Raw genomic sequence first — 68,322 nt, 5'->3', positions numbered from 1 at the left:
AGTACTGGGCTGGTGATAAAAACTCCACTAGCAGTGGCATCGACCCAGTGGTTGTAATAAAACTAAGATTGAAGTTTTGTATTTGCGCCAGACGTTTCGTCTACAAAAGACTCATCAGTGAGGCTCGAATCAAAGAAAGGCAAATTAAAAGGCAAAATAAACTACGAGGTTGAAGTGCATTGTGAGGACCGAAAATTCCAAAAGTTTTACAGCTAAGGTAAACTATTCGTGAGGTATATAAATACTTATAGAAATATACTAAATTTAGTCCTGGTATCTATGATGAGTTTATTTAAAACCACTGGGTCGATGCCACTGCTGGTGGAGATTTATTTCCCCGAGAGTATCACAAGCCCAGTAGTCAGCACTTTTTGTGTCATTGATATGGTTATATTTATAAATTTACTGTTTACAAATTTTTGAATTTTTTGAAATACTAAGGCTTTTCTACCTCAGGCATAGATCACCTTAGCTGTATTTGGCAAAACTTTTAGGAATTTTGGTTCTCAATGCTCTTCAACTTCGTATTTTATTTGGCCTTTTTAACTTTTTTGGATTCGAGCGTCACTGATGACTCTTTTGTAGACGAAACGCGCGTCTGGCGTATGTACTAAATTTAGTCCTGGTATCTATGATGAGTTTACAACCACTGGGTCGGTGCCACTGCTGGTGGAGATTTATTTCTCCGAGGGTATCACAAGCCCAGTAGTCAGCCCTTTTTGTGCTGACATGAATTGTCATTGATATGGTTATATTTATAAATTTACTGTTTACAAATTTTTGATTTTTTTGAAACACTAAGGCTTTTCTACCACAGGCATAGATCACCTTAGATGTATTTGGCAAAACTTTTAGGAATTTTGGTTTTCAATGCTCTTCAACTTCGTATTTTATTTGGCCTTTTTAACTTTTTGGGGTTCGAGCGTCACTGATGAGTCTTTTGTAGACGAAACGCGCGTCTTGCGTATATACTAAATTTAGTCCTGGTATCTATGATGAGTTTAATGTTATAAAATATTGCATTACTCTAATGACAGAAAATGAGAAAAGAAAATGTATCCCAAAGTTATTTGTCTTTTATTCCTTATTATAATAATAATAAATACTATGTATTCCTTGTCATAATGATAAGTAATAGTTCCTTTCACAGAAATGATCAAACGCTGAGATCATAAACTAAACATGCTGATGATTGACATTTTTTTTTATAAAAGAATATTCTGTCAGAGAAGGTCATCATAACTGTTTAAACTCTGTGTTGTTCATTCAATTTGTGCGTTTTTCACAGCCTAGAATTGTTCTACAAATGCCCGTATTCGTTGTAACATAGGACACGAGATACAATGCTGTAAAATGTGGTCCTTAACAGATCTTGTTGACCTCGGTACATGTACTATTTCGTCACCGTAATCAGATAAGGTTATTTTATCTCTATAATTAAGTCGTTTTCTGATAGCATTAGTTTGCCATACTTTCGTTGTCATCCTCGATTCGACTACATTAGACAACGAGTAATTTTAATTATAACATGGTTTTCCTTCTGTTAAATGGACATCTAATTAGAACTTCTCTGACATACATTTTGCCACTAATGGTCTGTCTTCCAGTTACAACATGAGCTTTCCCATTTTTTCCATTTCGTTCTTTTATAAAAACCACGCGACTTCGTACGAATAACGACAATGAAAAAATATGATACCTTATATATAATATCATATTGCAATGACATTATGTTATCCGTCGTATGAAAAAATATACATAATATACATCACATGAAATGGAGTAAAAACAAAATCAATAAAATATATCACATACAATTGAGTAAAAAACTGAAATAGAGCGAATTGCAGACTAATTTTAAGAACATATCAGGTTCGGGGACTATTCATTCATATGACTTTAGTTTATCATTACTTGTCGACCACGATCAAACCTACTTATGTAAAAATAAAGTGAAGGGTTCCCCTACCGAGCCTAACTTGTACTAAGATAAGTTAATGAAACTTTATTAAGACATATAACTGCTAATATTAACCACAGCAATCTGCAAGACGGTAAATTGTTATGAATTTTCCCTCAGTGATATTTAGACGAAACTACATAATTAAAAACAAAATGCATTATAATTACATAATAGGCAAATGTTAGTAAATATTTGAAAATGGAAAACATTTGATTTCTTCAATTGATTATTTTTTTATTGATCATAAGGGGACAATCCTTGATTTTCGGAGATGGGGGAGTGGGGGGATTGGATGGAGAAAGGCACTTGGGGAATCTACTCACCTAGAATATCTGATTCAAATAAAACTTGAATTTTATTCTTAGCGACCAAGAAAAAGCAGCGGGAGACAAAATGTCGAGCATTAAAACCCGTTAGTTTTAAGACAACGATTTTTTTGGAAAAACCTTCGTTAAATTTTATGAAACTTAACATGAAGCATCGTCGTGATCCCTCCCTTTCCCTTATATTTGTCGGATAAATGCTATGATATATATGCAGCAAGCATTAGCGTAGGGTGTTAAAATTTTAGTCCTGGTATCTATGATGAGTTTATTTACAACCACTGGGTCGATGTCACTGCTGGTGGAGATTTATTCCCCCGAGGGTATCACCAGCCCAGTAGTCAGCACTGTTGTGTTGACTTGAGTTATCATTGAAATGTTCATAATAATAGATTAACTGTTAACAAAAATTAGAATTTTTGGAATACTAAGGTTTTTCTACCTCAGGAATAGATTACCTTAGCTGTATATGGCATAACTTTTAGGAATTGTTAGTCCTAATTGCTCTTCAATTTCGTACTTTATTTGAACTTTTAAAATATTTTTTTATTCGAGCGTCACTGATGAGACCTTTGTAGACGAAACGCGCGTCTGGCGTAAGTGTAAAATTTCAGTCCTGGTATCTATGAGTTTATTTAGATTATTTCTAGGTTTGTTTGGTTTTTAGACATCAATAACTTTGTGAACATTCCTATTATATCTAAGCTTCATCCTAATCAAGAGGTAGCTTCATCCTAATCAAGAGGTAGCTTCATCCTAATCAAGAGGTAGCACTCTAATTTTAATCATTCACTTAATTGTTTTAAACATATATTTGAACATAGAGTCTCGCGAAACCCTTACAATGTTTTTAAATCAAAAGTCAATAACAACCGTAAGATATTAGACGTTTTCGATGATTTTTTGGAAAAATAAGAGGACACGGTATGATTGTCAATGAGACATCTTTCCATCAGATTTCAAATAAGCAAATATAAGCAATTATAGGCCACCGTACAGCCTACAACAACGAGAAATACTCATACCATATATAGTCGGCTAAAAAAGGGCCCCTCCATACGAAAATGTGAAGTAACTCAAACTAGAAAATTAACGGCCTGATTATAACAAAACAATGAAAAACAAATATGTCAGACTACCTCAGGAATATATTACCTTAGCCGTATTTGGCACAACTTTTTGGAATTTTGGATCCTCAATCCTCTTCAACTTTGTACTTGATTGGCTTTATAAATATTTTGATATGAGCGTCACTGATGAGTCTTATGTAGACGAAACGCGCGTCTGGTGTACTGAATTACAATCCTGGTACCATTGATAACTATGAACCAATAACAACCACTGCGTCTGGTGTACTGAATTACAATCCTGGTACCATTGATAACTATGAACCAATAACAACCACTGCGTCTGCTTAAATGATAATTAAGTTACAGAAACTAAGTCAATTCGGCTAAAACTGAAAACAACTTGGTACAAAATTGTTACAGGCGCAGTTGTAGTAACAATTGGATTATTAAGATCATATACTCTGGTCTGTAGTTTTTGTCCAGACTTATCCAGACTAGTTAAATAAACTCATCATAGATACCAGGACTAAATTTTTTTATATACGCCAGACGCGCGTTTCGTCTACAAAAGACTCATCAGTGACGCTCGAATCCAAAAAAGTTAAAAGGGCCAAATAAAGTACGAAGTTGAAGAGAAAGTCATACTTATATTTGAACGATTACAACAAGTTAAGATTTCTAATGTTATGTGCAAAATAAGATTGGCGTATCACATGGTTCGAATTTTGGTCTGTGTTAGTATTCCTTTTATTTATCAACCACTTAATATTGAAAATTCACAGATAAATGTTTATGTGAATGATTTTATGTTATAGTAAATGTAATGATGGACATGAACTAAATGTAAGCCTTCAAATATACATTAACTCATTGTAAATTGTTTTGCCCCTAATCAATTTATGTTTTATAACACTTAATCTGTAACAAATTATTCAACCTATGCCAACATTTTTTCATACTATTTTATACCTAAATTTTAAAATGTTGGCATAGGTTGAATGAACCGGTTATTTTGACACGAGTCCACAAAGTATATAAAGTTCGGAGAGGAACCGCTAAAAACTCTAAATTACCCATAAATCTAGCTCCATAAAGAGGTCTCGGGCACCTGTCGACCTCGCCTAAGTATGACTCCGGTCATTGTCACATTTACAAATTACATGTAAATTAGATGTAGAAGAACAAGCATTGTATACGTTTATCGTTAAGTGACTGCTTTGATACAACTATCATAAAGTCTGAAATAAACTGACCGGTTTTATTCAAGGGTAAAAACAATAAGTAAAATCACATAAATACTAATCTCTGAGGAAAAGTTAAAACGGAAAGTCCCTAATCAAATGGCAAAATCAAAAGCTCAAACACATCAAACGAATGGATAACAACTGTCATATTCCTGACTTGGGACAGGCATTTTCTTATGTAGAAAATGGTTGATTGAACCTGGATTTATAGCTAGCTAAACCTCTCACTTGTATGACAGTCGCATTAAATTCCATTGACAACGAAGCGTGAACTAGGCAAACAGACATAATAGGTGAATTTTATAATCTTAATCACAAAAAAAAAACATATATGTAACAAAGAAGCACATAATGGCATAAATTTATAAAAGTACACTTCATATATGTCAAAATTACCAAAATGCGAGACATATCTCTGTTATAACAGTTTATTGAACAAGCAAGTGAAGAAAGTATTACAATTGTAAATAATATTAACCATTATGTGGCGAGATCACATAAGTGCGCCTTCTGTAAATTAACTGTTAATTTATATCATACAAACGATAAGTACAGAACAGCTTTGACCATGATTGAAATAAAACTCTTTTTTTTTAGTCAAATTTTATCTGTAAAATGATTTATATATATTTAACAACTAAGTAATCGTCTAAAGTTGGAGGTGATTCTAAAATAGAATCCCATGATAGGATTGGTACCACAAATCTTGATAGAGTGTTTAACTAGGAGATCGACTCAATAGAATAACTATAACTTTGGTCCTGTAATAATACGCCTTATCATTTATTACTTCGGATTGATGTGTTCAATGTTTATGGCGTTTAGATACCTAAATATGACTATTATCAACACTGGAAATTAATCAACTTAAGTTAATAAAGATTGTTATTATAGCAGTCAATACACGGGTATATATATACAAGTTAAGTTGAAAGCACAAGTAAAAAAATTTAATTTCCCAAAATGAAGTATGTCTTTGGAGTTGGGCTTCTTGTATTCTTTTGTGCACTGGTAAGATTTTGTTGTTGTTGTTGTTACATTTTATATTAACCTAAAATAAATTTATGCGTATTTTTCTATTTCAAATTATTTAACAAAATAATCAGATTCTCACAGTTTTTAGAATTTGTATTATGTCGCAGACATACAACTTCGGCGAAATAGTCTTATATATACTTGTCACAAAAAGCAAAGATACACAAGTTTGAACTCAATCTTTCCAAAGAATATAATAAATAGGAAAAACTGTTAAATTATCCAATGAAAAACATTCATTTACTAAGCAAATGCATATCATTTTAAAAAAAAAAGGCTGACTTAATTTGATGATTAGTAAATACCGTGCTATCGAATTCAGCGTGCAAATTTGTTTTGCGGAATACGATGACAAAAATCGGCACTTAATTTAGAAGATGAGAATTACGTATTTAAATATCTACAGAAACATTTAATTTTTTTAGCAGACCTTGTATAACTTAGAGTTTTACGTTTAATATCGATCTTTTGAATTTTTGGGTAAAAATACAATCTTTGAAACAACAAAAAATGGTTAAAAAAAAATCACGGATTTGCTTTAAATCAACGGTTTGATTAGAAAATGATACTCTGTAGTTAAAACACACATTGGACAATTATTTACATTGGTAACAAATTACATAACATATGAAAAATACATTGCTTTTCTTTTGTTAACTATAGTAAAGAGTATATTAGTTGTGCTCGTAATACGTTGAAAATTTCTTTTCTTTAAAAATAAAATGCAAGTGCCTTTAATTGATTTGAGGAAAGTCTACCGAACAATTATTGCGTATTTTATAAGTTTCTAATAACACTTTTGTGTTACAGTTTTAAACTATCGTTTAACATTACTTGCCGCTTCAGTTTGTTTTATTTCGTCGAAATTTACTTTTTCAAATTTTGTAAACCAATTCATTTTTATTATTAAATTGAAAAGAACTTGTACTTGTATTGTTTTTAAAAAATCTGATTTATCATTAAAATATTTTTAAGGTGTTGAAGACTGAAGGGAAAAGAAAATGGCAGGTAATACCAGAAGTCCATGAGATTGATATGGTTAACCCCGTGGAACCGGAAACGCGTATCACATACAATGACGAGAATACTGTAAGTTTATACAAATATAATGACTAGAATACTGTAAGTTTATAAGGAGATGTGGTATGATTGCCAGTGAGAGACAACTATCCCCAAAGTTCAAATGAAGAAATAATTAGCTACAATATAACTTTATAACTTTCTCGTATAGTCGGCTATAAAATTTTTTACGTAATTTCACAATTATTTTTTTTCACAATAAGATACTATAAATATTTGTAAATTATAGGAGTATTCAGTTAACAATCAGATTTTTTATGGATAAGGGACAATTTATTCCTTCTTTTACAAATTTATAAATATGGCCGTTTATATACACAATTACGTCATCATAGGATTCCAAAGTAAAGTTCGTCATCGTCTGTCGACACTAAAAACCAATATGTTACAAATACTAGGGGAACCAACAATATCTCGGTCGTGACGATGCTCCCCACCCCCTCAATATAATTAGTAACATTTCAGTTGTCCCAACTGAGCGGGGTAGGTACTTCTTACTGTTTCAGAGCAACTAAGTGTACCCCGGTTCGTGCTCCCCACTCTTCAAATCACATCATGATATTGTAAATGTTCTATTCACATAGAATTAAACGATATAAAGCCTTTAAAGTTATTTACGGCAATATTATATCGAATCAGGCCTCATTTTGGTCAATAAAACGCTTTGTTATTTTGTTTCATAATAGTATGCTTAATCATTTGGCTCATAATAGAACACTTTGTTCAATTGATTCTCCGTAGAACGTGTCGTTCATTTTGGTACAAAATAGAAATCTTTGTTCGTTTGGTTCATAATAGAACGCTTTATTTATTATATACTTTATGTCATAAATTGTTTCTGCATGCAAGACATTTTCATTGAACCAATACAGAATTTTATTTAGGGACCATCTGAGTAAAACCTCCCGCTCCAGGTGCGGGATTTTAATTTTCGCTGTGTTGAAGACTTGTTGGTGGCCTTCGCCTGTTGCTTGCTCTTTGGTCGGGTTGTTTTTGTCTTTGACCTATTCTCTATTTCAATTCTCAATTTTGTAATAGGTTTAAATGTAAAAAATAGTGTATTATGTTGTAATTGATTTTCTTGCTGCACACATGCGATGTGACTGGGAGCACGATGCATGCCATCTTGAAATCCTACACAAATAGGAGGACAATGATTTGAACTTATACTTAAAAACCACTAAAAAAACCAATAAGTTAACTGTTTATTTTCTCCCTTTTTGGAGCATATGATAAAAATATTATAACATGTCATGTTTCATATCATATTTATTGTTTTCCTTTGAAATTTTGACTTTTACGATAAACATTCCATTTCAGAAAATGACGGCAATACACGATTCAGATATCGACTCTTGTTTTTTGACTGACTATGACCCCGAATGGAACCTCAGTGGTGAGGAAAAGACGAAAATTTCTAAATCAATGGTAAGTATTTTCGAACCAGCAAAAAATGACGCGTTTACCAGAATAACAACATTAGTAACAGGACGATTGGCAAAAATGAAGCAGGTTCTTGCATACTTGTAAGGACCGTTTGGCAATAAAAGAATTGGTACCTGAATGGACAATAATAAAGCAGGTATTTGCATACCTGAATGGAGCACTAAGGAAGATGTGTGTTGTATAATTTCATTCACAATAACAGTTTTTATTAACACGAACAGAATTAAACTTACGGTCGTAAATACCTTTACTTTTACAAGCTCTGATCTACTGAGGTCTGCACTAAACTTACGGTCTAAAATACCTTTACTTTTACAAGCTCTGATCTACTGAGGTCTACACTAAACTTACGGTCTAAAATACCTTTTCTTTTACAAGCTCTAGTCCACTAAGGTATGTATAAGTTGGTATACATTATTTGCTAATACTACTTAAATGCTCATGAGCTCCAAAGCCCTAAGTGTACAAAACATCGCATTGACGAGGTTCCTGGCATAGGACAGGCACAATAACATATATTTACATGACAACAAGATGAATATGTTTTCTGAAAGTTTAGAACGATTTAAGAATGTAATTAGGTGAAAAATACAAAAAAAAAGATACAGAATCTAGAATTGATTCTCTAAATCATAGGAACAAAATAAGCTAAATTATTGATAGATTATGAAGCCCTTTTTCGTCATTTTTCTATATGACAGGGCTAGCACGGACTTTTACCTTATGTTAGCATTGGTATAATTTCGGTTTATTTAAAACGAAAAATAAGAAATCTCCTTACATTTTTTTAAATGACCTTTTGTTGTCTATTTAAGTTTTATATGAAAAGAAAAATGGGTGTTTAAATATAAGGCAGAATATGTTACTATCTATCATAAAAAAAAACACACGGAGTCCAATTAGATAGTTTTGACATGTTTTAATTTATTTTTATTTCGACCTTCTGCTGGTAACAGACACACAAACAATCAGATAATTTTAAAATTATTTTTTATTTCATTTCAGCCTTCCAAAACCATCAAATCACCGATTGAATTTCAAAGATTTAAAATTAAAGTTGGTGACGTCATTTCATCAATGTGCAGACGACATAAGCTGTTCTGGATGACAAAACCGCGGATTCCTCCAAAACAAGGTCCAATAGTACCACAACCTCTCTCTCATCATATTGCTGCTCACCCAGTGCCACATCATGGCGTTCCTCATCCTGTGCCACATCATGACGTTCCTCATCCTGTGCCACATCATGGCATTCCTTACCCAGTGCCACATCATGACATTCTTCACCCAGTGCCAAATCATGGCGTTCTTCACCCAGTGCCAAATCATGGCATTCCTCACCCAGTGCCACATCATGACGTTCCTCACCCGGTGCCACACCATGGCGTTCCTCACCCTATGCCACATCATATGAACCATAAATCAGCTCCATATAAAATGGCAGTACCAGTTCCGGATACATATATCGTCCCCTCGAAAAGAGAAATAAGGAAAGATGTCGAGATTGCTCCAAACAGTGATATGGCTGATGAATATATCATTCCACCTAAACGAAAAGACTTCCGATACCAAGACTGAGGAATAAACGAAAAGACTCCCAACACTAACATTGAGGAGTAGACGAAATGGCTACCAACACCAAGACTCATTTAAAAAAGCATCTATTGTTTGAAATACATAGATTTTCATTTGCAAATAGAAATACAAGCTTTTCGGAAAATGAAAAATGTTATTGGTATAAATGTACATTGGAATAAAAATTATGCATTTGCCAGAAATCAAGCAAAAAAAAACATCATCTTCAAATGATTAAATAGCTATTGACAAAGTATAAAAACTGCTTTTGTCATATTTTATATATGTCTTTCATTCGTATACACATTTATACTAGAATATGTCTTTCATTTGCATACACTTTTTACTGTTTTCATTCACATACACCTCTATTAAATAATTTATTATATACTGGAAAATAAAAACATTGAAATTTTGTTGTTGTTGGCGTGTTTCTTTTAGATTTATGGCTATATTCAATTGAACGTTTTGTTATATGTCTGCGATGTATATTTACATGTAGTTTTTGCTGCTGTGTTGTATGTCTGCGATGTATGTTTCATGGGCGGATCCAGCCATTTGAAAAAGGGGGTCCCAACGCAGGACAAAAGGGGGGTTCCAACTATATGTCCCCATTTAAAGGCACTGAGTGGCAAAAAAAAAGGGGGTTCCAACCCCCCAGAAGCCCCCCCCCCCCCCCTGGATCCGCCCAATTAATGTCACATTGAGCTAGTGTGTCTGATTGGGTTGCTCGTCCAATTTTGTCAATATAAGGGAAGTTCAACTATAAACAACTATCATACAAGTGGGATTTTTAACTAGCTATAGAATAAAAAAAGAAGATGTCGTATAATTGCCAATGAGACAACTCTCCACAATTGACCAAATGACACAAAAATTAACAAATATAGGTCACTGTACGATCTTCAACAATGAGAAAAACCCTTACCGAATAGTCCCCTAAATGCCTAATGTAAAACAATTAAAACGAGAAAACTAACGGCCTAATTTATGTATAAATAATGAAGGAAAAACAAATAAATTGTAACACATCAACAAACAACAACCACTGAATTACAGGCTCCTGACTTGGGACAGTCAATACATACAGAATGTGGCGGGATTAGAATTGTTAGCGGGATCTCAACCCTCTCCTAATCTGGGACAGTGGTGTAACATTACAACATAAGAAAGAACTATAAAAATCAGTTGAAAAAGGCTTAACTCATGAGATGGATACACATACAAATACTACACAGGATGGACGTGGTCGGTACTTGTATATTCCAACAACAAAAAGACACATGATAATAAAATTGAGAATGGAAATGGGGAATGTGCCAAAGAGACAACAACCCGACCATAGAAAAAACAACAGCAGAAGGTCACCAACAGCCGGTCTTCAATGTAGCGAGAAATTCCCGCACCCGGATCGGAGGCGTCCCTCAGCTGGCCCCTGAAACAAATGTATACTTGTTCAGTGATAATGAACGCCATACTAATTTCCAAATTGTACACAAGAAACTAAAATTAAAATAATACAAGACTAACAAAGGCCAGAGGCTCCTGACTTAGGACAGGCGCAAAAATGCGGCGGGGTTAAACATGTTTATAAGATCTCAACCCTCTCCCAATACCTCTAGCCAATTTAGAAAAGTAAACGCATAACAATACGCACATTTAAAATTCAGTTCAAGAGAAGTCCGAGTCTGGTGTCAGAAGATGTAACCAAAGAAAATAAACTACTTTTTGTGGGGTTTCTCTTATTCTCTTAAGACAGATGTCTGCTTCGGCATAGACAATATCATGGTCGCTTGAACCTATTGGTGGTAGTGTGGTTACTTTGTTGATGTATGTTGGGTTATTAATCATTATTAGATCTAGTATGCGATCATTTCTTGTTGGTGTATTGACAACTTGATGTAGGTTTGTGTCATTCACTATATCTAAGAGATTTTGGTGAAGTTGTATGTCAGGTTTGCCTGGTATTGTGCTTGATGTTGACCAATCAATATGTCCCAAGTTAAAATCACCCCCCACAATAATAGTTGCATTTGATTGACTATTGATACGATTTAGAGATTGATGGAGTTGCTCTAAAGTATAGGACGAGTTGGCAGGAGAATTTCTTACGGGATTTTAAAAAACCCTTTTTCATTGAGATGGTTACCAATATATGTCTTGTTTCCGTTCTTTGACAGATGAAATTTCTGGATGAGAAAGAAACAAAACAATATGTTAAATATGTAGTCCTAAATTTGTGGGTCGTCCTGTTTTCTTTACAAGAAATAAAGCAATTGCTTATTGGAAACTTTTTCTTTGGAAGTCCACATGCAGGATAGGGTCACCACAATGACATTAAAAGTATTCTAGTTTTAGATAATTTTATAAAATGCGAATTTTTAATACGGAAACATGTCTTTTCCGAAATTAGTTTTGGATATTACAACATTCAATTTTGTCAGTGTTTATTTGGCGTTTTTTTGTGCAACAATTTTGATTTGTATTTAACTACATTTTTTGACACTGAATTAATTATTTTTCCCTCTGTTTTTCAACAATATAAACTTACCTACAGCGCTGCAGGCAATGTTTTGTTGTCGAAGATTACTCAAATAGATAACGAAAACAATATATGATAAAAAGAAGTATAACAGTTCAGCAGATCTGCCAACTTGTGTGAACTACAGAGTATGGTCATTACGTCTCCAAAAAAACCAACAGCAAATAGTTAACTGGTAAATAGATGAATTATTTTTCTTGTGTGTAAGTTTACATGGTTTATAGTGGTCTATTTTAGTAGTTAAGTTATCAAGACTGCCTTCAGTGCTATATATCATGGATTCCATCATAACTCTGGAAATGTCAAGGGAGCTGGAAAACTCAGTATATTAGAACTTATATATATAATATGAGGCAGGCATTACCTGTGAAAGGGGACAAAGTCGGGTTACACGAATGACCGAATAACACTTGTAATGTCTATGAAAAGTTTTTGGTGCAGACTGTAAATTTTAAAAGTTCTCTATGAACTTATCTGCTTTCTGTAAATCAATTTTAGCTATAAAATACATCGATAATATATTATTATTTAATAATCAACATTTAAAAGTCATCATGTGATAATATTAAAATTTCAAGTGTTATTCGGATATCAACAGTGTTATTCGGTCATTCAAGGTACCGGACAAAGTCTGTATGAATTATTTTTTAAAATATTCTTGGAAGAAATCCGTTCGTTTAGCAATTGACCATTACTGGAAAAATGCATTAATACAAAAGAGCTGTACTTATAAATCGCTGAAATATCTTGGGACCTCGAACATTTCACCGGGAAAATGCCATACATTATTATCCATTGGAAAAAAAGATTTTATTGTCATTTTTCATTAAGCACTGTTAAAGTCAGAATGTTGCTCCCATAGACTCAATGTAAAAAAAAACATGAAAATAAAAAAAAATCCCTACCTACCTACCCTAGCTTTTTTTCAGATGTAACTGGAACCATACATACTTTCTTATTTGGCCTAATAAAGAAACAGAAATACTCTAACGTTTCTGATTTTGGTTCTGTTAGGGATTTTACTTGTGATGTTTTTTAAGTTATGAAGTCATGTTCAATGTAAACAAAGAAATGCAATCATCAGGTAACGTTTATTCATATCAAAGACGAAGAATTATTAAAAATGAAATTAATATTGTGTTCCTTGAGTTCCTATATTTTATTAGACTACTCAAAGTAAGCCTATCAAAATGGTCATATATTCCGGTCAATTGTATAATATCCGGTAAAAGTCCGGCTGGGCAAAGCATGAAACAGTCATCTACTTTTAGTTTTAAGGCTTTTTCGGTCATTTTAACATACATTATAATTGTAATTCACGATCTTTTTTACCAAAACTTTTGCCTTTAACAGCCACACATTTCAGGTCTTAAAAGTGACACGATGATTAATTACTATCAAAACAACCTCTACTTCAATACTTTCTAATTTTAATCAAGGTTAATTAATGTAGTTGTTGGACAGCTGAAAACTATTTTCAGTACTGGACATTGTATAAATTAATCGGTCTATTCACAATTATTTTCATACATTTCTAGTTTGTATCTAGTTGGTTTAGTCCAAAAGATTAAAATTATAATAAATTCATTTATAAACATGTTTTTGATGAAACATTTAAAAAGGTTTTAAATGAAAAATCGTCAGAAATACGTTGTATGAACAAGAACACGCAGGGGCGTAGCTAGAATGAAACAATGTGCAAGCATATACTGCCGAGCGAAGCGAGGCGAAAAATTTTGGGACCCTTTTATGCAGAAAATGGTTTGTTTTTCGGGCTTTGGTAATAGGACGGTTAATTGAGAAGCTACATGTACTTAGGACTTATACATAATTCATGAATGCAAAAGTATTCAAAAGTCTTCTGAATAGAACTTCTAAATAGAATAAAGCATGGTTAATTGAATACATAAACAACACATTTTTGTGTTATGGAATTTACTAAAAATTGTCAAAAATCTGCCCTTCGGGCACAAGAATCCCGATGAATATGCAGCAGTGCTAGAGATGCTAAACCGTCGTTGTTCGTTGTTAATCGTACAAATGTTTTCAACAGACGTAGTACATTGAACGATCTCTCTGCGGTAGCACCCGCGAGATGTAATCCAGCGAGTTCGCCATCGAGCGACCTCCCGATTGAATTTGTCAAAATTACATTACAAGTCAGTTTCGAATGTCTCAAACAATGCTGCGATTTGTTCGTTTGTTGTATTTCCTACAACACGAGGAAGCAGATATGCGCAAAGCAGTGATTTTTCTGACTGATATCAGACGCGACTCCAGTTCCTTAAATTGTCATGTACCTATGTGCATGCAGCTTCTCAATTGACCGTCCTATAGCCAAAACCCGAAAAACAAACCATTTTCCGTTTCCACGATTTCACGAGAAATACAAGAAAAACATTATATCCCCTAAACAAACTGATATATCCCGAGAAGAAGACTTTTTATGGTGTTATGCTACGTTTTTATGTTTTTATACTACTTTTAACAATATTAAAGAATATTAATTAAACTTTAAGATATTACTCGGAAATTATCATGTGGTCTATGGACGCAAAATATAATGAGACTTTCCAAGACTGTTTTTGCGTGTTTGCAGGGTGATTGGCTTTGGTAGTCACATCGCATCGACATATTTATATATATAACGATATCGAAGGGTTCTGATAAATCTAATGGCCGATTGGTACATCGCATTCCAAACAGATTAACCGTACTCTGTAAAATGTGCTCCGTAACTACAAGAGTATAACAAATTATAATCTTGTAATAGATTCAAGTCCGTTTTTGTCATCTGCAATAAAACTGTATCCAAAAAGTTTTAATTTATAAATTTTTATTTTGCAATTTTGTTTTGCATGCCGAATTGATGTGCACGCAACTGCGTGTTGGCGTATAGGGAGCTACGCGCCTGAATTTGCTAAATTTCTTGTGCTTGAAATTTTTAATAAATTCCATGTTTATTTGGTATTATAATGTTTTGAGAGGTTCATAACACTTTCCATACAATGCATTTTGTATGGATAGTGTTGTGCGCGGCACAGTACATTCTATTGAAAATGTACTATTTTCTTTGCAATAGAATGTGTTGTGCGCAGCACAGAACATTAAAGTACAGAATAAACATGGAATTTATTAAAAATTTCAAGCACAAGAAATTATGCAAATTCCATAATTAATAATAATTCCAAGTTTAAATAATAGCGTGTTTTCTTCAAAAATGCTAAAATTATCATTGATACCTATATCTAATGTTCATTTCAAGTATTTTGTTGAAGAAATAACGTGGAAAGAGCTTCTTCACTCAGTCATGCTTTGTAAACGCACACGATTTTATATATCTGTTTACAGGGATTAAAGGTAAGATTTTGGCATGGTTGCCCACAGCTTAAATTTTGTAGCCAATATATATGTCTATACTAGAAAAGCAGAAATTTCAGTAGCCGACACCAAATTTTAGGGGCCATTGACGAGTTGGCCCCTGCTAATTTCATACCCTGGTTTATGGTCCATGTTTTACCATTGTCAAGTCAACATCCAGTTTGGGAAAATGTGACTTTAAAAACAAAAGTTAAGTTTTTGACAATGCCATTTTGCACAAATAAAGAGTCTAAGGCAGATGTGAACACACTGATGTGCACACTTTGAATGATGAACTGCCAATTTGAATAGTTTATGTCAAATGTCAATTATTGGGATGGCCATCTGAAGACCATAATTTAGTCTTAGTATTAGGGAATAAAATCGGGATCAGATATAAAATGTCCGGCTGGCTCAAAAAAAATTTGGAAGCCCTGCTCAAAGTCTTATGACAACAAGACCGGAAGAAGGAAGTAGATTTCTGCATTCTGTGCAATGTGGGAATTGAAAAAAGTGACCAAAAAAAAGTTATCGATTTTAAGTTGATTAGCACAATGAAAATTTCCTAATTTTTATTTTTTTAATTTTTTTATTGATTTTTCTTCTGTAATAAGAAGGGTGATTTTCACCCTCCCACACAAATCTTTGGTACCCAGACGGGAGTTTAAACTACAAATGTACAATGGTTAGTTTGGGACCTTGTTTGGCCCCAATGTATTTATGTATATACATTTTATACTATGGCATGCATTACTACAATGATTGATTGTTGGTATTTTATCGCCACTTTTAAGCGCCACTTTTGGGCTATTTTGTGGAGGGAAGCCTGAATGCCCAGAGAAAACCTAGAACCTTTTGATAGTAAAATTGAAAAGATAGTTTACTTGTGTGAGGTGCAGGAATCTAATATCTGTTCTAAAAATATCAATAATGTCATTGTTTAATTAATCTTCAAAATTTGAGTTATCTTCCTTTGTCCATATTTGTAGTTGAATTAACTAAAACCAATGCAATAATTAATGTTTTATTTAACTTCCCTCTGATAAATGGAAGCATTTGTTACCCTTCATTGCTTACAAGCACTTTGATTATACATTGTGACTTGAATGGAGTGTTGTCTCATTGGCACTCATACCACATCCTCTTATTTATATTTAGGAGCTAGGTTAAACATGCAATTACAAAAAAGATCTGCAACATGACTTAAGTATTTGTATACCTGTTTTTATACTACTAAGCCAACTGTTTTTTCACCAGGTAAGCGATACTGTCTCAGGTGTGCACTTGTTTATAAAAACATAAACCATTTGTACGTAGCTTAAGTGAACATGTTAAGTCAATACAAATGTTTTTTACATTTGTTTTTTGTAGATTTGACAATGGGGAAGCACAATCCTGTAAATACAGTTGAGAAATGTGATGAATGGTTGTGTACAAGAACCAAGAAAAAGGTGATTAAAATACTGGTATTCTGGTATGGTCCATATGACTAAACCCAAACATCAAAATAGATTGCAAGATTATTTTAAGTTTACATATATTGGAATTGTGTATTTTTATCAATGATCTGGTGTCAGATAAAAGTTTTTGTTCTTATGAAGATTTTTTTTACATATAATGTTAATACTGATTTTGTTTAAATGGTATTATAAGCTCAATTTCAAATAGATGGGGAAATATGATAGAAAAATGTTATCAAAGGATTATAATTTAATATGCCACACAAATTTTTCTACATAAGACTAATCAGTGACACTCAGATCAAAATAGTTATAAAGCCAAACAAGTACAAAGTTGAAGAGCATTCATGAGGACCCAAAATTCCAAAAAGTTGTGCCATATACGGCTATAAGGTAATCTATTCCTGGGATAAGATAATCCTCAGTTTTTTCAAAAAATTCTAAGTTTTGTAAACAGGAAATTTATAAAAATGACCCTATGATAGAAGGTAGTTCTAGATTAGATGAAATGGAAAATAAATCAGTACATATATGTTGAATAGAAACCAAAATCCTGTAAATTTTTCTATAAATTATTTTCAGAAAATAATAAATTATTAGCTTTAGCTTCCAGTGATAAATGGGAAATAGATATAAATATGCATTTTAAAGATTGGAATAATATTTCTAAATCCATGTCTTTTATTAAAACCAAAAATATCTTGTTTACAAAATTTTATTTTAAGATTGTTCATAGGATTCTTTATGTAATATATTTTTAACCGGATTTTTTTGACAAAAATGTCGGTTATTGATTTGGGGATGTACGGCGGGCGGGTGGGCAGGCGGGCGGGCGACAATCAAATGTTGTCCATTCATTAACTCATGAACCGTTCAACCAAAGCTTTTAAAATTTTAATATGTTATTACTGACAACTATACGAAGGTCTAGTTCAATAATGGCGATTTCGACTTTTACCGTTCAGGAGTAATGGTTCTTGAAAGATTGAAAAATGGAGTTTCCAGTCGTGTCCGTGCATTTATGCATGAACTGTTCTTTCAAAGCTTCCGAAATTTTAATATGCTGTTACTGATGACAAAATGGAGGTCAAGTTCAATAATGACGATTTTCACTTTTACCGTTCAGGAGTTGTGGTTCTTGAAAGATTGAAAAATGGTGTTTCCCGTCATGTCCGTGCATTTTCTCATGAACCATTCAACCAAAGCTTTTGAAATTTTAATATGTTGTTACTGATGACAAAATAGAGGTCAAGTCTAATAATGACGATTTTGACTTTTACCGTTCAGGAGTTATGGTTCTTGAAAGATCGTAAAATGGCGTTTCCATTCACGTTGTTGCATTTACTCATGAACCATTCAATCTAAGCTTTTCAAATTTTAATATGTTGATACTGATGACAAAATGGAGATCAAATTTGATATTTACGATTTTCACTTTCACCATTCAGTAATGGTTCTTGTGATATTGCCAGGACACAAATAAATGTTAATAAATCCGGTTTGCTGTCGTTGTGACAGCCTCTTGTTTTTTTTATATAAATGTAAATTAAATGAAACTTGACTATCATGAATATAGTGTACTTTTTGTTAAGAAATCAAGGAATTATTTCACATTTTTAAAGCATCCAATGTTGTACAAAATGTGTGGCTATAAATGATAAACTGGATTAATAATTATACAAAATATGTGGCTATAAATGATAAACTGGATTAAAAATTATGACATTGTCTTGCCTTTTAGCAATGTTAAGTGCAAAAGAAGTCATTTTAGGTGTCTCTGAGGATTTTGTTAATTTAAAACAGTAAATAATATTTTGCTGCTATTTAAAAACTTTATATATAAATGTAGATCTCTAAACATGGTTCTCTGTATTTGTAGATAGACACACGACCAGTTACAGGAAGAAGAGCTTGTTTATCCAAGCCATTGAGAAGTATTGGTCATTTAATCTCTTAACAAAATTCTCTATATTTGTAGATAGACACAGTACCAGTTACAGGAAGAAGAGCTTGTTTATCTAGGCCATTGAGAAATATTGGTAATCTCATAAAAAGTTCTCCTCCTCCTGAAGAATTAAAGACACACACAAAACAAAGTAAACTCGTAAATTTCTTTGGGAAAAAACTATCAGGTATGTAAATATGTACTGTATACAAGGACAATTATAAACATTGATACACATTCTGTATACGAGGACACTTATAAACTTTGATACACATTCTGATTATTGGTAAATTTTGTATATGCAGTTGAATTAGCATTACCATGGAGATATTAGCCTCTGACCTCTTAGTCATGGTCTTAGACTTTGAAATTTTGTCTCAGTAAGTCTGGGTATGGTGATGTGTCTTCTGTCTCAGCATGTCTGGGTATGGTAATATGTCTTCTGTCTCAGCATATCTGGGTATGGGGATGTGTCTTCTGTCTCAGCATGTCTGGGTATGGGGATGTGTCTTCTGTCTCAATATGTGTGGGTATGGTGATGTGTCTTCTGTCTCAGCATGTCTGGGTATGGTGATGTGTCTTCTGTCTCATCATGTCTGGGTATGGGGATGTGTCTTCTGTCTCAGCATGTCTGGGTATAGTGATGTGTCTTCTGTCTCAATATGTGTGGGTATGATGATGTGTCTTCTGTCTCAGCATGTCTGGGTATGGTGATGTGTCTTCTGTCTCAGCATGTCTGGGTATTGTGATATGTCTTCTGTCTCAACATGTCTGGGTATGGTGATGTGTCTTCTGTCAGCATGTCTGGGTATGGTGATGTGTCTTCTGTCAGCATGTCTGAGTATGGTGATGTGTCTTCTGTCTCAGCATGTCTGGGTATGGGGATGTGTCTTCTAACTCACCATGTCTGGGTATGGTGATGTGTCTTCTGTCAGCATGTCTGAGTATGGTGATGTGTCTTCTGTCTCAGCATGTCTGGGTATGGGGATGTGTCTTCTAACTCACCATGTCTGGGTATTGTGATATGTCTTCTGTCTCAACATGTCTGGGTATGGTGATGTGTCTTCTGTCAGCATGTCTGGGTATGGTGATGTGTCTTCTGTCTCAGCATGTCTGGATATGGTGATGTGTCTTCTGTCTCAGCATGTCTGGGTATGGTGATGTGTCTTCTGTCTCAGTATTGTTGGGTATGGTGATGTGTCTTCTGTCTCAGCATGTCTGGGTATGGGGATGTGTCTTCTAACTCACCATGTCTGGGTATTGTGATATGTCTTCTGTCTCAACATGTCTGGGTATGGTGATGTGTCTTCTGTCAGCATGTCTGGATATGGTGATATGTCTGTGTATGGTGATGAGTCTTCTGTTTCAGCGTGTCTGGGTATGGTGATGTGTCTTCTGTCTCAGTATTGTTGGGTATGGTGATGTGTCTTCTGTCTCAGCATGTGGGTATGGTGATGTGTCTTCTGTCTCAGCATGTGTGGGTATGGTGATGTGTCTTCTGTCTCAACATGTCTGGGTATTGTGATGAGTCTTCTGTCTCAGCATGTGTGGGTATGGTATTACAGACTAGGGGAATAGCTCTGGTAGCATGGATTGACGCGAATACAATGGACACATAAAAACACATCTGCTTCCATTTTCTACATTTTAATCAGACAAAAATGACGTCACATACAAAAATACAAATTACTGACAAAAGGGGAACAACTCTCACTTACACGCAGAAACATAATCTGACCATACATACTGATATATAACATCCCGACCACAAAACAAAAATTTACTTAATTTTTACAATGGTCAATATGTTTATGTGTTTTAAAAAATACAATTTATAATTATTTCCAAAATTGAAAGTTTACATGAATAAAGTTAATCTCTCAACACTCTAGTAACCACTATAAAACAAACGTATCAACGCTGCAAAACCGAAAGTCTGGCATCTCGGACTCCTCCCTCGGATGACCTTATACATGCATTACTTTCACACAAACAATTACAGTGATACACACATATTAATGGCATTTCCTACTAGACAAACTAATATCATTATAAATAGCTGAACACACATTTGATAGTATCATCAGAGACCTTAAATTTAATAAGGTTTTATTTATGATAAATATCACACCGCTAAATGATAAACACATTCACATATTAGCTTAATTTCAAAATAAACAAAATTAACATGAAAATTATCTGGATTCATAAAATCAACATAGTCAAAAATAAAATGTTCTGGTACAGAATAAATTTATCATCTTTTCTTTAAAATAGGTCTTCAATACCATGGAGATATTCTTCGATCTCATAATTTAATAACATTTTATAATATAAGTTACAGCGGAATGAAACACAAGAGCAGTACAGTCAACATTACACAAGACACATCACACATGTAGTTCAACAGATAAATCTGGGTCAACAAAAGTACATCAATTAACAGTAAAAATGGCTCTTCTGATGAAATCGGAACTTTACAATGCATGGCGATACAGTTTCGATTATAGCTCTTCATCTTTTATATAACAAGGCCGTAACTAGCCCCTTTTGATACTGAGGAAAATGTTTTGGCGAGGGGTCTGGAAGCTCTGAGAAAAAAACGCAAAATCGTGCATTCTGAGCGTTTCCCGGACTCTTTCTTAAATAGAAACGCAAATCATTTTTAGCCATCTTTTATCAACAATATTCTGGTCTCAAAGCAAAAACATAGATTCATTGTATTTTTGGCGAAGGGTCTGGAAGCTCTGAGAAAAATATCGCAAAATCGTGCATTCTGAGCGTTTCCCAGAGTCTTTCTTAAATAGAAACGCAAATCATTTTTAGCTATTTTTTCGACAATATTCTGGTCTCAAAGCAAAAACATAGATTCATTGTTATTTAAGACTTTAAAGTTTTAGGGAAATTCAAATCATTAAAAGACCAATATGTAGGATAAAGCAAAAACCGTAATTGTCATAATCATTAATACCGGATCTGTCTGTCTGTTCTTGTCTTGTATTGTGCTAACTTGAGATTTTTTAATGACTAGATTTAAATATAGTGACAGTCATTAGTGCAGTAATATACGTTAAATACTAGTACTGCTCAAGTCGACACTAGGGACCATATCATGACCTTGTTTTACGGTATTTACGATTCTTTCATTATTGAAGACCCTCCAGCAACTATCAAGATGAAGAACAGGAATAAAAACTTTGACCATTGATCATTTGTATTTTTTTCTATACATTGACATTGTGTGCGATTAGCTCCCGTGCACGTGTACTTCATATTCCTTTATTTTCTGTTAAAGGGTCTGAACACGACTTAATGCAAATTTAACCCTTGAATGTAAAAGGTCATATGGCAATACATTGATGTTTTTTCAACAAAAGATTTGATACCGGGAAATTGGTGGTCTTACTTTAATTTAAACCATGTCAGGTATCTAGTTGTATCGTTAGTTACATTGTAGTGTTGTGTCGTTGTTCTCCTCTTATATTTATGCGTTTCTGTAAGTTTTAGTTTGTTACCCCGATTTTGTTTTTGTCCATGGATTTATGAGTTTGAACAGCGGTATACTACTGTTGCCTTTATTTATCCACAGGCGCTTGTGTATATGATACAGTTACTTCTTTTTTTTGTTTGTTGATTAAGATATTCAATTTTCTATATTTATAATACATATCTATCACTTCTGTGCATATCTCACCTACAGAAAATACCTAATTTTGCAATCCATACTAAGAAAAATTGGGTATGGTTTTATATACGAGAAAGGCAGTTTCGTATTCTTTGATATCAAGTTCAATTCTCCATGCAGAAACGACCACTTTTTTCTGTGTCCAATAGCATCGTATATTCCTAAAATATTTTCTCGCATAATGCCTGGACATTGGTGGACATGCAATATTACACAGTGTGACACGTTTACAAATGAAAATCAACACTCAGACTAGTCATTAAGTAGGACAATAAATGAACAAAAGACAAACCCGGGACACAGAAGTACAAACAATAGACCATCAACTCTGAAAACCAAAAGTAATATAGAAACATGGATTACGAAAAATATGCAGGGGCAACATCAGAGAGTGAAGAGAACTTGCTTCTTGCAAGACACTTTCAGTGAAAACAATTTGAAGACATTCATATGAAGACAATCTTTTGTTTTAGTTTTTTTTTTTTTTTTTTTTGAAATTTAAAACATGAGGCATTTGCCTCAGTTGCCTCAATGTAGTTACGGCCCTGTATAAGCTTTGGATTTCAAATATTTTGGCCACGAGCATCACTGAAGAGACATGTATTGTCGAAATGCGCATCTGGTGCAAGAAAATTGGTACCGTTAATTTTATTATCACTGATACAAGTTGAATAATGTCAAATCAAAATAGCATATATAAATAAACTGGATCCAAATGTTACAGAATTAAAATGTATGATTATGATGATGCAATGAGATAAATCTCACGTGCTTTCTGGTTGAAAACGGAATACATGTAGACATTCACTAATAAATCACAAAGACAGTACACGAGACGAGACATTGTCTGTTCTTCTTCTTTCCAAAAATGAATTTAAATGTTGGTACAATAGTATTAAATACTATAATAAACGTTCAGCTGTAAATTTATAAAACTAATTAAAAGTGCTCAGCGCTAGCATCATGGCGACATATCAGGATCCATCAGGAACAGTCGGACAACTGCGAATGTAAAAATATCAAAAATCCAAAGAAAATAAAACTCCAAAAAATGTATACTTCTTTATCCACCAATCGTTTAGGGTCTCCAGCATATTACAGACTCTGGTAGCATGGATGGAGGTGATTACAAAAGGACACATAAAAACACATCTGCTTCCATTTTCTACATTTTAATCAGACAAAAATGACGTCACATACAAAAATACAAATTACTGACAAAAGGGGAACAACTCTCACTTACACGCAGAAACATAATCTGACCAAACATACTGATCATATATAACAATGGTGATATGTATTTTATCTCAGCATGTCTATGTAGTGCATGATTAATTATATATTTGTTTAACTTTACTTTCAGATACATTAAACAACGAATCTTGCAATATTGTCCAGCTGTCAGAAGAGTTACCTACCTTGTCTGGTATTAGAAAGATTGATTATACATCCAATCAAACAAGGTGTTCATTTCATACAGACAAGAAGGGAGATAACTTTACTCTGAAGTCTCAAGAAAGTGAAGAAGATTGTGTCAATGAGAAGGGCTCCCAGTTCTGTAAAGAAGGAGATGATGAATTACCTCCCCTTAAATCACCTTATTATAATAAAAGAAGAAGGAGATCTGATTCTTGTCTGCCAAATAAACATCCAAAATATGAATGTGAGATTTCATATGTGAACAAAAATCAACTTTTAAAAAAAGATGCTACTCAAGAGTCTGATCAGTCAGACAGTAGTTCCTTAGAACAGTTCAGTTGTAACTCCAATCATTGTGATAGTCAAAATCAAAGTAATTCGTTTCAATTGAGGAACCCAACAAGAAAAAACCATATCAGTGCATCTTCTTCATCTCTAGAGGGAAATAAGGAACATAATTTTGGTGGAAATGTGTTATTGGAGGACAGAATACACAAACACTTTGATAACGTTCCTGTTGTAACACAAACTAGTAATATCAAACCTAGAACATGTGATATCCTTAACCATGAACTTCATTTTATGTCAAAAACTCCATTGAAAAGATCTGGAATTCAGACATGTGATCATTTATTGAACAATGACCTTGACCTTATGTCTGAGGTTAAACCTCCGATGAAACCTTCAAGAGTATCACATTTATTTGATATACCAAACACAGAACTTGACTTTTATTCAGAGGTTCAGGCACCAATAGAACGAACCAGTGTCTTACAACATAAATCTGAAATACCAAACACTGAACTTGATTTTCTTTCAGAGGTTCAGGCACCAATAGAACGAACCAGTGTCTTACAACATAAATCTGAAATACCAAACACTGAACTTGATTTTCTTTCAGAGGTTCAGGCACCAATAGAACTAACCAGTGTCTTACAACATAAATCTGATATACCAATTACCGGACTGGACCTTCTTTCAGAGACTCAACATTGTACAGAGCTGCCTTTTTCATCAAGTGATTTGAACTCTGACTTTATGACTGATATTGACTCTCCAATAAAACATTCAGCAACACTTGAGCAAATAAAATATGAATGGAACATGGGCTCATGTAAAGATCATCAAAGAAAGTTGATTAACACACAAGATGCTGACAAAGAGCTTGAAAACTTTTCATTAGATAACAATTCTCAGATAAGTTTGTAACTCAAACACAGTATTATGGTGTTTTAGATGGAACAATCTGTGTTTTATTGATAGTTGAAATATTAGATGTAACACTCAGAGTATTACTGATATTAACTTCTGAAAAATGGCTGGACGTCACTCATTTAAAAGGTTGTTATAATTACATATAAAAGATTTTAGTAATCATATCATTTTTAGCTCACCTGGCCCGAAGGGCCAAGTGAGCTTTTCCCATCACTTTGCGTCCGTCGTCCGTCGTCTGTCGTCCGGCGTCCGTCGTCGTTAACTTTTACAAAAATCTTCTCCTCTGAAACTGCTGGGCCAAATTAAACCAAACTTGGCCACAATCATCATTGGGGTATCTAGTTTAAAAAATGTGTGGCGTGACCCCGCCAACCAACCAAGATGGCCGCCGTGGCTAAAAATAGAACATAGGGGTAAAATGCAGTTTTTGGCTTATAACTCAAAAACCAAAGCATTTAGAGCAAATCTGACATGGGGTAAAATTGTTTATCAGGTCAAGATCTATCTGCCCTGAAATTTTCAGATGAATCCGACAACCCGTTGTTGGGTTGCTGCCCCTGAATTGGTAATTTTAGGGAATTTTTGCTGTTTTTGGTTATTATCTTGAATATTATTATAGATAGAGATAAACTGTAAACAGCAATAATGTTCAGCAAAGTAAGATTTACAAATAAGTCAACATGACCAAAATGGTCAGTTGACCCCTTTAGGAGTTATTGCCCTTTATAGTCAATTTTAACCACTTTTCGTAAATCTTAGTAATCTTTTACAAAAATCTTCTCCTCTGAAACTACTGGGCCAAATTAATCCAAACTTGGCCACAATTATCTTTGGGGTATCTATTTTAAAAAATGTGTCCGGTGAGCCGGCCAACCAACCATGATGGCCGCCGCGGCTAAAAATAGAACATAGGGGTAAAATGCAGTTTTTGGCTTATTACTTAAAAACCAAAGCATTTAGAGCAAATCTGACATTTTGTAAAATTGTTTATCAGGTCAAGATCTATCTACCCTGAAATTTTCAGATGAATCTGACAACCTGTTGTTGGGTTGCTGCCCCTGAATTGGTCATTTTAAGGAAATTTTGCTGTTTTTGGTTATTATCTTGTATATTATTATAGATAGAGATAAACTGTAAACAGCCATTATGTTCAGCAAAGTAAGATTTACAAATAAGTCACCATGACCGAAATGGTCAGTTGACCCCTTTAGGAGTTATTGCCCTTTAAAGTCAATTTTTAACAATTTTTCGTAAATCTTAGTAATCTTTCATAAAAATCTTCTCCTCTGAAACTACTGGGCCAAATTAATACAAACTTATCCACAATCATCTTTGGGGTATCTAGTTTTAAAAATATGTCCGATGACCCGGCCATCCAACCAAGATCCATGGCTAAAAATAGAACATAGTGGTAAAATGCAGTTTTTGGCTTATAACTAAAAAACCAAAGCGTTAAGAGCAAATCTGACATGGGGTTAAATTGTTTATCAGGTCAAGATCTATCTGCCCCGAAATTTTTAGATAAATCGGACAACCCGTTGTTGGGTTCCTGCCCCTGAATTGGTAATTTTAAGGAAATTTTACTGTTTTTGGTTATTATCTTGAAAATTGTTATAGATAGAGATAAACTGTAAACAGCAATAATGTTCAGCAAAGTAAGATTTACAAATAAGTCAACATGACCGAAATGGTCAGTTGACCCCTTTAGGAGTTATTGCCCTTTAAAGTCAATTTTTAACAATTTTTCGTAAATCTTAGTAATCTTTCATAAAAATCTTCTCCTCTGAAACTACTGGGCCAAATTAATACAAACTTATCCACAATCATCTTTGGGGTATCTAGTTTTAAAAATATGTCCGATGACCCGGCCATCCAACCAAGATCCATGGCTAAAAATAGAACATAGTGGTAAAATGCAGTTTTTGGCTTATAACTAAAAAACCAAAGCGTTAAGAGCAAATCTGACATGGGGTTAAATTGTTTATCAGGTCAAGATCTATCTGCCCCGAAATTTTTAGATAAATCGGACAACCCGTTGTTGGGTTCCTGCCCCTGAATTGGTAATTTTAAGGAAATTTTACTGTTTTTGGTTATTATCTTGAAAATTGTTATAGATAGAGATAAACTGTAAGCAGCAATAATGTTCAGCAAAGTAAGATTTACAAATAAGTCAACATGACCGAAATGGTCAATTGACCCCCTAAGGAGTTATTGTCCTTTATAGTCAATTTTCAACAATTTTTATAAAATTTGTAAATTTTTACTAACATTTTCCACTGAAACTACTGGGCCAAGTTCATTATAGATAGAGATAATTGTAAGCAGCAAGGATGTTTAGTAAAGTAAGATGTACAAACACATCACCATCACCAAAATACAATTTTGTCATGAATTCATCTGCTTCCTTTGTTTAATAGTCACATAGACCAAGGTGAGCGACACAGGCTCTTTAGAGCCTCTAGTTATAGATAGAGATAAACTGTAAACAGCAATAATGTTCAGCAAAGTAAGATCTACAAATAAGTCAACAAGACCAAAATGGTCAGTTGACCACTTTAGGAGTTATTGCCCTTTATAGTCAATTTTTAACCATTTTTCGTAAATCTTAGTAATCTTTTAGAAAAATCTTCTTCTCTGAAACTACTGGGCCAAATTTAACCAAACTTAGCCATAATCATCATTGGGGTATCTAGTTAAAAAAATGTGTCCGGTAAATCGGCCAACAAACCAAGATGGCCGCCATGGCTGAAAATATAACATAGGGGTAAAATTCAGTTTTTGGCTTATAACTCAAAAACCAAAGTATTAAGAGCAAATCTGACAGGAAGTAAAATTGTTGATCAGGTCACGATCTATCTGCCCTGGAATTTTCAGATGAATCGGATAATCGGTTGTTAGGTTGCTGCCCCTGAATTGGTAATTTTGAGGAAATTTTGCTGTTTTTTTGTTATTATCTTGAATGTTATTATAGATAGAGATAAACTGTAAACAGCAATAATGTACAGCAAAGTAAGAACTAAAAATAAGTCACTATGACCAAAATAGTCAATTGACCCCCTAAGGAGTTATTGCCCTTCATAGTCAATTTTTAACAATTTTCTTAGAATTTGAAGATTTTCAATAACATTTTCCACAGAAAGTACTGTTATAGATAGAGATAATTGTAAGCAGCAAGAATGCTTAGTAAAGTAAGATCTACAAACACATCACCATCACCAAAACACAATTTTGTCATGAATCCATCTGTGTCCATTGTTTAATATTCACATAGACCAAGGTGAGCGACACAGGCTCTTTAGAGCCTCTAGTTATAAAGGTCCATGTGACAATTTGCATCACGTTTGTGTCTGTCGCTTGTAAACTTTTCTTTAAAGATCTTCCCCTCTAAAGTTTCTAAATGGATTGAAACAAAAGTGTGTCTACTTCATTTATAGGAAAGTTTCCAGGAAGTTTGGCCTTTTTTTCCCAGGTTGATCAACCAACATACATGTAGCCATCTTGGCTAAAAACAGTATATAGGGGTCAAGCTGCAGGTTTTGACCATATGTCATATATTACAATTATGGTGACTAGAGAAAAACTAGCATGACAGTCACCACAACTGAACAAGCTCTGTTTGCCCTGAATTTTTTTTTAAATCTGTTTCCTCTGAAATTTTGTTTTTAATTTATTTTACAATCTTGGCTATTGTTATGTATAGAAGCTAGGAAAAAATGGTCAACATGTCAAGTTATTATTACTTGAAGAATCTATAGACACTATATGGAGTTATAATACGACCGCAAAATTTTTGCGGTCGTATATTGGTATCACGTCGTCATCAGTGTTGTCATTCAAAGACAGATGGTTTCCGGATAATAACTTAAGTATAAGTGAATAGAAATGAATAAAACTCTTAACACGTTTATAACCACAAAAGGAAGCTTGGGATTGATTTTGGAGGTTATGGTCCTTAAGGTTTAGGAATTAGGGGCCCAAAGGGGCCCAAAACATGCATTTATCTAGTTTCAGGACAATAAGATGTGTATAAGTATTTCAATTGCTCTGAAATTGTACCACAATGTTTTCTATTATAGGTAGAAGGTTGGGTTCATTTAAAGGGTCATGGGGCAAACAGTCAAGGAATAAAGGGCCAAAAAGGGGGGAAAATATGCATTTTTGTAGTTTCAAGACAATAACTTGTGTAAAAGTGTATGAATCTTTCTGAAATTATACCACAAGAATCCATACTACTAAGAGATGGTAAAGATTGACTTTGGGGGTTATGGCTTAAACCATTTATGAATTAGGGGCAAAAAAAGGGGAAAAACAGGGGTTTTTTTCTGGTTAAAGGACAGTTAACTTAAGACAATTTGAAAGCAGTGTAAGGGAGGTAATTGAAAAGTAATATTTGAACTTCTTCACACTACTTTTGAATATATGTATATCTGAAATTTGACAATATATATCATATGACTTCAGTATTAATGAACTCCATTGGAAATTTGCCAATAACTTCAATATTGATAAACTCCATTGGAAATTTGCCAATAACTGAAGTATACTTTGGAAATCAGCCAATAATTTTAGCATAATTGGAAATTTGCCAATAACTTGAGTATAAGTAAATATAAATTTTTGAAATTTAAACACAAAGTTTGAAACAACAAAAAGGAAGGTTTGGATTGTTTTTTTCGGGATATGGTCCCTTTGGATTAGGAATAAGGGGTATAAATGGGGCCCAAATAAGCATTTTTCTAGTGTCCAGACAATAACTTGTGGAACAGTGTATAGAATTGCCTGAAATTGTATCACCACAAAAGGATGGTTAGGATTTGAGTTGTGGAGTTATGACTCAATCTCTTTATGAATTAGGAGCAAAAAAGGGGGAAAACAAGGGTTTCCTGGTTAATGGACAATTACTTTAGCTTTGTTTCCTTATGTTGGTACTCTTTGCTATTTTTTTTGCTAGTTCTAGTATGATTTTTTTTTTAACTGTTTCTAGAAACATCTAATACTGTGATTTAAATACATATATTAATTAAGAAATTATTATCGTCTTGAGATCATAAGCTGTAAATTTATTTTTAGAAGTTACAATTAATTAATATTAATTTTAACCATGTCATTTTATATTTTAATATTTTATGATGAATTTAAATGAGTAGGTATTGCTGCAAACTCCATTAGAAATTTGAATTGAGAATATCTTTTTAAATAAGGGAAAGGGGTAAGTGAATAAAAATAAGGGGGGGGGGTACAATTTTTCCCATTTCAGAAATTAAAAAGAAAATGTCTTCAAATATTTGTTTTGAGGCGATTAATATTCAACAGCGTAGTGTGTATTGCTCAAAAGCAAAAAAAAATGTGAGGTTTATTAGACCACATTCATTCTGTGTCAGAAACCTTTGCTGTGACAACTATTTAAGCACAATCCAAAGTCAGAGCTATATTAAGCTAGAATGTAGTGTCCATACTTGCCCCAACTGTTCAGAGTTCGACCTCTGCGGTCGTATAAAGCTGCGCCTTGCGGAGCATCTGGTATATCAACATGTCACGTTATTATTACCTGAAGAATCTATAGACACTGTATGGAGTTATATGTCAGAAGATATAAGCCCAGTGTGCTTCATACCTTGTATACAGATGCATAATGTTATAAAGTTTCCGTCTTTCATTGGTCCATTGTCTTGCTTGAAAACAAATGAGTAGAAAAATAACTATAAGATCATGGATTTTTCTACTTTGACTTCTTAAAAAAGCCATGCACGATCTTCTCATAGTACTGCTCAGGCACTTCCTTGTTTGAAGAAGCGGTTGGTCATTTCTTTAAGTTGTCCAAAAACATGCTGGTATAACTTTTGATTTTAAATTATATTTATTAAACACAATTTTTGTTTAGTTAAAATGTCACCCCTTCGTCTGTTTCACTTCAGGTCAGTACCGTTAGGTCAGTTTAGTGTTTAGTTAGGGAGCTACCATTTGATTTTTATGGGGGGGCTAGGATGAAAAATTTTGTCCTGCATTTTTTTTTAGTTGTAATCTCTGTCCTGCCTTTTTATTTTTCACTCTATTCGGTCCTGCCTTTTTTTTTATTAGTTTATCCTGACTTTTTTTTACCTAAATTGTCATCCTGCCTTTTTTTTTTTTGCAAAGTGTCTCATCCTGCCTTTTTTTTAACTCAAAACTCCTGTCCTGCCTATTTTTTTCAAATTTCATCCTAGCCCCCCCCCCCCCCATAAAAATCAAATGGTAGCTCCCTTAGAACGTCATCCCTTCGTCTGTTTCACTTCAGATCAGTACCGTTAAGTCAGTTTAGTGTTTAGTGTGAATGTCACCCCTTCGTCTGTTTCACTTCAGGTCAGTACCGTTAGGTCACTTTAGTGTTTAGTTAGAATGTCACCCCCTCGTCTGTTTCACTTCAGATCAGTACCGTTAGGTCACTTTAGTGTTTAGTTAGAACGTCACCCCTTCGTCTGTTTCACTTCAGATCAGTACCGTTAAGTCAGTTTAGTGTTTAGTTAGAATGTCACCTCTTCGTCTGTTTCACTTCAGATCAGTACCGTTAGGTCACTTTAGTGTTTAGTTAGAATGTCACCCCTTCGTCTGTTTCACTTCAGATCAGTACCGTTAGGTCACTTTAGTGTTTAGTTAGAACGTCACCCCCTCATCTGTTTCACTTCAGATCAGTACCGTTAGGTCACTTTAGTGTTAAGTTAGAATGTCACCCCTTCGTCTGTTTCACTTCAGATCAGTACCGTTAGGTCAGTTGAGTGTTTAGTTAGAATGTCACCTCTTCGTCTGTTTCACTTCAGGTCAGTACCGTTAGGTCACTTTAGTGTTTAGTTAGAACGTCACCCCTTCGTCTGTTTCACTTCAGATCAGTACCGTTAGGTCACTTTAGTGTTTAGTTAGAATGTCACCCCTTCGTCTGTTTCACTTCAGATCAGTACCGTTAGGTCACTTTAGTGTTTAGTTAGAGTGTCACCCCTTCGTCTGTTTCACTTCAGATCAGTACCGTTAGGTCACTTTAGTGTTTAGTTAGAATGTCACCCCCTCGTCTGTTTCACTTCAGATCAGTACCGTTAGGTCACTTTAGTGTTTAGTTAGAATGTCACCCCTTCGTCTGTTTCACTTCAGATCAGTACCGTTAGGTCACTTTAGTCTTTAGTTAGAATGTCACCCCTTCGTCTGTTTCACTTCAGGTCAGTACCGTTAGGTCACTTTAGTGTTTAGTTAGAATGTCACCCCCTCGTCTGTTTCACTTCAGATCAGTACCGTTAGGTCACTTTAGTGTTTAGTTAGAATGTCACCCCTTCGTCTGTTTCACTTCAGATCAGTAACGTTAGGTCACTTTAGTGTTTAGTGTGAATGTCACCCCTTCGTCTGTTTCACTTCAGGTCAGTACCGTTAGGTCACTTTAGTGTTTAGTTAGAATGTCACCCCCTCGTCTGTTTCACTTCAGATCAGTACCGTTAGGTCACTTTAGTGTTTAGTTAGAATGTCACCCCCTCGTCTGTTTCACTTCAGATCAGTACCGTTAGGTCACTTTAGTGTTTAGTTAGAATGTCACCCCTTCATCTGTTTCACTTCAGATCAGTACCGTTAAGTCACTTTAGTGTTTAGTTAGAATTTCACCCCTTCGTCTGTTTCACTTCAGATCAGTACCGTTAGGTCACTTTAGTGTTTAGTTAGAATGTCACCTCTTCGTCTGTTTCACTTCAGATCAGTAACGTTAGGTCACTTTAGTGTTTAGTTAGAATGTCACCCCCTCGTCTGTTTCACTTCAGGTCAGTACCGTTAGGTCACTTTAGTGTTTAGTTAGAATGTCACCCCTTCGTCTGTTTCACTTCAGATCAGTACCGTTAGGTCACTTTAGTGTTTAGTTAGAGTGTCACCCCTTCGTCTGTTTCACTTCAGATCAGTACCGTTAGGTCACTTTAGTGTTTAGTTAGAATGTCACCCCCTCGTCTGTTTCACTTCAGATCAGTACCGTTAGGTCACTTTAGTGTTTAGTTAGAATGTCACCCCTTCGTCTGTTTCACTTCAGATCAGTACCGTTAGGTCACTTTAGTGTTTAGTTAGAATGTCACCCCTTCGTCTGTTTCACTTCAGGTCAGTACCGTTAGGTCACTTTAGTGTTTAGTTAGAATGTCACCCCCTCGTCTGTTTCACTTCAGATCAGTACCGTTAGGTCACTTTAGTGTTTAGTTAGAATGTCACCCCTTCGTCTGTTTCACTTCAGATCAGTAACGTTAGGTCACTTTAGTGTTTAGTGTGAATGTCACCCCTTCGTCTGTTTCACTTCAGGTCAGTACCGTTAGGTCACTTTAGTGTTTAGTTAGAATGTCACCCCCTCGTCTGTTTCACTTCAGATCAGTACCGTTAGGTCACTTTAGTGTTTAGTTAGAATGTCACCCCCTCGTCTGTTTCACTTCAGATCAGTACCGTTAGGTCACTTTAGTGTTTAGTTAGAATTTCACCCCTTCGTCTGTTTCACTTCAGATCAGTACCGTTAGGTCACTTTAGTGTTTAGTTAGAATGTCACCTCTTCGTCTGTTTCACTTCAGATCAGTAACGTTAGGTCACTTTAGTGTTTAGTTAGAATTTCGCCCCCTCGTCTGTTTCACTTCAGATCAGTACCGTTAGGTCACTTTAGTGTTTAGTTAGAATGTCGCCCCTTCGTCTGTTTCACTTCAGATCAGTACCGTTAGGTCACTTTAGTGTTTAGTTAGAATGTCACCCCTTCGTCTGTTTCACTTCAGATCAGTACCGTTAGGTCACTTTAGTGTTTAGTTAGAATGTCACCCCCTCGTCTGTTTCACTTCAGATCAGTACCGTTAGGTCACTTTAGTGTTTAGTTAGAATGTCACCACTTCGTCTGTTTCACTTCAGATCAGTACCGTTAGGTCACTTTAGTGTTTAGTTAGAATGTCACCCCCTCGTCTGTTTCACTTCAGATCAGTACCGTTAGGTCACTTTAGTGTTTAGTTAGAATGTCACCCCTTCGTCTGTTTCACTTCAGATCAGTAACGTTAGGTCACTTTAGTGTTTAGTTAGAACGTCACCCCCTCATCTGTTTCACTTCAGATCAGTACCGTTAGGTCACTTTAGTGTTTAGTTAGAATGTCACCCCTTCGTCTGTTTCACTTCAGATCAGTACCGTTAGGTCACTTTAGTGTTTAGTTAGAATGTCACCCCTTCGTATGTTTCACTTCAGATCAGTACCGTTAGGTCACTTTAGTGTTTAGTTAGAATGTCACCCCCTCGTCTGTTTCACTTCAGATCAGTACCGTTAAGTCAGTTTAGTGTTTAGTTAGAATGTCACCCCTTCGTCTGTTTCACTTCAGGTCAGTACCGTTAGGTCACTTTAGTGTTTAGTTAGAATGTCACCTCTTCGTCTGTTTCACTTCAGATCAGTACCGTTAGGTCACTTTAGTGTTTAGTTAGAATTTCGCCCCCTCGTCTGTTTCACTTCAGATCAGTACCGTTAGGTCACTTTAGTGTTTAGTTAGAACGTCACCCCTTCGTCTGTTTCACTTCAGATCAGTACCGTTAGGTCACTTTAGTGTTTAGTTAGAATGTCATCCCTTCGTCTGTTTCACTTCAGATCAGTACCGTTAGGTCACTTTAGTGTTTAGTTAGAGTGTCACCCCTTCGTCTGTTTCACTTCAGATCAGTACCGTTAGGTCACTTTAGTGTTTAGTTAGAATGTCACCCTATCGTCTGTTTCACTTCAGATCAGTACCGTTAGGTCACTTTAGTGTTTAGTTAGAATGTCACCCCCTCGTCTGTTTCACTTCAGGTCAGTACCGTTAGGTCACTTTAGTGTTTAGTGTGAATGTCACCCTATCGTCTGTTTCACTTCAGATCAGTACCGTTAAGTCACTTTAGTGTTTAGTTAGAATGTCACCCCTTCGTCTGTTTCACTTCAGATCAGTACCGTTAGGTCACTTTAGTGTTTAGTTAGAATGTCACCCCCTCGTCTGTTTCACTTCAGATCAGTACCGTTAGGTCACTTTAGTGTTTAGTTAGAATGTCACCCCCTCGTCTGTTTCACTTCAGATCAGTACCGTTAGGTCACTTTAGTGTTTAGTTAGAATGTCACCCCCTCGTCTGTTTCACTTCAGATCAGTACCGTTAGGTCACTTTAGTGTTTAGTTAGAATGTCACCCTATCGTCTGTTTCACTTCAGATCAGTACCGTTAGGTCACTTTAGTGTTTAGTTAGAATGTCACCCCTCGTCTGTTTCACTTCAGATCAGTACCGTTAGGTCACTTTAGTGTTTAGTTAGAACGTCACCCCTTCGTCTGTTTCACTTCAGATCAGTACCGTTAGGTCACTTTAGTGTTTAGTTAGAATTTCGCCCCCTCGTCTGTTTCACTTCAGATCAGTACCGTTAGGTCACTTTAGTGTTTAGTTAGAATGTCACCCCTTCGTCTGTTTCACTTCAGATCAGTACCGTTAGGTCACTTTAGTGTTTAGTTAGAACGTCACCCCTTCGTCTGTTTCACTTCAGATCAGTACCGTTAGGTCACTTTAGTGTTTAGTTAGAATGTCACCCCCTCGTCTGTTTCACTTCAGATCAGTACCGTTAGGTCACTTTAGTGTTTAGTTAGAATATCACCCCCTCGTCTGTTTCACTTCAGATCAGTACCGTTAGGTCACTTTAGTGTTTAGTTAGAATTTCACCCCTTCGTCTGTTTCACTTCAGATCAGTAGCGTTAGGTCACTTTAGTGTTTAGTTAGAACGTCACCCCTTCGTCTGTTTCACTTCAGATCAGTACCGTTAGGTCACTTTAGTGTTTAGTTAGAATTTCGCCCCCTCGTCTGTTTCACTTCAGATCAGTACCGTTAGGTCACTTTAGTGTTTAGTTAGAATGTCACCCCTTCGTCTGTTTCACTTCAGATCAGTACCGTTAGGTCACTTTAGTGTTTAGTTAGAACGTCACCCCTTCGTCTGTTTCACTTCAGATCAGTACCGTTAGGTCACTTTAGTGTTTAGTTAGAATGTCACCCCCTCGTCTGTTTCACTTCAGATCAGTACCGTTAGGTCACTTTAGTGTTTAGTTAGAATATCACCCCCTCGTCTGTTTCACTTCAGATCAGTACCGTTAGGTCACTTTAGTGTTTAGTTAGAATTTCACCCCTTCGTCTGTTTCACTTCAGATCAGTACCGTTAGGTCACTTTAGTGTTTAGTTAGAACGTCACCCCTTCGTCTGTTTCACTTCAGATCAGTACCGTTAAGTCACTTTAGTGTTTAGTTAGAATGTCACCTCTTCGTCTGTTTCACTTCAGATCAGTACCGTTAGGTCACTTTAGTGTTTAGTTAGAATGTCACCTCTTCGTCTGTTTCACTTCAGATCAGTACCGTTAAGTCACTTAAGTGTTTAGTTAGAATTTCGCCCCCTCGTCTGTTTCACTTCAGATCAGTACCGTTAAGTCACTTAAGTGTTTAGTTAGAATGTCACCTCTTCGTCTGTTTCACTTCAGATCAGTACCGTTAGGTCACTTTAGTGTTTAGTTAGAATGTCACCTCTTCGTCTGTTTCACTTCAGATCAGTACCGTTAAGTCACTTTAGTGTTTAGTTAGAATGTCACCCCCTCGTCTGTTTCACTTCAGGTCAGTACCGTTAGGTCACTTTAGTGTTTAGTGTGAATGTCCCCCTATCGTCTGTTTCACTTCAGATCAGTAACGTTAAGTATCATCTTATAAATAAGAAAATGTGGTACGAGTGCCAATGAGAAAACTCTCCATTCAAGTCGCAATGCATAAAAGTAAACAGTACAGTCTTGACTCACACCAAACAGCAAGCTTTAATGGACAACTATAATGTAAAATAATTCAGACAGGAAAATCAACGGTCTAATCTACATGAGAAAAGAGAGACACTTATTAATCACACCAACAAGCGTCAACCATAGCTGGCGAAGAATTTATATTTCAGAAGGTAGAAGACCTGGATTTTCTGTCTGTCATATGTGACCTATAATTAAAATTGAGAATGGAAATGGGGAATGTGTCAAAGAGACAACAACCCGACCATAGAACAGACAACAGCAGAGGGTCACCAATGCGCCCGCACCCGGAGGTGTCCTTCAGCTGGTCCCTAAACAAATATATATACTAGTTCAGTGATAATTGACGTCATACTTAACTCCAAATTATACACAAGAAACTAAAAAAATAAATCCTACAAGACTAACAAAGACCAGAGGCTCCCGACTTGGGACAGGCGCAAAAATGCGGCGGGGCCGTTAAAAATGTTTTTTGATATCTCAACCCTCCCTCTATACATCTAGCCAATGTAGAAAAGTAAACGTATAAACAATACGCACAGTAAAATTCAGTTCAAGAGAAGTCCGAGTAGATAAGATACGAAAATTTATTTTAAGTCGGGTTACATGAAATACTACAAACATAAGCTCTTTCGAAGTCAAAAGAGGTAACAAAAGAAAATAAACAAAATGACAATAATACACAACTAACAACAGACTACTAGTAGTTACTGACATGCCAGCTCCAGACCTCAATTAAACTAATTGAAAGATACTGTCTTCATCATATCAATACCAGGCACAATCCCTCCTGTTAGGGGTTTAGTATTATACCATCATGAAATATATGAGAAGAACAGTATCGTAACTATATCCCTTCTTAATCAGTCTGTTTAAAGGTTTTGTTAGCTTCTGAGGTAAATACTGACATGTTTGTGCTTTGTAAAGAAAATTAACATAAAAGATTGGATGTGAAATACCTGAACTTATAGCTTGAAGACTGCATGTTAATTGTTTATTTTTATGTCAGTTGGACTCTTGTTTACAAAAAAAACGCTTGACCATATAAAATAAGAAGATTTTGTACAGTTAACAAAGAGAACTCTCCACTAGGGACCAACTGACATAAAAATTAACAACAAACGGTCACCGTTCTAATAGAAATTAACAACAAAAGGTCACCGTTCTATAACAACAAACGGTCACCGTTCTAATACATTCAATAGGAAGCTTGGCAATTTGACCAGTAGACTAATCGCGGATTGTGGCCATATCTTTATTAAAAAATTCTTGTAATGACTTTTTTAAATGTATAAAAATTTGAAAGGAATAATTTAACTTCTAAAAAATTGTCAAATCAATGACTTCATTATTTATTCTTGTATCAATATCTTGAATGAACATCGTACGCATAAAGGATTGACGGAAAGTTGCAAGACAAGACAAGACAAGACAATTTATTACAACTTAGGCACACGTATGGTGCTACAAGAGGATAACAATTATACATTAACAATTACATAATATATATATACTTATACATTTATAAGCAAGACACACAATAAATAGATAAGTGATATCATACAATAAAACTGAAATATATTTGGTTGTCTTGATTTGTTTGCAAAATTCTTAATTGCAACGTGGTTAGAAGTTATTGTAACATGCTATGAATTATGAAAATATTTTTGCAATGTCTTAGAAATATGCACACTTTTGTTAGCACTGGCACGTTACAGTGTGATAATAGACCAATAAATTTCAATTGGAAAGGATTTTTTTTGTAATATGTAGGTATATACCTTTCTTTTAAAGACATAATTTGTTTATTGGAACATACAAAAAAATAATGATATTCGTCACCAATTGTATTTGAATCGCAGTGACAACATATACGATTTTCTCTTGGTATATTTTTCCACCGACCAACTTTGATAGGGATTTTGATATTTGTCATTGAACATCTAAATTTACTGTAGATGTATCGATCTGCCACATTAAGATTGAGTAAATATGGCTCTAAACAAAACATTGTTTTGTATGAAGCATAAAACACACCTCTAGATGAGTTTGTCATATCAGCAGATAGACATGTCCGAATTGGTCAACCAATCTCTGTTTTATTTCTTTTTTAATATCCGAACTTTTGATATCACCCTGTTCATTCCAGACAAAAGAAAATCCTGTATCATCTAAAATTTGTTTCAGGGAAGATAACCATTTAAATGAGTATTGGCCTGAGTTTTGTAATTTATACATTAACTGATACAAAATCCCAGATAATTTGTTACTGCTTTGCACTAGCCTTGACCAAAAGCATAGTAATTTAGTTTTGATATTAATTTTTAATGGAAATCTGCCAGTTTCCCCATGGACCATATAGTTTGGTGTTGTTGACCTAACATTCAAGACTCTTTTTAGGAAACTTAAGTGCACCTTTTCAATCATGTCAACATTTTCATGACCCCAGATTTCCGACCCATAAAGTAAAATTGGAGCGACCGTACAATCAAATAGTCGAAACTGCAGATCTGAAGGGATGTTTACTTTTCTTAACTTATAGTATAATGCATAAAGTGCTTTTTGTGATTGTTCAACAAGTTTTTTCTTTGATAAATTAAAATTACAATTGTATCTTATTAATAATCCCAGGTAATTATAACTGTCGGTGAGCTGTAACTCCTCGCCCCTTAGCATGAATCTCATATTTCTTTTACGCTTCGCCTTCTCGAACACCATTACTTTTGTCTTATCAATGTTTACATTTAGTTTCCAGTCAGTACAGTATTCAATCATCAAGCTTGTTTAACATTATTTGTAAATCGTTAGCTGATTCTGCCAATAATATTGTATCATCAGCATATAATAACAAGAAAATTCGAATATAAATGCCTAGTTCATTTAGAAAGTATTCATTTACCTTTTCTAAACCTGTTATATCATGCTGAATAAAATAGCTTTCAAGATCATTAAGGAAAAGAGAAAAAAGAAAGGGTGATAAGTTTTCACTTAGCCTAACTCCAACTTCGCAAAGGAAATAAATTAGAACAACTCGAGTTATGTCTTACACATGATTTGACGTTAGAATACAGGTTATAAATAGAGTAAAATATTTTGCCTGTTATGTTACTAGAAATAAGCTTTTGCCACAGTCCTACCCTCCACACAGTATCAAAGGCTTTCTTGAAATCTACAATCGACAGAATAAACGCTTTCCAGAGAGTAAATAAAGTTGAATCAAACAGTATAAACTAAATATATTATCAAGTGTGGAGTACCCTTTCCTAAATCCCGCTTGGCATTTTGAGAGTAATTCAACTTCTTGTGCACATTTGTCTAGTCTGTTTTTTAGTATAGCTGTAAATACTTTTCCTAAACATGATACCACAGTAATACCTCGATATGAGTCTGGATCTTTAAGAGCTCCCTTATTCTTATAAATGGAATTAAAATTATTCCCATTGACCAGATTTCGGGTATGATCCCTGTGTCGAATACAAAATTGAACAATTTCACGTAAAGAGGTAAACATACGGACATGGAATTTTTAATAAACTCGTTTCTTATTCCATCATATCCAGCGGCTTTGTTATTTTTTAAATTTTTAATGACTGGTAATTTCTTCCTCGGTAATAGGCCCATTAAAAATTTCGTCGAACTCATTTAACTCTAGGTTAGGTAATTGAAACTCTTCCTCCTCATTTGCCACACTTTCGTTAAGCTTCTTAAAATGTGCATACATTACTTCTAGTGAAATTGGACTTTCCTTTTTTTGTTTCGGAGAGAATCTATTTAAAACTTTCCAAAATTCTTTCGGGTTATTTGTTTATATACATGTATTACGAAACTCTTTTCCGTCTTCAACTGATAATTTTGAAAACATTTGTTTATTTCTTTTTTGTATTCCTTACTTGCTCTTTTCAGTGACTTCTTATTATTTATACTTTTCTGCAAAAGGACAACATTATAACATCTGTTTCGTTCTATGGTTCGGAGATTACAGTAGCGTATACTAATGGGGACTATAAATTGATCTAAACAGGTACATAATGGAGGTAAAAGTGCACTTTTTAAAACGTGCCTGTCAATTGCTGGTCCAGAGAATACTAATTTTACTTATCGCAGTCGCCTCTAGTAATAGAAAATCATTACACTAAAAGCTTTGTATAATCTTCTTCAGCTGTCTTATATCTATTGGCTTTTGTCGAAAATTATCTCAACTTTGTCATATTATAATTGGACAAGATGCGAGAAATAAAACTAAACTTGTTTCTTACAATGTACCTTTTAGTGCTAAAATATACTCAAATATTCAAAAGCAGAATGACTTATTCGATAACGTGCAAAAGGCGAACATAATGTCATTTGATTTTCAGATTTCCAATGAAAAAAGACCGTACAACAGACATGTATCTGCATTGAAGACCCATTGGTGGCCTTCTGCTGTGTGGTCGGGTTGTTGTCTCTTTGACACATTCCCCATTTCCATTCTCAATTTTATCATCACGGATACGACCAAGCGGCACTGTGTTTTGGGAACAGTATTTCTGTGGTTTTTTTTTATCTGAATTAAAAATTATAAGTTGAATTGACCGGAGTTCTGTTTTACATTTTTGCTATAAATGGACGGTGTTGTTTGTTTAGAGTAGCATTGTTCTTGGTTAAAATTACAAAATGGCATGAAATGGAGTATTTCATAATCTTCCTCTTTAATTTTACAGTTTTTCGTCTGATGTTGACGAATCTTTTTTTTAGTTTTACAGTTTTTCATCTGATGTTGGTGAAGTTTTTTTTTAGTTTTACAGTTTTTCGTCTAATCTTGGTGAAGCTTTTTTTAGTTTTACAGTTTTTCGTCTGATCTTGGTGAAGCTTTTTTAGTTTTACAGTTTTTCGTCTTATCTTGGTGAAGCTGATTTAGTTTAATAGTTTTTCGTTTGATCTTGGGGAAGCTTATTTAGTTTTACAGTTTTTCGTCTGATCTTGGTGAAGCTTTTTTCGTTTGACAGTTTTTCGTCCGATCTTGGTGAATCTTTTTTAGTTTTTCATCTGATGTTGTTGAAACCTTTTTTAGTTTTACAGTATTTCGTCTAATATTGGTGAAGCTTTTTGTTAGTTTTAGTTTTTCGTCTGATGTTGGTATAGCTTTTTTTTTTATTTTTACAGTATTTCGTCTGATATTGGTGAAGTTTTTTTTTAGTTTTAGTTTTTCGTCTGATGTTGGTATAGCTTTTTTTTTAGTTTTACAGTATTTCGTCTGATATTGGTGAAGCTTTTTGTTAGTTTTAGTTTTTCGTCTGATGTTGGTATAGCTTTTTTTTTTAGTTTTACAGTATTTCGTCCGATATTGGTGAAGCCTTTTTTTTAGTTTTAGTTTTTCGTCCGATGTTGGTATAGCTTTTTTTAGTTTTACAGTATTTCGTCTGATATTGGTGAAGCTTTTTTTTAGTTTTAGTTTTTCGTCTGATGTTGGTATAGCTTTTTTTAGTTTTACAGTATTTCGTCTGATATTGGTGAAGCTTTTTTTGTTTTAGTTTTTCGTCTGATGTTGGTATAGCTTTTTTTAGTTTTACAGTATTTCGTCTGATATTGGTGAAGCTTTTTTTTAGTTTTAGTTTTTCGTCTGATGTTGATACTTAACTTTTTTTTAGTTTTACAGTTTTTGATCTGACGGTACTGTATCTTTTTTCTTAAAGGGACAACATAACAGCGAAATTTTGAAAAAAGCACCTCTGTATTTCCCTGCAATATCTTTACAACTATGACTTTACATGTGATGTTAGGAGACGGTCTTTTGATTTTCTTGGAGGAAAGGGAGGGGGAGAATCATAAAAATTAATATCCTGGCCTGGATAAGACAAGACCAATATGAATACTCTGTAACACAAATGCAGAAATCAATCGTGTACAAAAGTGCAAATACATTTTCGCGCAGAAAAAAAGAAACGTAGCAACAAATGAAAATAAACCCGAAAAAACCTACTCGTTTTATGATGCCTTTTATAGACATAAACTATTATATTTCATTTTTAACCTATCTTACGGCTAAATCGTATATCTTTCGAAAGCATATCATCTGTACTATTTGTGTTTTGTCTAATCGTCTAATATCCGTCAAATCACGATTGAAGGCCAAGGGCGGACAATTTCTAATTTTACAAGATGTCCTCAATTCTGTCTTCTAAATAATAAAAGTAAGTGTGGAACTATGAAAAACTATTAAAAAGCAGATATTACTAGTCACTTATTAAAAAAACTCATCATAGATACCAGGATTGAAATTTTGTATTTGCGCCAAACGCGCGTTTCGTCTACAAAAGACTCATCAGTGACGCTCTAATCAAAATAAGTTTTTAAAAGGCTATATAAAGTACAAAGTTGAGAAACGCTCTTTAGGAAGTACACCACTAATTCATGGTCCCATTGCTTTCTATGTTAAATTCCTCCGTTTCAAGCAGGCACACCTCTTTTATTTTAAGTTCAAATAAAGTGGCAATCATTGCATGTCAAAGCAACACTTTAGGGTGTCTTGTACTGGAAAAATCAACATACCTTGCATGGCATATAAGAAAGAACTGGTTCCCAGAACTTCAGATGTACCAAAACAGGTACTTCAGATCTGACAAACAGACAAAATGTACCCTCTTTTTAAAATTTGGTGCAGTTTTTTTAATATTCAGAACTAAAAGTCCAAAAGTGTTCTACAATGATCTCCAGTCCTTCAGCTTTCATTTGATACCAAAAATACCTAAATATTCTACATATTTTGAAAGTTACACTCATGCGTAGGAACTATTTTGTGTTAAATATGTACTACTTTCTGGTATGTGCTTTCTGGCCGGGTCTTAATTAGTGGTGTTACACCTTTAATGAAAATCATTATATATATATATATATTGAAGAGATCAGAAAAAAAAGTTTTCTTCAGTTGTTGTCTTTCTATGTTTGGAGATTTGAGTGTTGAAGAAGTAATTGTGTTGTCTTTCGTTATTTGGAGATTTGGGTGTTGAAGAAATAATTGTGTTGTCTTTCGTTATTTGGAGATTTGGGTGTTGAAGAAATAATTGTGTTGTCTTTCGTTATTTGGAGATTTGGGTGTTGAAGAAATAATTGTGTTGTCTTTCGTTATTTGGAGATTTGGGTGTTGAAGAAATAATTGTGTTGTCTTTCGTTATTTGGAGATTTGGGTGTTGAAGAAATAATTGTGTTGTCTTTCGTTATATGAAGATTTGGGTGTTGAAGAAATAATTGTGTTGTCTTTCCTTATTTGGAGATTTGGGTGTTGAAGAAATAATTGTGTTGTCTTTCGTTATTTGGAGTTTTGGGTACTGAAGAAATAATTGTGTTGTCTTTCGTTATTTGGAGATTTGGGTGTTGAAGAAATAATTGTGTTGTCTTTCGTTATGTGGAGACTTGGGTGTTGAAGAAATAATTGTGTTGTCTTTTGTTATTTGGAGTTTTGGGTGTTGAAGAAATAATTGTGTTGTCTTTCCTTATTTGGAGATTTGGGTGTTGAAGAAATAATTGTGTTGTCTTTTGTTATTTGGAGTTTTGGGTGTTGAAGAAATAATTGTGTTGTCTTTCCTTATTTGGAGATTTGGGTGTTGAAGAAATAATTGTGTTGTCTTTCGTTATTTGGAGATTTGGGTGTTGAAGAAATAATTATGTTGTCTTTCGTTATTTGGAGATTTGGGTGTTGAAGAAATAATTGTGTTGTCTTTCGTTATTTGGAGATTTGGGTACTGAAGGGAGATTTGGGTTCTGAAGGGAGATTTGGGTACTGAAGGGAGATTTGGGTACTGAAGGGAGATTTGGGTTCTGAAGGGAGATTTGGGTACTGAAGGGAGATTTGGGTACTGAAGGGAGATTGGGTACTGAAGAGAGATTTGGGAGATTTGGGTTCTGAAGGGAGATTTGGGTTCTGAAGGGAGATTTGGGTACTGAAGGGAGATTTGGGTACTGAATGGAGATTTGGGTACTGAAGGGAGATTTGGGTACTGAAGGGAGATTTGGGTTCTGAAGGGAGATTTGGGTACTGAAGTGAGATTTGGGTTCTGAAGGGAGATTTGGGTACTGTAGGGAGATTTGGCTACTGAAGGGAGATTTGAGTACTGAAGGGAGATTTGGGTTCTGAAGGGAGATTTGGGTTCTGAAGGGAGATTTGGGTATTGAAGGGAGATTTGGGTTCTGAAGGGAGATTTGTTTTGCCTTCGTTTTGTATCTTCTACTCCACTTCTTCCATATCAGATCAGGATTATTTGTTTTTCTGTTGAACCTTTACTTTTATTACTTCATTATTGTAGATAATAATTAAAATATTGTATTGTTATCGTTGTAAGTCTCATTTAAATTTTCACATTTTTAAACTGTGGAGATTTAGAGCTTGATATTATAAGGTTATCTATATTAACATCTACATGTCTTCGTTGGTAATTTGTGTCGTTGGGTTGGTGGGTCTTAGACGCATACCCCACATCTTATTTTAATCCTTCTTATTTTCCTACAGAATTCGTCAACATGATGTCAACTAATTTTAATACCAGGAATTATTAATTCTCATTATTTTTATGCCATCTCTTATCTATTCTATTTTTTCGAGGCGTTGGCTAATGAAATGTAATCGGATTTTAGAGTTAAATATAAATTTCTGTCATAATTAGAAAGGCTTAACATGTTGTTCATGTTATTCAGCTTTAATCATCTCGAATGAAAATAAAATGAATTGGTCAATATCTTTTAAAATATTTAAAATCAAAACTATGAAATTAATAAAATTCATCACTCAGACAGTAAAGAGGTGACAATTTTCAGCGAATAATTCAATTATTGTCGTTTTAAACAATGTTCATATCTGCAGAGGTAATAGTTTTTATAAAACCAATCGATTTACCTATGTTATACCACGTGACCGTAAATCATTACCACCTGTAAAGGTGTGCGAAATGTATTACACATAATTGACAGTTGAAATTGACCATGTTTGGGTAGGAGGAACGTAAACAGAAGAAGAAAAAACATACATTTCTATGTTCACAAGGAAGTTGAAGGATACAAGAAATTTGTTAATGAATGCATCTTTGACCTCCACACAGGTAAAATACCTAAGTGGACTGGGGCGTAAAGATTAAGGTCAGTGACGTTAATTCATTACCTATTTTACTTATGTTCACCGGTAGTCTACTGATCAAAAGATCATAATGGGAACATTCAAGATGAATAGGAATTCGGCTTATGATATTTATTTATGAGGAATTAAGCGAAAACTGTAAACATCAAAATGAGTCTTTTTAACTGGAAAAAGAGTTTGGCAATAAGTGAAAAAGAACCTACATTTAAAGTTCGATATCTTGGGAATGTACAAACCGCTATGATGAAAGGAGAGGGTTGTGTTGACAAGCCAGTAACAATTATCTGGAATAATTATACGCGAAGTTCACATCCTGGTTTGGAAATGAAGTTGACAATCACGAGTTCTGGACTGAGTGCCTACACAAAAGAGCAGGGGATCACTGAATACCGTGCTCATCGTATTTCTTATTGTATTGCTCACCCAAAATACCCTAGATTATTTGTCTGGGTTTATAGACATGAAGGTAAGAAAATGAAAGTTGAACTACGATGTCATGCAGTTTTGTGCAAAACCGAGGCAAAGGCGAAGGCACTTGCAGTTCAATTACACGAGAAACTTAAATTTGCCTTAAAGGAATTTTGCAGAGAAAAAACACGGAAACAGAATTCACGATTAGTGTTGCAAAGAACTAATTCATTACCTCAGTCCGGTGAAATTTTGCCTAAAAGGACTCAGTTTTTGAGCACAGGACAAAAATTCAAACCACCAATTTCAAAATCAAACACGGCACCCAAACTGGGTGACATATGGGAGGACCCAATTGATGAAGAATTAGCAGAAATCGACGAGGAAGATGACATGCTCGATGAAGAAGAACCACAATCACCCACGGTTAGAGCATTAGACTTGGGGGGCAAACCAATTGATGTGGATTCTCTTAGTAATCGTGTTATAGACCTTGAAATCGGAAACAATATAGACGAATTAAAATTGAATAGTGATGTACAATTCTGTTTAAACGGTGACTCAGATGATGAAAGTTCTGAGTCTGGTTTTCACGAGCAAGATCAAGAAGGGATCAAAGACGGTGTGAACACGATAGATAGTACAAGTCTAGAGGGCGAAGTATGTGAGAATCCGTCAGGGGAAGTTCTAGAAGAACGTACAGTGATGACATGTTTATAATCTTGTACAACTATGACAGGTAAGCCCCCTGGTCTTGTTTTATTTCCAAATATTGACAAGACATCGTATTATATCATACTTTCAAAGAATACACTAAAGGATATCAACTCAGTGGACTTGTTAAAGCAAAAACAAGGGTATACAAAAATATATATGTTAAAGCCAAAACAAGAGTATACAAAAATATATATGTTAAAGCAAAAACAAGAGTATACAAAAATATATATGTTAAAGCAAAAACAAGAGTATACAAAAATATATATGTTAAAGCAAAAAACAAGGGTATACAAAAATATTTGTTAAAGCAAAAACAATTTTAATAAGGGTATATAAAAATATATGTGGTCAACCTTTCTTCAAGAGTATGCATGAAATACTTGCACCTGGACATTAAAGACGCAATATTTCTTCATCAACAACCAATTTAAACCTTTTCTATCCACAGTGGTCCAAAACTTATTCATGTAAATCAAATAACATTAATCGAGTTGGGGTCATTATACATGACATTTGACATTGTTTGATTGAGAAAGAATACCACTAGTCTGTCTTTACCCGAATATCAGTTATAAATTGCATGTTAGCTTTAAGCACATATTCCATAAAAGAGGATTGCGTGCTCCCATTTTTTGGTGTATTCATATGTACAGAAAATTACCTTGAATATAAATAATGTTCTGGGCGACGTATATAATTATTGAAGAATATCTCTTATTGTAACTGATGCTTGCATTTGTCTTAGCAGATTTTTAAAGGCATTTATGGAGGGAGGCTTTACTTATTGTATCTGACAGTTTATTCCAAGTTTTGGCTATTCTTACAGATAATGAGTGTTTTAGAATGTTGTGGATGAAACTTTTGGTAAACCATTTGCTAGTCCTTTGTCAATCAAAAATATATTGATTCCATTTCCGTTTTTTCATCCTCTTATTCTCCTGTATGATGGTAGAGATAAATCTATGAGGCCTGCTACATGTAGCTGCTATTAACTCCATCTATCTTGTAAATATGTGTGTTTTCTATTGTGACGATACCAACTTGCGTAATCTATGTGGGTTCTTTTCATACATGTAGCTTAATACATAAATGTCATTTATGATCAATTCACTAGAATTTATTTCCAACTTGAACTATTTTTAAATGTGTTTAAATCAGAACGTAAATTCTCAGTATAATAGCTCCATGTGTGTTTTTCGGGGTCTAACAAAAAGTTGGTTTACCTTTTAAAGAAATTACCAAAATATACATTGTATCATAGATCAAATTTATGCATTTAGTGTAAGCTCACTTGTTTTAATATGTCTTTTGATTGAGTTTAGCCATTTCGATTGCAGTGGCGGATCCAGGGGGGGGGGGGTTCCGGGGGTGCGCACCCCCCCCCCCCTTTATTTTTGCCGATCAATGCATTTGTATCGGGACATATGTTTTGCACCCCCTGCACCCCCTTTTGCCCTGGGTTAGCACCCCCCTTTCGAAAATTCCTGCATCCGCCCCTGGATTGATATGTTATAGTGTGTCTTTCTATGTTGTGGTGTTACTCTATTGTTTCATATAAGGGTGAAGGTTTGGTGCCATTAAAACGTTTAAACCCGCTGCAATAGTTTGAACTTGTCCTAAGTCAGGAATCTGATGTTCATTAGTTGCTGTTTGTTGATGTGGTCCATAAGTGTCTCTCGTTCCTATTTTTTTTCTTTATTATTTATAGGAAGATTAGACCTTTGGTTTTCCCGTTTGAATGGTTTTATACAATTATTGTTTAGGGGCTCTTTATGGTTTGTTTTAGTGTTCAACAATGTGAGCCAAGACTCCGTGTTGAAGACCGTACTTTACCTATAATGGTTTACTTATATAAATTGTGACTTGGATGGAGAGTTATTGTGCACTCATACCACATATTCTGATAACTATATCTGAAGAAGCTCAAAAACGCAATTTCACAAAATGTGGCCAACTCGGATTTCATATTGGCGATAATTGCTGAAAGACGGAGTGAATGAAAAATGCCATTCGATGCAAAACTGAGAACGTGTAAAATTACGCAATTTTGTATAAAATGTAACCACCTTCAACGTTTCAAAGTCATGTACATGTTTATGATATATAAAATTGTGAATGCAAGCAGGGATTTAAAAAAAATAGATACCCAAGAACAGAAAACAGCACAAAACCACCACAGCGAGATACTCCTGCTCACGAAGTAAATTTGTGTAAGGGCTTCGGATGGGACATTAACAAATTTGTAAACTTATTTCCAGTTCCAATGACATTTGGCATTTATTGTTTGTGATGATAGAGATACAAATACTGGGGAAATTCACCATACCTCTTTATTACGTTTAACTGAAGTCTCTATAAATTTTACGACGATTTTATTAAGTGGAGAGCTAAAGTATACAAATATGGATCTAAATTATACCAACATGTTTACAGTTCTGAAGTTCATTTTAAAATGTTCACTAAGCCAACCTATATGTACATAAATGCGTAAATGTTTATATTTTAATGACATATTTAGAATTTGTATACATATATCATATCGCTTATGCGACGTTTCTATCAAAACAGGTTGATGTACATGTGTTACCATTCTAACGAGAAATTATATAACTTTGTTGGTTGATATTCATGTGTTACCGTTCCCGTTCTTATATATGAGAGATTAAATTAGGAGAACATAAAGCCCCAGTCATGTGGACATTCGTATGCTTATATGCATGTATATATGAATGTGGCAATACATATTTTGCTAAAACGTGCATTTGACTGAAAATTGCTGCTAGATTCGAAGTAATGGGGCTATATATTTGTATAGTTTTTATCCCGTATTCCCGTCGATCCATTCGTCCGTCAGCCCGTCAGCCCGTTATTCGAGGTTTCTGGCTGATTGATCCCTTGTATTGGATTACAACCTATCTATGTATGGTCACATTGAAAATAAAAATAACAGATTTTTTTCGGAACAAGACACACATTGAAACAATAAGAAGGATCCTCTAGTAAAGTCGAATTTAGCTCCTATCAGTGATAGACCGTTTTTTAATGTGCAAAGTGTATGTTATACAGCTCTTGTTAAAAAAAATCAAATGCACACATTTCATATTTCTATTAACATACATAGACACATATGCATATTTAAATTCGATACAAACAGTGCATTAAGTATCTTTATTTGTATCTGAAGATAAATGTACATGCTTTCCTTTATTCACATGATAGTATTTTACAAGTCAGTCGCACAAATGACGAAACATTGCAGAGTATCTTTACGCACTGCAGGCATGGATTCAGGGAGGGGGGGCGGCGGTTTCCGGGGGTTAGAATCCCCCCTTTTTTTGGGACGATCAATGCATTTGAATGGGGACATGTAGTTGGAACCCCCCTTTTTCCTGGTTTAGGAACCCCCTTTTTAAAATGGCTGGATCCGCCCCTGCGCAGTCAATAAAATCTTGCATGTTCCATATTCATCAAACTCTTGTATATTCATCAGTTTTATTGAACTTGTTGTAATTCAATTGATTACGATGGAGTATGGTTTTCGGAAGTTGTTAGAATCATCAAACGATTTATATATGTAACCGATTATATAATTGGGATCTAGATACTAGAAGAAGCTAACTTTCGAGGTTGCTAATAAGCAAGAAAACAAACATCAGATGAAGGCTGGTGGGTTGGTGATTTTCATGAACAGGTTGAAATTCGTTAACGTTGTAGACACTCATTATACAATGAAACTTTAAATTTTATTTTTTTCGCCATTTCATGAAACCTGATCATATTTTGATACGGTTCATATAGTTACTGAAATTTAGTGGTAAAGAATGCGTCCTCAAGTCCTGCTTATAAATTATAATAGATACTTAAACGTCATGTTTATATATATAAACTGACAAAAGTATTATTGGTTTAGAAATAATACATTACGATGCAAGTAGTGCACACTGTTGATAATCTGATTGTGTGTATGATTTATGACATTTAGACGTAATCGCTTGAAGTTTGAAGAAGGGAAAATAATCAACTTTACAAAAACTTTATATAGACAGGCTATCAAGGCATGTAGTGTTACACTACTGGTTAAGGTTAGGGTGAAGGTTGGCGCCTATTAATACGTTTAAACCCGCTGCATTTTTATGCATCTATCCTAAGTCAGGAGCCAGTTGTTCAGTGGTTGTCGTTTGTTAGTGTGGTTTATAGGTGTTTTTGATGTTTTATATACATATAGATTAGACCTTTGGAATCCCGGTTTGAATTGTTTTACGCTTTTCTTATTGGGGGCCCTGTATAGTTTGCTGTTTGATGTGAGCCAAGACTCCGTGTTGTAGGCAGTACTTTCTGACCTATAAACTTTTTTTTATACATTGTGGCTTGGACATTTATAAATAATGTTATGTTTAAAAATAGGTATACATAATGTAATGTCTTAATGGTATAAATAGTACAAGTTTCATGTTTAAAACTAGATATAGATAAAATCTATAATCAACGGGACAATTAAAAAAACTCTTTCACGGAAAGAAACGTTCAGCTTAAACCATGCACTAGAGGCATTCTGTTTGCTGTTTTAATGCTGTTTTCGGTTTCGCTGTAGTTGCAAAAACACAGGAATTATATCATTTGGGATATGATTCATTAATTAAATTAAAATGCAGACTTGCAATTGTGTATGTCACTTTACAATTTATTATTCAATTATATAACGGTTAAACAATACACCTCCTTTTCATAAAGGCGTTCGGTATGTATGTCTTGTGTTTTATGTACGGCCTGCGGACAGTTTCAGACATAAGAAGGCAATGAAACGTCCCATTTTACTTATAGGTTCCTTGGTAATAAGGTCAAATAAAGTGGATATTCGCTAATGGTCTGTGAATCATGATTATACAGTTTTACTAAATAAATTATTTGATTAAGTTTGTAGAACAAGTGAGGTAAGGTTTTCTGAACTAAAAATCAATGACTTGAGGTGCTTTTATTGTATTGATTTTTCTGTTATTTTCAGTTTCTTGAATTTTCCTCGCATTTGTGGATTGTTGGATTGTCTCGTAATTATCCCTATGATCTAATCTCTTTCAATCGAGTGAGGTTTTATGAAACACATTACATTGCAGAACTAAAGTTTATCACTCAACAAATCTTGTTTTGTTAAAAATCACATGAATATACATTTTAATGAATTCTTCCAATTTGATACAAACTCATATATATTGTTAAAGACGAAGGACCAATTTAATTTTTCAAAGGAAATCTAAATGTTGACTTGAAAATAATTAAGCACATTATTCAGGGTTTAAACGATTTTTTTCTGTTGGATTCTTAATATCACTGATGGAATTAGCTTAACGTACAAGGTACTTCATTATTTACATCCTAACTGACATGTATTTTACAGACCGGCTACATGTATTTTATAGACCGGCTACATGCATTTTACAGACCGGCTACATGTATTTTACAGACCGAATACATGTATTTTACAGACCTGTACATGAATTTTATACACCTACATGTATTCTTCAGACCTAAATACATACCTACATGTATTTTACAGACCCACAATATTTTTACAGACCTATATGTATTCTACAGACTACGTGTATTTTACAGACCTAAATGTATTTTACAAATCTAGCTACATGTTTTTTTGCAGACCTAAATGTATTTTACAGACCTAAATGTATTTTACAAACCTACATGTCTTTTTAACAGACCTATGTGTATTTTACAGACCTAAATGTATTTTACAGACCTAAATGTACTTTACAGAGCTACATGTATTTTACGGACCTAAATATATTTTACAAACCTACATGTATTTTACAGACCTAAATGTATTTTACAGACATTTTACAGACCTAAATGTATTTTACAGACCTAGGTATATTTTACAAACCTACATGTATTTTACAGACCTAAATGTATTTTACAGACCTAAATGTATTTTACAGACCTACATGTACATGTATTTTACAGACCTAGGTGTATTTTACAAACCTACATGTATTTTACAGACCTACATGTATTTTACAGACTTAAATGTATTTTACAGACCTACATGTATTTTACAGACCTAAATGTATTTTACAGACCTACATGTATTTTACAGACCTAAATGTATTTTACAGACCTGAAGGTATTTTACAAACCTACATATATTTTATAGACCTAAATGTATTTTACAAACCTACATGTATTTTACAGACCTAAATGTATTTTACAGACCTAGATGTATTTTATAAACCTAAATGTATTTTACAGACCTACATGTATTTCACAGACCTACATGCATTTTACAGACCTATGTGTATTTTACAAACCTAAATGTTTTTTACAGACCTAGGTGTATTTTACAAACCAACATCTTTTTTTTTTATTTTTTTTAAAACCTTTTTGCCTAAGTATTTTGATTAGGGGCTTATGAACTGTATCCTGTAGTATTTTGATTTGGGGCATATGAACTGTTTGCCTTAATATTTCATACAAATTCATGTGTTCATAGGTCAATTATGGAAGAATTTTGTATTAAATCTTTAAATATTCCTGGATTTTGATTGGGTTTTTTTTTCCAATCTTTGTAAATGAATGGTTTGTTCCGACACATCAGTCATTTGGTGCAAGTAGTGGAAATAATAAATTATGCCATCTTGTCCAAAATGAAATTTGTAAATGAGAACTGGAATGTTACTATTTGCCGTTTTTTTGTGCGAAAAGGCACAGAAATATCGACGATTAAATCATTATTAATCAAAATTGAAATGTGTCATCCACCCACCCTTCACGTTGTGTTGTTTTCTACATTTGAAAATGCCTGCATAAAGTCAGGAATGTGACAGTTGTTTGATGCGTTTTGTCATTTAATTTTACCATGACAGTATGATTAGGGACTTTCCAATTGAATCTCTCGGAGCTCAGTATTTTTGTGATTTTTAACCTCTTCTTATTAGTAAATCTGAAATTAAGGTTTTAAATATTGTTTCGATAACTTCATTTGTTGTGGTTTCATTTAAAATAAGTCTAAAATACGCAATATTGTAAATAGATAAGATAGAAAACACTGAGCCAGACTATTTAGTTTTGTTACGTAGAAAAGGATAAGATTGTTTTATATATATATATATCGACGGTTTAAATGTCATCTTTATTACGGTAATAGAATAGTAAACCGATGGTTATTTGTTACCATTCCAATATATTTGTATTGTAACAGAGTCCCTGGGGTTAGTTACACTATTACACGTGTACGTAGACATGTAGGTGTGTATTGTTACAGGGTCCCTGGGGATAAGTGTTACACGTGTATAAACACATGTAGGTGTGTATTGTTACCGTTTTTCGTGTTTATAGGGTTTGACCCACATTTGTATAATAATGGAATATATTTGACATTGCGAAGTCATTAAATAGTGTGACATATGATCACCAACTAACCAACTCCAACACAGAGAAAAATAGCGCATAATACGATGAATGTAGGGAAAAAAGTCATAGGAAAAAAAGGCACGGAAAAAGTCACAGGAAAAAAGGTCACAGGAAAAAAAGTCACAGGAAAAAAAGTCACAATATATATTTTGTATGAAGTAGTCACATAGTTTTCCTTTTATTTGAGTCAAAATAAAAAAAAGTCACACTGAATTATTAAATATATATATGTTATATATTTGACCACATGTTATTTCGATTTTTTAAGATGAGAATCCTTAGAGTGAGTGTAAACAAACAACTCATTGCCATTAGTAATAGTTTGGTATTTACAACAATTATTGATAGGGACTGTTGATATCGTTTAGTGGCTTCTTGTGGCTCATTTCCCTTTTTAATGAGTTAAAAGATACTAATAAATGACTAGATTTTTAGTTATCCAACTCTTAGTTTAACTCTTTTTATTTTTTTATCATGAAAAAAAATCAATAACTTTGATGAAGGTCATATTATTACATGTGGATATACTATCAAGGGTCAATAAGTCACCTTGAAAACTAATTTAAATTTAAGATCAAGAATGGGACACCATTAAAACACTGTCTGTCCTAATGTTCTAGCTTCAAGTACAGTATCAGATGACCTTCTGATTAGTCAACACTTTGTAAAGTGCTATCGGGGGGAATTTTCTTATAAAGATATAAAAGCAAAAAGAGTAGTAATATACTGCGGATGTGTTAAGAATGAATTAACGAACACATGAATTGGGGAGAGACATTAATAGTAGAGGCGAAATTTGAAGCATGCAGGTGTAGTTAAAAACATAATGGACATTTTAAAATGGTTATTATTTTTTTTGAATTTAACGAATTGGTCTTACCATTAGCAATTGCTTTATCAATAAATTTTTATAATTTCTTTTGAATTTCGAAACACCAGCAGTATCACCAAAACGATACCCTGAACGAACTACATACCCTTTCATTTCTTAGTACTTGTCTATACATATATATTTTTATGTGGTTACCTGTGGTTGTTTAAGAGATAAAACCTGTTCAATGATGTTAAATAACCTTATTTTGCCCCTGTGTGAACACCAGAGTAACTACAGTAGCTATAAACAAGATAATCAAATGTATTTAACAATGTCCTCCGTGGAAGTATATCTTTTTTGTCCTCAGTGGAAGTTTATATTATATGTCCTCGGTGGAAGTATATTTTTTCTTGTACTCCGTGGAAATATATCTTTTATATCCTCCATGGAAGTATATCTTCTATGTTCTCAGTGGAAGTTTATCTTCTACCCGGTATGTTCTCCGTGGAATTATATCCTCTATGTCCTCCGTGGAATTATATCCTTTATGTCCTCCGTGGAATTATATCCTTCATGTTCTCCGTGGAATTATATCTTCTATGTACTCCGTGGAATTGTATCCTTTATGTTCTCAGTGGAATTATATCCTCTATGTCCTCCGTGGAATTATATTTTTATGTTCTCCGTGGAATTATATGCTCTGTGTCCTTCGTGGAATTATATCCTTTTTGCACTAAAAGATCCATGTGAATTTGCACCTACCACAATCAACTGTCTTATGAAAATTTGTCTATAAATAAAGAGTGTACAAAAATCTCAAATATAAATTTGTCTATAAATAAAGAGTGTACAAATATCTCAAATACATTCAATAGATGTTCAAAATCATATATAAGAAAGTTCGAACATTCATTAAACTTTCAAAGCTCATAGAAACATGTAAACAATTCAAATTTACCAATTTCGCCTTTTTAACTTATATAACAAAGACCATACAAGATGAAAATACTATTTTCAATTTATGCTTGCATAATTCAGAGAAGTTTTCGTACTCTAATGGAGGATTTTAAGAAATAGGGTCCCTAACTAAGCATCTTCAGTAGAACATGTAAAAAAATTATATACATCAACTATATAAATCCATAAGGGGGAGGGGAGGTGGTTCACAATCAAAGATAAATGAACCGTTAAAGATTTTTTTGAATTCATACAGTTGACATTTATGGAGTTTTTCCAACCATTTAAACCTAGATTTAATAAGTGGAACAATTAAATGGAATAGAAGTGAATGAACGGTTTATTTCATTTGACCAAAACACAAAAATAGGTCGACTCTTAAATATAAATACGAGGATAGTCTCAGCATATATACATTTGAATACACACGTTGCAATCTAATTAATGGTAATCTTATATATACTTGTCCTGTGATCATTTATACGGTAGTGTTCTCAGCTCTGTCTTGATATCTGGTAACTGGTGCGGCGAGCCAAAGAACTTATCTTTAAAATTCTCAACTCGTACAGTTCTTGCATTTGTTTCTATTTGATATTAACACAGATAATATTTTAATGATTTCATTGATTTCAAATATTTTTATTTCTAAATTCTCTTGAACACAAATTGATTTTACTATTCCTTGTCAGGAAATGACCTTGAACTTCTCGTATATTTTGAATTAACCATGATAAATAAGATTATCTTGATATATAATTGGTATTTATATAATTGTGACGGTATAATTTCTATACCTGGAACCATGCCAAACATTGGGGGGACTATGCCATGTTACGTTCAAGTTGAATGATTAAACGTACTACAATTATAGTATGATTAAACGTACTATGATTATAGTAAATCATTATACACACAAGTATCAAATGTACACATGCTACAAAATAATTGTTTAGAATTGATAAGTCACCAAATACAACATATAGGCTTTTTCTTTTCTCAAGACCATATCAAAAGTCTTGTTATGTTTGGACCAAGAGAGATCACATCGCTAGTCTTGTTTAGATAAAAGGGGTATATACACAAAACACATGTTTTGTCACAATATTCTCAGAAACTGATGTGTGCAACTTTTAGATACCTACTTTCTGTTTGGCGATACTTTGTACTATACTTGTATAAAAACTTAATCACTTTTCTCAGCATCTACTGAACAGAATGACGTCAAATTCGATTTGAATTTTAATGATTTGTAACATATGTGGGGTTTTTTTCTTGCTTGCGATGAAATTCATGGAGGGCGAAACCTAGGTATTACCCACCCTGTGGGGACAGTAGGCGGCGTCAACATTAATAACTTTTCTGCCAAAGATCAATATTTTTTATAAAGTTGCATTACTATCAGAACATATCAGTCTGGTGACTATTTCGAAGCCCTGTTTGTGAGCGCTCAATCTCCCCAAACTTAGAACAGTGGTGTTACAGCACGACATACGAAGAAACTATAAAAATCAGTTTAAAAAAGAGGGGCGAAAGATATCAGTGGGACAGACAACTCATAGATCGAAGATAAACTGACAACGCCATGGCTAAAAAAAGAAAAAGGACAAAAAGATAAATAACAGTACACAAAACACAACATAGAAAACTAAAGACTAAGCAACACGAACTCAACAAAAAATGTGGATGATCTCAGATGCTCCTTAAGGGTAAGCAGATCCTGCTCCACAGTTGTAAGTTTCAAAACCTGTCGTTTTACTCGTTATTACAAACCCGGTAAATAGTCTGATTCGGTAGGTCAAATGAAAATTATCAAGGTCCAGCAACTTTCAATTACTAGTAATCAGCAATTAAATAATCTGTCCTTCCGATTGTCTTTTTAATTTTCTGCCGACAGGCCAGACATATCTCTGTGTTAACAGTTTATAACTCATAAAATTACATTATGTGATCGCAGATTTATATATGTATGCTCAACCTAGGACAATTGTGTTGTTCGGTCTGTGTGTCAACAGTTTATAACTCATAACATTACATTATGTGATTGCAGATTTTATATGTATGCTCAACCTATAGGGCCATTGTGTTGTTTGGTCTGTGCATCCCTTCGTCAGTCCGTCCGTCTATCTGTGTAACTTCAGGTTAAAGTTTTTAGTCGAGGTAGTTTTTGATGAATAGTTGAAGTCCAATCATTTTGAAACTTACAACACATGTTCCCTATTATGTGATCTTTCGTATGGTAATGCTTCCGTGTACTATGGACACATTCTTGTTCTTCATGCAATATTTTAATGAATTAACAACAGTTTGTTCCAGCTTTATAATTTGACGATCTTAGAATAAGATATCTTAGCGTAAATTATTTATTATATAATCATAAGTAATTATTAAATTGAGTTTCGATTGATGTTTTAGTTCAAAGATCAATAAGTAAAAGGATCAAAAATGAAGGCGTCTTTCTAAACGTTTTGCTTAATTCTGAAGTTACATGCACGTAGTAAAGCTTATGATATGAAAATTTCGAATTTTTAATTGAATTTAATCCCATAAGACAGAATTAAAGCCTGAATATTCTATTACAATCTTTATTCCACACAACTGTCCTTCCTGTAATTGGAGGGTATTCCTTAAAAAGAACGAGTTGTCTTACTTTTTTGGTGATTATTTTAAATACTTTTTAAAAAATATTGGAGAAATTTTGTCAGATCATTTTTTTTTTGTGTGTGCTTTTCAAACCCAAAGTTAAGTAAAAAAGTAATTCCGTTCTATAATTTTATTGACGAAAGTTTCGTGTACCTGTATGATATGTATCGAGAGAAATGGCAATACAAATAGATGTAAGACAGATTGGATGCAAATTTGAGTAACTAATATTAGAAAATGTAACTGCAGCAATGATAGTATGCCATTTATTTTCTTAACATCAGAAACACGACGGATGTTCCCGTTACTTTTTTCTATCTCGAAATCTCTTTGCTTTTGGTGGCGTTTTGTTACTTGATAAAAGCGAGCGATGTATGTGTTACCTTTCTACATAATTCATTTGACATGGCCTTAAATTTGACTATAATTAAGTAGAATTTGATGGATCTTGAACATGAAATGGGTGTATGATTGACACATGACAATCACATCGTTACAAAATAAAGTGTTAACAGGGTCACCTTGCAGGCGCAAAATGAAAAAAAAGTATATCAGTTTACAAATTGTCAACTTGTCCAGACTTTAACTGTTAATTTCATTACTTTTTGTCTTAAAAAATCATGACTGTATTTCCGCTGTAATTTTTAAACGCTATATACAAATAATGAGATATGGTGTGGCAATGACTACGCTATATAAAAATAATGAGATATGATGTGGCAATGACTACGCTATATACAAGTAATGAGATATGGTGTGGCAATGACTACGCTATATACAAACAATGAGATACGATGTGGCAATGACTACGCTATATACAAATAATGAGATATGATGTGGCAATGACTACGCTATATACAAATAATGAGATATGATGTGGCAATGACTACGCTATATACAAATAATGAGATATGATGTGGCAATGACTACGCTATATACAAATAATGAGATATGATGCGGCAATGACTACGCTATATACAAATAATGAGATATGGCGTGGCAATGACTACGCTATATACAAATAATGAGATATGGCGTGGCAATGACTACGCTATATACAAATAATGAGATATGATGTGGCAATGACTACGCTATATACAAATAATGAGATATGGTGTGGCAATGACTAAGCTATATACAAATAATGAGATATGATGTGGCAATGACTACGCTATATACAAATAATGAGATATGGCGTGGCAATGACTACGCTATATACAAATAATGAGATATGGTGTAATTGCCAATGATACAACTAGTCAAGTTAAATGGATGTAAGCAACTGTATGCAACAGTAAGTTGTAGAATAAAAATGTATTATTCCATTTTTTTAAACTTCTGCTTCTAGAATAAATTATCTTTTCCTCCCTTTAAAACAATCAAAACTATGGCCGAAACGTATTTACAATCTTGGCCGAAATGACTGTGGTCAATTCGGCAGTGCCTTGGTCGAAACGTCTTGCATTGTTACGAAATAAATGAATAGGTATTTTCTCTTAAGTGAAGAATATTTTAACAATTACTAGCATTACAAAAATACACATTTCACTAAACACCAAACTTTTCTTGTAGGTGTCGTTATATAGAATTGTGTATTGTAACGTTCTCCTTTTTAACGTTATTTTCTTTATTTCAGAAAACAAACAAATTGAGGCTTACAAGTGCTACACAAGACTCCTAATACTAAAACTAGTGTATATAAAGACATCAGTATTCTGAAGAGGAAGAAGTTTACAACTAAAATGTATTTCTTACAGATTTATATATTGTACATTTCTATTTATTGTTATGTTAAACCTATTCAAGATTTGTACAAACGTTCTACGAATTACCCATCTGAACAATCTTTATTGTCGTAGTAAGCAAGTTAAATTTCATTTCAAAGAAAACTAAGGAGGCCATTAACTTTCTGTATTTTTTTTTATCACTGCCAACCGTTAACCACTTTCGTGTTGTTTTCGCTGTTCATGATAAAAAATCCTATGGAACAATCATTAAACACTGAAGATAGTTAACATGTCATTCTGTTTGGAAATTGAAATGTTTCATTTTGACACGAAATTCTTTTCCTCTTTTTGACAGACGTATCGACATTACAAACTCAATTTTTTTTAATTTTAAAAGTGCATCCAAATTTTCGAATAATATTCATACTTATTTTCTTGCCTTAGCTTGCAATGGGTATATAGTTTTACGCCTGCCGTCCCTTTATAGTTTCATAATATGTCTGCTGTCCAAACCTTTTCGTCACACCTGAGTTAAGATCTGTTTTAATTATCAATCGGCTTTTGTAGAAAATGTTTTGATCCGGGTATATTTTTTTTTCTGGAAGACATTGTCCTGATAATTTTAAAAGTGGAATAAAGATTTATTGTAAAATGAAATATTTGCATATAACTGTCATCGTCCTTCTCCTAAACGGAGATTTAGATTATCACATTACCATTGACAAATAAAAATATCTACACAAACTTTTTATATCCTAGCGAGACACATGGTCGTTTAGAAACACATTGCGCACCCTGACGAGACCCGTGACCGTTTAGTAACACCTTGCACACCCTGACGAGACTCGTGAGAGTGTGATAACACCTTGTGCATCCTGACAAGGCCAATTACCGTTTAGTTACACCTTGCGCACCCTGACGAGACTCGTGACCGTTTAGTAACACCTTGCGCACCCTGACGAGACCCGTGGCCGTTAAGTAGCACCTTGCGCACCCTGACGAGACCCATGGCCGTTTAGTAACACCTTGCGCATCCTGACAGGGCACATGACCGTTTAGAAACTTCGGGACAAAATAGTTTTGTTAAATAATACGTTTTGATTACGTAAATCAAGAAGGAAAATATAATTCACGCTTAGACAAATACATATTTAATATTTACTGATTCATTGACCATGAACATAATATTTATCATCTGCCCTTGGTATATTAAAAACACAGACAGCTGTGAACCATTACTTAACAAAATCATAGGAATTTGTTCATTATTTATTCCTTTATTATTTTTTTTTGCTACATTCTGTTATAATACCTTCTTTTTTTATGTCAGACTACTCCCAATATCAACGGTTGCAATATTTTGATAATTATTTTATGCAATGCAGATATGTTGCGGTATTTTCACGGTAAATTAAGACTATGTGTTAAAATAATCTGTTATGTAAAATTAATTACTAGCATGTCAAAAAACATAAATATGCATTATTCATTAAATTATAAGACAAGGAAATAATATTTTAGCCTGTATGTAATGCATTATACCTAATGTCATAGAGTTATGATTTATACAGGGTTGTATTTATATTTGTATTTATGGTATTGCTTTTAGACTGTGCGTAATCAGTTGTTCGACATTAACTTCTTGAAAATTGGAAATCGTATACCAAAATATATGTCTTTCCTATATTATAAATTTGACTTTGATATTTTATAAAAAGATTTCAAAAATTTAATTGAAATCCGGTGATTTCCCCATCAATTGTCTCAAGTCTTTTATCAGTATTCGATATCTTGTCCTTTTTGTTTGTTTTATCCGAGTGTTAACATTTAGATGCAGTTTTTTTTTAATTCCATTCCGTGAAAAATAATTGAGAATCTGAAAGTGTGTAATGAAGTCAGTTAAAAGTTTGTAAGGGGAACCACTAAAGCTATTTGCTTGCAGTTGTATACGCATTGACATGTTTCATTTCCACAAAAATATTTGGTCCTGTACTTTCAGTTATGGTCTTAACAATTGCTTATCCAAATTGTTAATGTTTGTAAATAGGTAAATTAAGGGGAAACCACAAGAAAACAATAATGATAATTGGTATGTAGTTGTATTGTCATTGACATACTAGTATATTATCGCGGATATTTTTGGACCTGCATCTTTAATCATGATTGTTTATTTACTTTGACTGTTTTGCATTATGCACATGTTAAGGTATTGATATTTTTGTTTCAGAACTTGTATTTTACATTAAAATAACTGAAAGACGAAACATATCTCTGTGTCAAGAGATTATTAATATATTTTAAATTCATGGACATGATTGTTATAATATTTTTCCTCTTTTTTATGGATTATAATAGAAATATTAAGTTTGATATCAAGGAGAATAAACGCTTGATAATCAGTGTACGTATAATTATAGATTTATATTTTCAACATGACTTTTGTCTAGAAAAAGAACAATCTTCGCTACTGAGACGGCCAGTCTTTTTTAAGTGTTAATGAACAATCATTTGTGTAATTATACTATTTATACATGCTTACTTGGTAAGATGATAGGAGTATTTCTCTATGTTTGCTTTTATTATAGAAGACATCATACGTTATTATAACGATTTTATTTGGCTGTTTCATTTTAAACTAAGTAGAAAGAACCCACTGTCTTTAACGTTGATAAAGTAAGAAGTCTAGCTAGAAATCAAATATACGGAAAGATCCTACTTACAAACAAAGAGACATTGCCTACAGAACAGGTTTTCTTCGGTATATTCCGCATATTCTCTATTAGTTTTAAGTAAACTTAACTCTAAGACAGACTGACGGAAGACATTTTCTTATTTTGTATCGATTCAGTAACAAGTTTCAATAACAATACAGAAATGGTTGTACACATACGTTAAGATAACGTTGTATATCAGTATGATTAAAAGTATTATTTCTTCATACAATATTTGAATGCCGCTCCATTTTGTTAGTATATGGAGTGATATTAACTCATTATTTTATTGTATATTGAAACATTTGTTATTTTTCGTACCAGTAACCTTATTGTATTCTTATATCATGAAATATATTATTATAAATTATAATCATGTATTGATGTTATTTTAGATAAACACAGATTTCCTAAGTTGTTTTTAGTTAAAAATCTGCAGACATATAAAGTGTATTACCCTGATCTGTGTGTGGTCATCTAATACATATCGACAATCTACTGCGAAGCATTTAGTTTTCATAAGCTGCTAAGTCCGAAATGGCCATATTTTTTGCTCAATCAAGAAGGTCGAGCACAGATTTTATTTGACAATAGATATAAGATGTGGTATGAGTCAACTCACTATCCAAGTCACAATTTGTTAAAAGTAAACCATCATAGGTCTAAGTACGGTCTTGAACATGGAGACTTGGCTAACACCGAACAACAAGCTATAAAGGGCCCCAAAATGACTAGTGTAAAATATTTCAAACAGGAAAAACAATGGTCTAATCTACATAAAAAAAAAACAACCGAGAAACACTTCTAAACCACATCAACAAACGACAGCCACTGAACAGCAGGTTCTTGACGTAGGACATCTGCAAATAAATGCAGCTGCTTTTAACAGACACCAACCTTCACCCTCAACCGAAACAGTATTATAACATTACAACATAAAAAGACTTAACATGATCTCCACAGTACTTACCTGTACTTGATTCTTGTCCAGACTTTACTTTGGGTCTGTCAAGTACTCTTAGAGGTTTATAGTGTTTTATCAGATATGCACGCCATTTTGGGAATAATTGCATAACACACACCGAAACTGATTGGTTGCTTTCTGATATGGCTCAGGTTGTATTAGCTAGAATGAGATTTAGAATTGTGAACCTATACCGCAATATCAAATAACGGTATCGGTATTCAAAACCCAATACACAATGACTTGTCCACATTTAGATACGTATTATGTATTGTAAGATGGGAGCTGAAAAATACCTTTGCTCAATTTGTATGCATTACACGATATTTGTTTTCATATGTATAATGATTTTTGTCGAGTCTGCTAAAGCGAGACTTAGCTTTCCTGCATTCCGTTGTCGCTGTTGGCGGCGGCGGAGTCCACAAATATACACTGTGGTTAAAGTTTTTGGAATGTTTTAAATAACTTTCTTTAACTACCCAGGATTTCTACCAAAATTGGACAGAAGCTTGTTTATGATCATAAGATAGTATTCAGAAGTAAATTTTGTAAACAAAAATCCTGTTTATCCGTATTTTACTTATACATGAACTTAGTTTTTTTTCTGCCAGTTAACCTCACATTCACTCTGTGGTTCCAGTTTATAAAAAAAAAAAACTTTCTAAAAATATCCTGGATTTCTACCAAACTTGGAGAGAAGCTTGTTTATAATCATGAGATAATATCAAGAAATAATTTTAACATGGACTTAGTTTTTCTTCCAGTTAACATAACATACAGTTTGCAGCTAAGGTTTTTAAAACATTTATTCGATTCGTACAGAAGCTTCTTACAATCACAAGATAGTACCTGCTGCGACTTGCAGCAAAAATATGAGACACTTGGTTCCGTGGAACCCTTACGAATTTTTAATACATCGGCAGTTATAGTAATTATATACGAAAGAAGAAATAGTTGTGTTCATAGACGCGGTAAGTCAACGCTATTTTGATTAATAAATATCAGATATCTTTGTGTTATTGCTTAACTATGATCATATAAAATCAATTTTTGTCGAGCCTTCGACTTTAGTCGAAAAAGCGAGACATAGCGATCCTACATTCCGTCGGCGTCGGCGTCGTCGGCGGCGTCAACAAATATTCACTCTGTGGTTAAAGTTTTTGAAATTTTAATAACTTTCTTAAACTAAACTGGATTTCTACCAAACTTGGACAGAAGCTTGTTTATGTTCATAACATAGTGTGCAGAAGTAAATTTTGTGAAAATAGAATTCCATTTTTTCCGTATTTTACTTATAAATGGACTTAGTTTTTCTGCCAGGAAACATTACATTCACTCTGTGGTTAAAGTTTTTGAAATTTTAATAACTTTCTTAAACTATACTGTATTTGTACCAAACTTATACAGAAGCTTGTTTATGATCATAAGATAGTATCAAGAAGGAAATTTTGGAAAAGTAAAATTCCATTTTTTCCATATTTTACTTTAAAATGGACTTAGTTTTTCTGCCAGGAAACAACATTCACTCTGTGGTTAAAGTTTTTGAAATTTTAATAACTTTCTTAAAACTATCCTGGGTTTGTACCAAACTTAGACAATAGCTTTTTTATGATCATAACATAGTATGCAGAAGTAAATTTTGTTAACAAATAAATCCATTTTTTTGTGCATTTTACTTTTAAATGGACTTAGATTTTCTGCAAGAAAACAACGCATTCACTCTGTGGTTAAAGTTTTTAAAATTTTAATAACTTTCTTATACTATTTTGGACCTGTACCAAACTTGGACAGAAGCTTGTTTATGATCAAAAGCTAGTATCTTTAAGAAAATTTTGTAAAAAATTTTGTACCTGTGTATCTGTATTTTACTTATAAATGGACTTAGTTTTTCTTCCAGTTTACGTTACAGACAGTCTGCAGTTAAAGTTTTCAAAACATACTATATTTTTACCAAACTTGGACAGAAGCTTCCTAGAATCATAAGATAGTATCAAGAGGAATATTTTTATTGATTTTATTCCTCTTTTGTTGAGCCTGCAATTAACAGCATAAGTAGGCGAGACACTGGGTTCCGCGGAACCCTTAAGAATTTTTTAAAAACCAATATGGTATAGGTTTAGTTTAATTGTCGAAACCGTGCGGTTGCATATAATTGCTTACATCCACTTTATTTAGCAAAAAAAAAATGCTAGAAAGATACTCAATAAACAACTATAGTTTTGCCTTCTGTAGCTAAGGGGCAGCTAACTCTCTGCTAGAAAGATACTCAATAAACAACTATAGTTTTGCCTTCTGTAGCTAAGGGTCGGCTAACTCTCTGCTAGAAAGATACTCAATAAACAACTATAGTTTTGCCGTCTGTAGCTAAGGGTCGACTAACTCTCTGCTAGAAAGATACTCAATAAACAACTATAGTTTTGCCTTCTGTAGCTAAGGGGCAGCTAACTCTCTGCTAGAAAGATACTCAATAGACAACTATAGTTTTGCCTTCTGTAGCTAAGGGTCGGTTAACTCTCTGCTAGAAAGATACTCAATAAACAACTATAGTTTTGCCTTCTGTAGCTAAGGGGCAGCTAACTCTCTGCTAGAAAGATACTCAATAAACAACTATAGTTTTGCCTTCTGTAGCTAAGGGGCAGCTAACTCTCTGCTAGAAAGATACTCAATAAACAACTATAGTTTTGCCTTCTGTAGCTAAGGGTCGGCTAACTCTCTGCTAGAAAGATACTCAATAAACAACTATAGTTTTGCCTTCTGTAGCTAAGGGGCAGCTAACTCTCTGCTAGAAAGATTCTCAATAAACAACTATAGTTTTGCCTTCTGTAGCTAAGGGTCGGTTAACTCTCTGCTAGAAAGATACTCAATAAACAACTATAGTTTTGCCTTCTGTAGCTAAGGGGCAGCTAACTCTCTGCTAGAAAGATACTCAATAAACAACTATAGTTTTGCCTTCTGTAGCTAAGGGGCAGCTAACTCTCTGCTAGAAAGATACTCAATAAACAACTATAGTTTTGCCTTCTGTAGCTAAGGGGCAGCTAACTCTCTGCTAGAAAGATACTCAATAAACAACTATAGTTTTGCCTTCTGTAACTTAGGGGCAGCTAACTCTCTGCTTAAAAGATACTCAATAAACAACTATAGTTTTGCCTTCTGTAGCTAAGGGTCAGCTAAATCTCTGCTAGAAAGATACTCAATAAACAACTATAGTTTTGCCTTCTGTAGCTAAGGGGTAGCTAACTCTCTGCTAGAAAGATACTCAATAAACAACTATAGTTTTGCCTTCTGTAGCTAAGGGGCTAACTCTCTGCTAATGCACGACATTTAGAATATTGCCTTTTTCATAACAAGACGGTAAAAGTGCCATAACTCTGAAATGACATCTAACAGAAATATTACGAATCTAACGGTATCTTGCTGTACTAAGCAATATTTGTAGACCAATCCAAAAACACTCAAATTATTGTACAACATGTGCAAATTTTATTTCAATCCGACAGCTAAATGACCGTAACTAAGAAAAGCAAGATTAGCCAACCGTGAAAATTTTGTTAAAATTAAAAGGGGGTTTAAATCAACGTCAAAGTCACAGTTAGACAATCACATTTCATCGTAACAATCAACGTCAACGTCAAAGTAAGACAATAGCACTTCATCGTAACAATCAACGTCAACGTCACAATTGGACAATCACACTTTATCGTAACAATCAACACCAACGTCA

At 33.9% G+C, this 68,322-nt stretch overlaps 2 protein-coding genes across 2 annotated transcripts; both read left to right on the top strand.

Moving 5' to 3' along the window:
* Positions 1-5,478: 5,478 nt before the first annotated feature.
* On the top strand, positions 5,479-10,152 carry LOC143066901 (uncharacterized). The gene is made up of 4 exons (XM_076239729.1): positions 5,479-5,611; positions 6,611-6,724; positions 8,036-8,143; positions 9,167-10,152. Exons 1-4 carry the CDS (start codon positions 5,564-5,566, stop codon positions 9,737-9,739), a joined length of 843 nt encoding a protein of 280 aa, XP_076095844.1. The 5' UTR covers positions 5,479-5,563; the 3' UTR covers positions 9,740-10,152.
* Positions 10,153-46,027: 35,875 nt separating this feature from the next.
* On the top strand, positions 46,028-64,051 carry LOC143066899 (protein FAM43A-like). The gene is made up of 2 exons (XM_076239725.1): positions 46,028-47,391; positions 60,836-64,051. Exon 1 carries the CDS (start codon positions 46,395-46,397, stop codon positions 47,370-47,372), a length of 978 nt encoding a protein of 325 aa, XP_076095840.1. The 5' UTR covers positions 46,028-46,394; the 3' UTR covers positions 47,373-47,391; positions 60,836-64,051.
* Positions 64,052-68,322: the final 4,271 nt, after the last annotated feature.

The sequence above is a fragment of the Mytilus galloprovincialis genome, chromosome 3 (genome assembly GCF_965363235.1).
Source record: "Mytilus galloprovincialis chromosome 3, xbMytGall1.hap1.1, whole genome shotgun sequence".
Lineage (NCBI taxonomy): Eukaryota > Metazoa > Mollusca > Bivalvia > Mytilida > Mytilidae > Mytilus > Mytilus galloprovincialis.
Note: the sequence above shows the minus strand (reverse complement) of the source record. Positions and strands in the feature narration are given on the sequence as shown.

What these genes read in the sequence shown, in the direction of transcription:
- LOC143066899 (XM_076239725.1), top strand. Translation starts at nt 46,395, where the DNA reads ATGAGTCTTTTTAACTGGAAAAAGAGTTTGGCAATAAGTGAAAAAGAA.
- LOC143066901 (XM_076239729.1), top strand. Translation starts at nt 5,564, where the DNA reads ATGAAGTATGTCTTTGGAGTTGGGCTTCTTGTATTCTTTTGTGCACTG. An exon ending in CATACAATGACGAGAATACT is followed by an intron (nt 6,725 to 8,035) that starts GTAAGTTTATAC and finishes ATTCCATTTCAG; the next exon opens with AAAATGACGGCAATACACGA. An exon ending in CGAAAATTTCTAAATCAATG is followed by an intron (nt 8,144 to 9,166) that starts GTAAGTATTTTC and finishes ATTTCATTTCAG; the next exon opens with CCTTCCAAAACCATCAAATC.